At 43.6% G+C, this 71,318-nt stretch overlaps 4 protein-coding genes and 1 non-coding gene across 6 annotated transcripts; 4 read left to right on the top strand and 1 right to left on the bottom strand.

The window, feature by feature from the left end:
* Window positions 1-6,033: 6,033 nt before the first annotated feature.
* LOC109901101 (E3 ubiquitin-protein ligase ZFP91) lies at window positions 6,034-13,840 on the top strand. The gene is made up of 12 exons (XM_020497130.2): window positions 6,034-7,543; window positions 7,963-7,997; window positions 8,136-8,249; window positions 8,487-8,529; window positions 8,903-9,007; window positions 10,683-10,766; window positions 10,952-11,083; window positions 11,364-11,414; window positions 11,566-11,644; window positions 11,903-12,017; window positions 12,194-12,293; window positions 12,435-13,840. Exons 1-12 carry the CDS (start codon window positions 7,140-7,142, stop codon window positions 13,513-13,515), a joined length of 2,343 nt encoding a protein of 780 aa, XP_020352719.1. The 5' UTR covers window positions 6,034-7,139; the 3' UTR covers window positions 13,516-13,840.
* Window positions 13,841-16,015: 2,175 nt separating this feature from the next.
* LOC109900355 (uncharacterized) lies at window positions 16,016-22,878 on the bottom strand. The gene is made up of 2 exons (XM_020496051.2): window positions 22,539-22,878; window positions 16,016-17,196 (listed from the first exon to the last, which is right to left on the bottom strand). The coding sequence occupies exons 1-2, from the start codon at window positions 22,607-22,609 to the stop codon at window positions 16,497-16,499; spliced, it is 771 nt and encodes a 256-aa protein (XP_020351640.1). The 5' UTR covers window positions 22,610-22,878; the 3' UTR covers window positions 16,016-16,496.
* Window positions 22,879-27,133: 4,255 nt separating this feature from the next.
* On the top strand, window positions 27,134-42,177 carry LOC109900354 (uncharacterized). Its single transcript, XM_020496049.2, has 3 exons — window positions 27,134-27,532; window positions 33,496-33,810; window positions 39,209-42,177. The coding sequence occupies exons 1-3, from the start codon at window positions 27,419-27,421 to the stop codon at window positions 39,389-39,391; spliced, it is 612 nt and encodes a 203-aa protein (XP_020351638.1). The 5' UTR covers window positions 27,134-27,418; the 3' UTR covers window positions 39,392-42,177.
* Window positions 42,178-51,080: 8,903 nt separating this feature from the next.
* Window positions 51,081-65,919, top strand: LOC109901098 (uncharacterized). 2 transcript variants are annotated; one of them, XM_020497125.2, is made up of 9 exons: window positions 51,081-51,221; window positions 57,445-57,548; window positions 57,877-57,955; window positions 58,739-58,943; window positions 59,519-59,590; window positions 60,084-61,135; window positions 61,525-62,351; window positions 62,870-63,079; window positions 63,177-65,919. In XM_020497125.2, exons 1-9 carry the CDS (start codon window positions 51,127-51,129, stop codon window positions 63,428-63,430), a joined length of 2,898 nt encoding a protein of 965 aa, XP_020352714.1. In that variant the 5' UTR covers window positions 51,081-51,126; the 3' UTR covers window positions 63,431-65,919. The 2 variants fall into 2 exon arrangements, with proteins under 2 accessions (XP_020352714.1, XP_020352713.1); XM_020497124.2 differs by having other exon boundaries at window positions 62,870-63,094.
* Window positions 55,250-55,325, top strand: trnaa-ugc (transfer RNA alanine (anticodon UGC)). The gene has a single exon. It is a non-coding gene; the product is annotated as a tRNA-Ala (tRNA).
* Window positions 65,920-71,318: the final 5,399 nt, after the last annotated feature.

Here is a 71,318-nt window from a genome sequence, read left to right as displayed (position 1 = left end):
ACTGTAGGAAGCATTGGGGTCAACATGGACCAGCATTGCTGTGGAACGCTTTCGACCCCTTGTAGAGTCCATGCCCCAACAAATTGAGACTGTTCTGAGGGCAAAAGTTGGGGATGCAACTCAATATAAGTTGTTCCTAATGTTATGTATACTCAGCTAGCATATCAATTGTGAAAAATGGATTGTGACTAAAACTTGGCCATTACATGCTTTAAATGGTGCTGTCCAACTGCTGACACGAATGTATCTAATCACAGGGGTACCCTGACTGGGACTTAAACCCTGGTACCTGCGACTGTCATTCTAAAACCATTCCCAAAAGGCTAAAAACTCTTGTTGAAGTCGATAGGTGTTGTACGAATGTTGTTTAGTATTTTTACAACAGGTTCAACTTTTATTGTGTTGTCTTTTATTAGCTTGCTCGTATTGCTATCAATAACAATGACAACAATGATAATCCAATTTATGATGATAAAAACGTAATTGTTTTCGAAAAAACAACATAAACTCTTGTCTCCAGTCCAGACACATCTTGAATAATAGGTCTGACACAGATTTAGGAATAAACGTGACAGTAAGCGACCAACTTCCCCGTTATATAAACATCATCACAAGGTAAACAGTGGTAAACACCACTCAGAAACACACAAAGTCTAATTATCCAGTCCCAAAACCCCAGAGGCATGTCCTCCAAAGCAACTAAGAACCACTTGCATCCTGTTAAGCCATCTTGCTGGGCAAAACAAAAGATCTAGAGCATTCCCAAAGATGTACCCTTCCCCCTCCTCCCACCACCCCTTTGGTCAACTCTGTAGGTTCAAACCTCAGTGCGTGCAGGAAGAGTGTGATCAGAAGAGACAAACCAACACCGCTCGGTGCAGGTGTCGACGCCATGTGCCGAAAGGTAGAAATTCTTCTACAACAAAAGGAGCTCTGAAAGGTCGCTAAGAAAATAAAAAGAAGGCTGTGCAAACACAACGCAGCCTGTGACCTGAGAATAAGGTCACAGTCATTCCATCCTGTTTCCTTAGCACTTTGAGATATCGGCTGATGTACGAAGGGCTATATAAATAAATTTGATTTGATTTATCTCAAGTGGTTATACTTGTGCTGTAGCCAGGTAGCCTGGATTACATTTGTGTCGTGATGTAAACATGGTTGCCATTTTAGTTGTTTTCTTCCACAATCCTTATTGTTTTTCAGAGAAAATGAAATGGCTCTGTTTAATGTGCTTTTCTCTGCACAGTTCCATCCAGATTGGAGCTGTGCAAACACATGACATAGCAGGTGACCTGAGAATGAAACAAGATTTGTTTGATTAACAGTCGCTCGTCCTGTTTTCTTAACTCAAGTGGTTATACTTGTATTGTCTGCAGTGTCACCTGCTACCAGTGTTGCCAAGACGCCAGGTAGCCTAAGAGATCAAAATGTATGTGTTAAATCCTTGTAGGATATAACATGATATAACATGATGAGTGAAAGAGAGAAAAGGCTGAGAAAGTGAGAGAGAGAGAGAGAGATTTTGCGTTTGCTACATATGACACAAATGACCCGTGAATTGATGTGGTTATAAACCTCTCTATAATTCTCAGTCGTGTATTTATGTCACACAATATGGGATTAGATGTACAAACATATACAATGCAGCCCAGATCAGTCCTACAACATTGTATTTACCAAGCTCTGTTTTAAAAGGCTTCTGCATCCTTTGCTTTTGTGGCATTGGGCAGTCACTGTTCCACATTTTTTGATGTTACAGCCTGAATTTAAAATGGATTAAATTGTAGATCACACAAATGCCCAATAATGTCAAAGTGGAATTTTGTTTTGTAGAATTTCTAAATTAATAATAAAAAATGAAAAGTTGAGTCAGTAATTATTCAACCACTTTCTTGTGGCAAAGCCTAAATGAGTTCAGGATTACAAACGTGCTTTAAAAAAATCATGTAATAGTTTGCATGGACTAATTCTATGTTCAATAATAGTTGATGACATGATTTTTGAATGACTAATCCATCTCTGTACCCCACACATACGGGTCCCTCAATCGAGTAGTGAATTTCAAGCACAGATTCAACCACAAAGACCAGGGAGGTTTTTCAATGCCTCGCAAAGAAGGGCACCGATATAAAAAATATTCCTTTGAGCATGGTGAAGTTATTAATTAGGCTTTGGATGGTGTATCAATAAACCCAGACACTACAAAGATACAGGAGTCCTTTCTTACTCAGTTGCTGGAGAAACTGCTCAGGGTTTTTACCATAAGGCCATTGGTGATTTTAAAACAGTTACAGAGTTTAATAGTTGTGATATGAGAAAACAGAGGATGGATCAACAACAAAAGCCTGTACGGAATACAAATATTCCAAAGGATACATCCTGTTTGCAACAAGGTACTTATTAAGTAATACTGCAAAGAATGTGGCAAATCAATTAACTTTTTGTGGCAAACAGGATGGGGCAAATCCAACACAACACATCACTAAGTGACATTCTTCATATTTTCACACATGGTTGTGGCTGCATTATGTTGTGGGTATGCGTGTCATCGGCAAGGACTAGGGAGTTTGTAGGATAACAATAAATGGAATTACAGCTAAGCACAGGCAAAATCCTAGAGGAAAACCTGGTTCAGTCTTCTTTCCAACAGAAACTGGGAGAAAAATTCACCTTTCAGCGGGACAATTACCTAAAAGACAAGGCCAAATCTACACTGGAGTTGCTTAGCAAGACGACACAGAATGTTCCTGAGTGGCCTAGTTTCAGTTTTGACTTAAATCGGCTTGGAAATCTATGGCAAGACTGGCAATGGCTTTCTAACAATTATCAACAAACAGCATGACAGAGCTTGAATAATTTGTTCAAGAATTATGGGCAAATATTGAACAATCCAGGTGTGCAAAACTGCTAGATAAAGATTCACAGCTTTAATCGCTGCCAAAGGTGTTTTTGACATGTATTGTCTCGAGGGGTGAATACTTATCTAATCAAGATATATTAGTGTTTTATTTTTCAAATGTTAGAATTTTTCTTCCACTTTGACATTACAGAAAATGACAATTTAATCAATATTAATCTCACTTTTTAACACAAATAAAATGTGGGAGAAGACAAGGGGTGTGAAGGCACTGTATGTAATGTAAGCAGTGTTATAAAGGCAATGACTGTCTGTATGTACATAGTCCCAAATTTAGCAACAAGAAAATAGGATTCATGTAATAAAGATATTGTTGAAAATGTAGTCATGTACATCAATCACCCTGTAGTGCATTTAAGTAAAACAGGATTAGATATTGTCCCTTTTTGTACATCAATTTGTAGATTTAATTGAATTTAACCAAACCTGTACACATACCCACACACAGGGGCAGATTGGCCATCTGGCAATTCTGGCAAATGCCAGATGGGTTGGACAATTTTTTGACGAACAAAAATGTTTTACATTTTTTTTTATATAAAAATGAAACAACTCAAATTTTGACATGGCCATGGGCCTGTTAAGATTGATTTTTTAAAAATATTTTTGTGCCATTTCTCTTTTATACAAATCTATAATGATCTATAACCACCCTACCAAGATGAGCTGGCCCAGTTTTTCTGAGCTGAGGTCACACAAACTCACATTCAAAGTCAAATGTGGCATCAGCAAAGAGACCTGCTCCGACTCTGTCATCAGTTAGACAGCCAGGATCATGGATCATTAAAAACGTAAAGGATGCCTATTAACATAGAAATAGCTCATTCCACATTGTCACCCCACCACTCAAAACTTCCTATTTTTGGGGGCGGCTAAAACCATGACTTGCTCAAACAGTAAAGTGTAGTATCCTCATGATTCTTGTAATGAAAGTGTCTGCCCTGTTCCTGTGTCCTGGCTGGAGCCTGCCGCTGTGATGAGCAAGCCACTCTCCTCTCCCCCTATGCGCTAGATAGAAAAATGTGCTCTGATCGTATAACATTTAAAAATGCAATTGCTGGAAATTCTGGAGTCCTATTTTGACATTAAAATATAGCAGCTATAGCCTAATTGTCAACCCAAAATGCATTACAAATTCAATCACTGACTTAGATGGCACATCAAAATATCTTGAATCAGGCATTACTGCTTGGACATGTGAGATGAAAACACATTTCTTTATTCAGTAGTCTATTTATTATAGTTCTTAATAAAGCACTATGAATGACTTTATAAGAGGATTCCAAATCGTGATTTGGGTCTGACCAAATCATGGGCTGGTGCCACCAACTGTAAAAGTTAGCAGCACCAGTAATATCAGGGGAAAATGTTAGTCTGGAGCCCTGTAATACTAATTAATACTTAAGGTCAATGTGGTCTCAGGCCAATTCGTAATTTGATGTGTGTAAATCTGTGACAGTACGGATCTTCCAGCAAGACGATAACAACAAGCACAAATCAAAATCCACAAAAAAAATGGTTAATTGACCACAAAATCAACATTTTGTAATGGCCATTGAAGTCTCCAGACTTCAACCCCATTGAAAACCTGTGGTTGAAATTGAAGAGCAATGGTGGATTTAAGATTAGGCAGAAGAGGCAATTGCCTCATGCCTCACATCATCGAGGGGCCTTGTTCGTGAGCTGAGCATAATTTCTCTGTTTGAGGATCCCCCATGCTCCGCTCGAGGCCCCCAAAACCTACATATAGTGAGACAGAGGGGCGCTGTTTTGCTCGCTCAGATGCTTTCTCCGGTGAGATAGTATTAGCCACTTGCGAATTGATGGAAAGCTGGCAGGTGCACAGTGCTGGAATTTTTGGGATGAACATGCGAAGCGATTTGTTTGACAATCAGATGGAAACATAATGACTGGTAGTGTTCATGGCACATTCAAAGGTAATACATTTTTACAGTTAAATGACATGTATTTACTATAAAACCATTTATTTATTTTTATTAGGAAGGGGGGCCTCAGACTGGCCTCTGCCTGGGGCCTCCAAATCACTATGTCCATCCCTGTTAAAGAGGGCAGTCCATAATTGCAGATGAAGGATATGAAAATATTATTTATGGAGGAATGGTCTAAGATCTCTCCCAATGTGTTCTTCAACCTCATAAAACATGTTAAAGTTAGCGGCGTGCACAATGATGTGGGCTTGTGTGGATAAAATGTCAGGGACAAATTCTTGTCCCAATCAGCCCCTGCCCACACACATTAAGAGGCTGGAGCAGCACAGACTCAGCTGCATGTAGTGTGCCACTCCAAAAAATGGTATATTGTATTTCATTGTATTTACATGCCACCAAGTGGCTGTGAAATATATAAACGTGAAGAGCATCATACAGGTGTCTCTCTCCCGACCGGTTACCAAAGCTGCATAGTGATAAAAATGGTGGTCAACACTGCAACCCAGTGGTGCTATTAAGTCATTTATCTAGCACTTCAACAGTTGCATGTCAGCTCTCATTTCAGAAGATTTTGGATCGATTTAGAATAGTTTATATTAAGGCAAACCACTTTTAATGTTTCTTTGGAAGATTCTGAAATGATGTTTTATTTTGACCCAACTGTTTAAGGTACAACTGAAACATTATTTTGAATGATGAGGAAATGTCAAAACAAAAAAGCAGTACATACCATAAAACCTTTTGACAAAAGTGCATTTTCTTTTTGACGTGTAATACCCCTGTCTATGTTAAGTTTTATGTACTCTTCTCAATATATTGATTTTTTTAAATGTTTTGTTATTGTTCAATATATAATTAAATTAATATATTTTATGTGAAAATCCATGTTAAAGACACATTGCAGTCAAAAATGCCTGTGTTTTGTATTTACACACTATGAGGTTGGAATAATACTGCGAAATTGTGAAAATGATGATAATGCCCTCTAGTGGAAAAGCTGTTTGACAAGACTGCCTGAAATTACATCCTGTTTTGGTCAGATGGAGTTTGGCCTGCCTGGTGACATCACCAGGTGGTAAATTAGTTAATAGACCAATAAGAAAGAGAGTTCCATACCCCTCTGCCAATAATAGCTAGTTTTTAGTTTTCCTCTCCCCACTCAAACCACTTCCAGATAGTCCTAGCAAAATTCTTGCTTGAGAAATTGCTCTTTGGTAAGAAGCTATTTTTTTTTACATGGAACCTGGAAACTAAACACTGTGGGCAACAGTAAGCATCTGCCTCTGATTCCAAAGGTTACAAGTCTGAAACCAGCAATAGAAAGTTGTTTTAGATTTTGAATTCGGGGGGAAATGCCTAACCTTAAGATTTCGGCGTTAATGCCTCAACTTAACCTTAAACACTTTGAAATGTGATGTTTGATAAACATGATGAATGTCTAATTCTGACGTGAGACTGTGAGAGATTGTTGGTAGTGGCTTCCGAACAGCGCCCGTCTGCTACCCAGTCATTTTAGAACAGTCATCCCATTTTAAGGCTACACTGCCATCTAGTGGCAAAAAAACTGTCAAACCTAAAATAACAAAACATTGTATAATTTACAAAGAAAGGACTGGATAACACAATTTACTCTTACATTCACTGTACTTTGTTAGACTTTACATTCAACATAAAATCAGATAAAATAGCATGTGTGATTTTTGCACTCGGCCTACATTTCCCATGACCAGAGGGCTGTCTGTGCGCGCAGATTCTTTGCACAGCTCCTGCGCGTTCAATTTCACTGATCTGTAAACAACTGGGATGGGACCAACACGTGCTATGTGGTCTGTACTTATATGGTTGGGTGATGATGCTGCGAACGTGTGCATCTGCTGAACAGTATGTTGCTTATGCATTTAACCTTGGTTTTATTTTGGCTTAAAGGAGACGCAACAAAGTGGTAACGCGACATGGCCCGTGCAAATAGTTAGGTTTACTATAGCTTTAAGAATGCAAAAATAGTGTCTGGTTCTTTAAAAATGGATATTGGTTTATTATTATAGTAGGAATTAAGGAAAGTTTTTATTATTGATCAATAACGCTTATAATTTGCGGACTAGGCCCGAATTCTGTGAATTATGTCACAGTCGGATTACGGCCTTTAGCTAGCAATCCAAGCGTTTTGATCGATGTGATATCAAATGTAATCATTTGTTTACTGTCAGTACAGTATCAGAGAAAGTAATAAATACGTTCCGGGAAAAAAGGTTAAGAACCGGGAACACGCGGTGATGGAGCCGCAAATCACCCAAATAGGCGAAAACAATAAAAGGGATGAGCCCGAGGATGACAAGGCCACGGTACAATCCCCAGCCTCGAGTGCAGCGGTCACCCCGCGCAGGACTTCGAGAGGCCGAGGAGTTGGCCGGAAGAAGGGGGTTTCTCCTTCGCCGTGTACGAATGGAGCAACACCAGGCACTCCGAGTTCTGGACGAGTGTTACGGGACCGGTCTACACGAACACTACCAGCTTGGTTGCAGAGCGAGAAGAGTGACCATGCAGAAGAATCAAGCGCTGACAAAGCCGTAAACCGCCGGAGGAAGGCTGCTTGTCCACGATCCAGGAAAAATGCCTCCTCCGCAGCTTCAACAGAGAGTACCGGAGAGGTCGGGGATGACCGTAGTCAAGCTCATGAGTACGTTCGTATACGCCTTTAGTACACCATAAATTGCAATATAGCGGTGTCCTCTGCTATAAACGTAACATCTTTACATGCCTGGGAAATTGTTAGCCAGCCAAGTTTGCTTGTCAACATTTTACGGTCATAAAACCGGTTGTATGCATAGCTGCTAATTGTATACCCTGACATGTACGTATTCCAGCACAGTTCCTTTAAAAAGGGAGGAGGAAGAGGGAGGGGTAATACCTGGTTTTAATGTCTAATGTTCTTTACCTGTCCTCTCATTCCCGGTGTGAGCGGTTTTGTCAAGTTGCAACCTGTATGTAAGCAGTCTTGAATGACAGCAACTCATGATTATGTCATATTGTACATAGCTGGATTAACAGAAAGTCAGCCGGGAAGTTATCACTATTTTGATAACTCTTTCTCCGCAGCTCAGGGCACCCAAGGAAACCCACCGATGTTCAAGGTAGGTGACCACCCTCATACATTGCCTGATAAACTAGACAAAGATATGTGGCTACAGTAACAAGACTAGTAAGAGACACCTTGAATTAGTATTCCAATTCAAAGGTGTGTATGATGGCACTCACTTTGCCCTTTCCAGTCCACCCTCACTCACAGAATGCTCAGACGAGTGCCAAGGCCCCTTCTGCCCGGGGTACCAGGGGGTCCGCCAAGCCTGTGTGCAAGAGTGAGCCTGGCACCGACAACCCAACCGGTAGGCACACCAACCAGCTAAATTGTGTTTGGGATTAAACTGAGTGGGCTAAGAACGTCTTGGGTTGCATGGACACCTGGGGTTAGATAATTTTTTTCTTTTCTGGTCGGTTACATCAACTCTGTGGGGGTTGGGCCGTTCCCGAGACAGAGGGGAATGTTTCATCCTGAAAAAGCCCAATCAAATTGTGATTGTTGTATTGGCATTGTGTGATAATGTTGTTGTTTTTTTCTTCAGTGGAGGTGGAAGCAAAGGTAGTTGCAAAGAAGACAGTTAGGATGTGAGTATACACATGCATTCCAAATCCAATTTTATTAGTCACATGCGCCATATACAGCAGGTATAGATGGACCTTACAGTGAAGTGCTTACTTACGAGCCCCTAACCAACAATGCAGTTTAAAAAATACGAATAAGAAATTAAATTAAAGAGCAGCAGTAAAATAACAATAGCGAGACTAATTGCAGGGGGATACCAGTACAGAGTCAATGTGCAGGGGCACCGGTTAGTTGAGGTGAATAAACAAACAGCATTCTTACTCATCTCATGGCTGGAAGTGTGTGTGTGTGTGTGTGTGTGTGTGTGTGTGTGTTCGAAAGAGGCTTGGGTCTGTCTCTGTGCTGCCGTAGTAACACGGACTCCTCTCGCCTCAGTGAGAAAAAAGAGGAGAATGAGGAAGATGTTCTCTTGGGAGGAGAAGATGAGTCTCCTTTCCAAGATGACCCTAAAGACTTCAGCTTCCAGCCACAGTCTCAGAGGTAATGTTGGCGAGACAGCAGTGTGTGTGGATCAGTATAGGCAATAATCAATGGTCCACATACAGTTGAAGTTGGAAGTTTTACATACACCTTTGCCAAATACATTTAAACTCAGTTTCACAATTCCTGACATTTAATCCAAGTAAAGAATTCCCTGTCTTAGATCAGTTAGGATCACCACTTTATTTTAAGAATGTGAAATATCAGAAAAATAGTTGAGAGAATTATTTCTGCTTTTTTTCTTTCATCACATTCCCAGTGAGTCGGAAGTTTACATGCACTCAATTAGTATTTGGTAGCATTGCCTTTAAATTGTTTAACTTGGGTCAAACGTTTCGGGTAGCCTTCCACAAGCTTCCCACAATGAGTTGGGTGAATTTTGGCCCATTCCTCCTGACAGAGCTGGTGTAACTGAGTCAGGTTTGTAGGCACATGCTTTTTCAGTTCTGCCCACAAATGTTCTATAGGATTGAGGTCAGGGCTTTGTGATGGCCACTCCAATACCTTGACTTTGCTGTCCGTAAGCCATTTTGCCACAACTTTGGAAGTATGCTTGGGGTCATTGTCCATTTGGAAGGCCCATTTGCGACCTAGCTTTAACTGATGTCTTGAGATGTTGCTTCAATATAGCCACATAATTTTCCATCTACATGATGCCATCTATTTTGTGAAGTGCACCAGTCCCTCCTGCAGCAAAGCACCCCCACAACATGATGCTGCCACCCACGTGCTTCATGGTTGGGATGGTGTTGTTCTTCGGCTTGCAGCCCCCCCCCCCCCCCCCCCCCCCCCCCCCTTTGTCCTCCAAACATAACAATGGTCATTATGGCCAAACAGTTCTATTGTTGTTTCATCAGACCAGAGGACATTTCTTCAAAATGTACAATCTTTGTCCCCATGTGCAGTTGCAAACCGTAGTCTGGCTTTTTTATGGCAGTTTTTGAACAGTGGCTTCTTCCTTGTTGAGCAGCCTTTCGGGTTAGGTCGATTTTAGGACTCATTTTCCTGTGGATATAGATACTTTTGAACCTGTTTTCGTGTCTTCTTCCTGAGCGGTATGGGGGTTGCATGGTCTCATGGAGTTTATACTTGCGTACTTTTGTTTGTACAGATTAATGTGATACCTTCAGGCATTTGGAAATTGCTCCCAAGGATGAACCAGACTTGTGGAGGTCTACCATTTTTCTTCTGATGTCTTGGCTGATTTCTTTAGATTTTCCCATGATGTCAAGGCAAAGAGGCACTGAGTTTGAAGGTAGACCTTGAAATACATCCACAGGTACACCTCCAATTGACTCAAATTATGTCAATTAGCCTATCAGAAGCTTCTAAAGCCATGACATCATTTTCTGGGATTTTTCCAAACTGTTTAAAGGCACAGTCAACTTAGTGTATGTAAACTTCTGACCCACTGGAACTGTGATACAGTGAATTATAAGTTAAATAATCTGTCTGGAAACAATTGTTGGAAAAGTTACTTGTGTCATGCACAAAGATGTCCAAACCGATTTGCCAAAATCTATAGTTTGTTAACAAGAAATGTGTGGAGTGGTTGAAACACTTATGTTGGAGTCATTAAAACTAGTTTATGTAAACTTCCGACTTCAACTGTACATGTTTAGCAAGTGGATGTGTGTGTACGGCTATGGGTTTGAGCACTGTGCTTGTGTTACAGTGGGGAAATCAGCAGTGATGATGACATTCCCTTCAGAGATGACCTCAACGACCAGAGCTACAACCCGGAGGCTGAGACTACTAGGTGTGTATGTGTGTCGTAATGCTTTCCCTTTGGGATTGTGTGCACGTGTGTGTGTGCATGTCAGCTCCAACGTATTATTCCCTTTGTGTGAATCGGTATGGATATAAATGTTTGCGTGTGTTTTGTGCGCGTTTTACCCATGTGACCTGTCTGTTGACCTTCCAAATGGATCCTCCGTCTCTTAGGGATGCCCCCAAACCACGGCGCAAACCCCCTCCGAGACAGAAAGAGAAAAAAGAGAAGGAGCCAGGAATCAAGATAGAGGGCACAGACGTGAAGCTGGAGAACGAGTTCGGAGAGGGGGATTTGCCCAGAAAGTATGTCTCCCCCCCCCCCTCCCCGATTCTCCAACCTTCTCCCAAAGTGTGCACCTGCACTCTCCCCATCATGTATTTAAAAGCATTGGAAGTGGCTGGCGTTTCCACCATTGTTAAATCCGTAACGGAGAGTGTGCAATTTCAGACTTCAAAGGAAGGGTGTGCAAGGGTAGACTTCTGTCACTTTGGGAATTGGATCTGGCATTGGTTTGGTCTCTTGATTTCACTCTTTGCTTGAATAGAGTTCTCCAACTTCTTTTATTCTCTCTATTTCCCTCAGGAGAGGCAGGCGAAGGAAAGATGATAAAAGTCCCCGGCTCCCGAAAAGAAGGTAAACTTGACATTACTGTTTAACTGCAACAATACTCTTTATTTTCTCTAGTCAACTAACAAAACATTAGTGAAATCATATGTATAAAAGCTGAACCCTCACCTCTGACATACATGATGATTGACAGTTCTGTCATGTCCCACCCCCACAGGAAGAAGCCACCGGTGCAGTACGTGCGCTGTGAGATGGAGGGGTGTGGAACAGTCCTGGCTCACCCTCGCTACCTGCAGGTCTGCCATAGCAACTGTAGTGGTCGCCATAGCGACGACAAAGCTCACAAGCTATTCTGAGATTGAGTTGTGCATGAACAGGGTTGGGGTCGATTTCAATTAAGATTTTTTTTTTTTCAATGCATGCAATTGAATTTCACTTTCACTTCCTGAATTGGCTGTTGAAATGGAATTGACCCCAACGTAGGTGAATAGTATTAAGCTTTTTTCCCCATCCTTCGTCTCTCTCGCTGACTCTCTTTTTCCTGTAATTCCCAGCACCATATTAAGTACCAGCACCTTTTGAAGAAGAAGTTTGTATGTCCTCACCCATCCTGCGGAAGACTCTTCAGGCTGCAGAAACAGCTACTTCGCCATGCCAAGCACCACACCGGTAAACACACACACACGTAGAGATCCACATACAGACACACTGAATGCTAACTATCCTCACTAAACATTTACATGCACACACAAGTACAGTATTACATGCAATCACAGAAGCAGCGCTTGACCTGTCATTGTTTTCTGTGATGAGCTACTGCTAACTCTCTCTGCTCCCCCTCTCAGACCAGAGGGACTACATCTGCGAGTTCTGCGCCCGCGCCTTCAAGAGCTCCCACAACCTGGCTGTGCACCGCATGATCCACACCGGAGAGAAACCACTGCAGTGAGTTTCCATCTCCAACCTCGTTTATTTGTTTGCCTGGCTGTTAATTCATTCCATCCATTTATTTAAATGTTGCACCTGTCTGCACCCCCCCCTCCCTTCTCTTTTACGTTCTACATCACTCCCTCTCACTTCCTGTAGATGTGAGATCTGTGGCTTCACCTGCCGCCAGAAGGCCTCCCTCAACTGGCACATGAAGAAGCACGACGCGGATGCCACCTACCAGTTCTCCTGCTCCATCTGCAACAAGAAGTTTGAGAAGAAGGACAGCGTGGTCGCCCACAAGGCCAAGAGCCACCCGGAGGTGCTCATCGCAGAGGCCCTGGCGGCCAACGCAGGGGCCCTCATCACTACCCCTGCCTCCCTGCTGGAGGCCTCGGGAGTGGGTTGTGTCGGGAACCAGGGGGAGCTGGTACGACTGGAGCCCGCCAAGCAGGTGACCCAAGTGGGTGAACAAATGACCCACATGGGGCAACAGGTAGCTCAGATGGGTCAGATGAGCCACCAGGTGGTAGTAGTGAGTCAGGACCAGGGCCTCCACGCCATGCAGATGCCCCTGACCATCGCCCTGTCCCCCATCGACCCCCCGTCGCCCTCCGACACCCAGCAGCAGCAGACCCACCACACCCTCCAGCTCCAGATGCCCCTTCATTTTGTTCAGCAGGTGGCGGCCACTTCCCCACAGCAGCAGCAGTCGCAGCAGCAGCAGGCCCAGATGCAGCAACTGGCCCTTCATTCCGGCTCGGTAGTGACCCAGCAGCATCAGCCCCAGCAGCTCCAGCAAATGACCCTGCAGTCTTATCAGCAGCAGAATCAGCAGCCACAGATTCTCCACATGACCTTCCAGACCGTCGACGGGTCGCAGACACATCTCCAGCAGATCCCCTTGTTAGCCACCCCCCAGCAACTCCAAACCCTCCAGAGTAGCTCCCATATTTCTACCGCCAACCTCCCTCTCTTGGCCCAGGTCCAACTTCAACCTCCGCCCCAAACCCAGGACATCCAGCTTCAGGACCCAACCACTGTGGGTTGTAGCGAAAGCTACGCTCTGGACGATTCTGTTCTCTCTGCCTCCTCTCCTTCCGCTAACACCCTTCAACAGTGTGAGACTGTAGGGGAGGGAGAGGTCGTTTGGGAAGGGGGCGGAGAGGGGGACGGAGTGGTGGAGGGGGATGTCTTGACCGATGCCACAGAAGTGCACATGCAACATGTACTTATCTAGAGTAGTCGGTGGGGGGGGGGGGGCTAGCCTGGAAATTCAAACTGAATTCAGCTGTTTCACTTTATGATCACTAATTAGGAAAGTGAAACAACATAAGGTGATTCAGTCTGGATTTCGAGGTTAGGGGAAACTGGGAAAGACAGTAAAAAAATGAGAGGTCTAGCGATGTCCCTCCTAATGTATTGTGGCACCATTTGAAATATATAGGATCACAGATATGTATTTATAGTCACTTTTGGTAGCTTTTTAGATCTACCCGCATCAGGGCAGTTGTGTGAGTTGTTGCCTTTGTACATAAAGTGATGTAGCCATCTATACCCATCAACTGGCCTTCTGTGTTTGTGTGTTTAGCATTTATCAGAAGAGGCTGGTGGAAGGAGCTATAGAAGGACTGGCTCATTGTAATGGCTGGAGTGGAATCGATGGAACCGAGTCAAACACGTTCCCATGTTTAGTGTGTTTGTCTCTGTTCCATAGTTTCCATTCCAGCCATTACAATGAGCCCCACCTCCCACCATCCTCATGATACTAGTATCACAACACTTACGGTCCTCAATTTTCCATGGCAAGCAAAGAACCGAAAGCAGACAGAATCTAAGCCCTACTGTTAGAAACAAAACTATCAGATCTGCCCTAGCCAACACCCTTATAGTGGTGGTTTTGGAGGTTTTGGAGTGTCATTATTTCTATATAGCCTACACTTTCTCATTCTGAACATCTAATGCGAGTGGGATGGGTGTGTGCTTACTGATTTGACAGCTCTAACGCAGTTATACCTCCAACGCCGCCAAAATACCAGCTAAGTGGGTGTTCGCGATCACTTGATCTGATTGAATCAGGCCTATAGATCGGGCATGCATCGGCAAAGCCTGGGCAGAGGAACTCGCTCAGAGACGGACAGTTTATGGGCAATGTTACAGACGTCATGGAAATCACATTAAAAGTAAATGCTGCATATGTCGGCTCAATCGGAATTGACATCAATGCCAACCGCTTTCGGATCTTCCACAGTCCACTCCATATTTTATCCTGGTTTAATCCGTCCACAGTAATCCAACTAAATATACATTTTATTGCAAAAACATCAAATGATGGAAAAATATTTATTTCATACATAGATCCTTCTACATGCTACATTATCTTACAAATTGTCAATATAAAAGGGAAATTATCAAATTGATATTTAATAGTACGATAGCTATCCCCAGCTTCTGAGCAGCACAACATGGAGTATTGTTCATGCATGCCTGCCCTCTTGTGGCCACATTGTGTATGGCATGTACAAGATTTCAGGAAGATCTTGCTTCAGCTACAAGGAATTGTGTCAAGTACATGGTAAGTTATTTGAATCTCAGTTTATGTGTCCGGGGTCAACCAGTGGTCCAAAAAAAAAAAAAAACACCCTGTGGGGCCCCGGGATAAGGGTTAAAGGACACTAAGCTTCATCTGCTCATAGGTCAGTTCGTGTCCTCTACCTTCCTGTAGAGATCCTCCTCTTCAACCACTAGTTCCTCAGGGCCGTAGTCATGCTAGTGAGCACTGGTGTCCTTTGTCCACACGCTGCTCCTCACTGCACGACACAGCTCAGGTTCACAACAGAGTAAATAACAATCTGAAACATTGAATATAAATAAGTAAGCGGAATAAACATAAGTGATACTGGCAAGCTCAGTGTGCAGGTTTATCTTTTAAATCAATAATGAAACAAAACTGCATCACCCGCTTTCCACAATCCACTGGAGCTGGTAGGTTTGATCTATATTAGGTGACTTACTTGGCCGTGTGTCTGAGTGAGGATCAGAACACAGTAGTTCTATTGTCTGTCTCAATCGCCGTATTTAATTCACGTTGATAAAAAATAAACTTTTATTTTTTAAAGTGTTACTGACCTGTGACCTTTGTGTGTTGAAGCGCTTCTGCACCTCCCTGTTTTCTCTGGACTCCTTGGCGCCCAGGCTAACTCAAAACTGTCTACACTACTAGTACATTTACATGTGATATTTTTGTCATTTAGCAGACGCTCTTATCAAGAGCAACTTACGACCAATGCAGAGTGCTAGGAGTCAGTCAGCCAAGGTGCCCTAGTAAGTAAAAAAAAAAAAACTGTTTATTGTGACTAGCCGAGGTGCCACCCCCCTCTCCTGCCAATAGTCCGCTAGCCAGTCGGGCTTGCCTCAGCATCAGAGCCCGCTGTCTGATCCGTTCGATCTTGGCTTTCATTGCAGTTTTTGGCTGGAGAAGCATCAATCGCCGGTGTGGTGGGGCTAAAAATAGATCCATCCCAAAAAGCAGGAGCTGAGTGTGTGTGCTTACATTGTGACTGATGCCGGAGTGTGTTGCAACTGATCAAAAAAAGTAACCCTGTGCTGCCTCTCCTTTCAATCTTTCTCTAATCAAGCAAAATTAATGATTATATTTTCCTAATCTTGATCCATAACTTTATTGGTATCTCCAGTTCCTATGTCCATTTATCATTAAGTGATCACAAACACAAATAACAAACATTTAACGCATTTATTTGACAATGATAAAATGTAGCTTATATTTCCAATGGACAGGTTCTTCCAAAATAAATACGTTTTCAATGAAACTACAAAAACCCCATGTACAAACTACCAATCTGAAGTATATGTACTGGACTGAACAGAGGTTTGGAAGTGTGGTATAGTTATCCTATCTTGCATACTGACAAGTGGTGTATAGAATACTCTCTGGCTGTAGTCTGATTAGTTTGCACTTGCTCACTCGTAAGCATGGGTAGGGAGAAGTTTAAACCATATTTTACACCAGTCCATTCCTTTTACATCCATGGGGGGGGGAGTAAATGAGTGCAGAATAATGGTCCAAAATTGGAACACGTTCCCATTTTCTCTTGTCACACACTAAAACAATGTGAGCGTATACACACACACACACACACACACACACACACACACACAAACACAGTGTATTGCTGCTGACAGTATTCCTGTGCAAGTCGCTCAGTTCAAATTGACCTGTTCTCTCTTCCTCTGCATTGCATAATTCTTCAACGCCCTTTTAGGAGGCACTAGGGTGTTACTCAGCCCTACTCTCCTCTTCCTAGACTGCTGACCCTCCTCCTCTTCAGGGTCTCCTCCCTGGTTGTGATGAAAGTTCTGGCGACCCATGTATGAAGAGCCTCCTGCGTTGGGGTCAGCTTGCTGCGATCCGGGAGCGTCATCCTCAGGGGGGTCATAGTCATTGGGAATGATGGAGCTCTGGAGATCGCTGTCGTGGGCAAACTTGCATTTAATCCCGAACCTGCAGCGTCCGTCCTTCCTGTACGCCACACACATCCTCTTGCCCCCTATCTGGGAGGGCCGGGCCTGCACTGTGAGAGGGACATGCTTCTGCAAGACGTTGAGCTTTTGGTCGGCTTGAGCCTTGAAGGGGTTGGCGAATACGCCACTCTTGGAATAGGCCCCGAGGGGGGGAGGGGGGAGTTTGTGGGAGAGGGAGCTAGTGGGTGCGGGGAGGAGAGGGGTCCGGGACTCTGAGGGGGGTCCCATACAGGAAGGGCGTTTTGGTTGTAGTTGGGATATGGGGTTCACCTCTTCCTCTGGGTTGGAGTCACAGTCCGACTCACTGGAGGCTGACCCGGACTCTAGGAGGAAATTGCGGCCCTTCTTCTGGGTCTCTCCATCCACCTTGCTCTCAGTCCTTCAAAGACAAAACATGCATAAATGGACTGGTATACTAGCTGTAGTGTTATCCCAAAAAAGATTTCAAGGACTTCTCAATCTGGAAATATTTAATTTGACTGGAAGAGGAAATCATATCTGGTTTGAATAGCAAGACCAATCACAACACTCCTCTCCATAGAGAACAATAGTAATGGCATCTTTTTGTAGGCACCAACTCATGGTTCATTGGACAAAGCCCATGGGAAAATGAATGGAGTTTTTGGAGGGTTTCTGGTTAACTGCCGAAAATAAGGTCTGTGGTAAACACAGGCTTAGGGAGATCTTGTACGTTTTGACATAATCTTCATCAGCTAACGTCACTTTTTGTCCATTTTGAAACATTTATGTAATCAAAACAAGCATAAAGCACAAAGGCGTCATAATTCATAAAGGTAACGTTAACTAATATTTGACTAGTGGAGTATGCATTAGAGATCAGAAACAGCAAAATACTAATCATTGTTTAATTAACATTTTTTTAAATAAGTTCTCCCCTAAAGGGGTTTTACATAACATGTTCTCCTCTGATTTAGCCACTGTCCCCTGTATTCCTGACCCAGAATTGGCTCTAGAAAATGTATCCTCTATATGCATTCCTCTGACAAATAAACACACCCCCTTTAAAAACCATTTAGAGTCAAAGATAGCTCCGAAGAAAACCAAAGGTTAGATCTATCTGAACTCATTCAGATAAGAAATCGGGCCTGGGCTAAAGCAAGGGGAAAAAAAGCTAAAAGCTAAAAGCTAAATCAAGCTCCCTTTTAAGCTCCATCTCTGACTCGGCTGTTGATCCTTCAAAATTTGGGAAAAACAGTAAATGCACTGAAGCGTAACAATTCTTCTTCTTCCCTGCCTAAGCGAGTTCTGTCTGACTCTGTCATCGTAACTGGGAAGAATGGGATAAGTGATGCTTTTAATTATAATTGTATCATCTCAGCAGGCTTTTTATTTGAGAGAAACAGTTGTTTAATTGACCCTGGTCAGTCAATTGACTGCTTTTCCCTCTGCCAGCCTCTAGCTGACTCGACGATTAACCTGTCAACTTCTAGTGAATATTTGTTTTCATTCCAACAATTCACTATCTGCGATGTGCCTTGCTTAAGATTGATGTAAAAAAAAATCCACTAGGGCTGACGATTATATACCTATACCTGATGATTATATCTGGCACTATCCCCAAGGTTTGGAAGGTGACCCTTTTGACTTAAATAAGTATCTGCCTATTTCTAAACTTTCTTGCCTAGCATAATTTATAACTAGGGTTGACCTGATTTAAAACCCGACTGATGTACATTTAGAATACATTTCAAAGATATAAACTTTCTTGCCTAGCATCATTTATAACTAGGGATGGTTTAAAACCTGACTGATGTACACTACCAGTCAAAGGTTTTAGAACACCTACTCATTCAAGGGTTTTTCTTTATTTTTACTATTTTCTACATTGTAGAATAATAGTGAAGACATCTATAACTATGAAATAACACATATGGAATCATGTAGTAACCAAAAAGTGTTAAGCAAATCAATATATTATATATTTGAGATTTAGCCACCCTTTGACTTGATGACAGATTTGCACACTCTTGGCATTCTCTCAACCAGCTTCACCTGGAATGCTTTTCCTACAGTCTTGAAGGAGTTCCCACAAATGCTGAGCACTTGTTGCCCTCTTGTCCTTCACTCTGCGATCCGAATTATCCCAAACCATCTCAATTTGGTTGAGATTGGGGGGAATGTGGAGGCCAGGTCATCTGATGCAGCACTCCATCATCCTTCTCTGTAAAATAGCCCTTAAACAGCCTGGAGGTGTGTCGGGTCATTGTCCTGTTGAAAAACAAATTATAGTCCAAACCAGATGGAATGGCGTAATTGCTGCAGAATGCTGTGGTAGCCATGCTGGTTAAGTGTGCCTTGAATTCTAAATAAATCACAGAGTCACCAGCAAAGCACCCCCACACCATAACACCTCCTCCTCCATGCTTCACGGTGGGGAATACACATGCTGAGATCATCCATTCACCCACACAGTGTCTCTCAAAGACACGCCGGTTGGAACCAAAAATCTCATACTTGGATTCCAAACCAAAGGACACATTTTCACCAGTCTAATGTCCATTGCTTGTGTTTCTTGGCAAGTCTCTTCTTATTATTAGTGTCCTTTAGTAGTGGTTTCTTTGCAGCAATTCGACCATGAAGGCCTGATTCACACAGTCTCCTCTGAACAGTTGATGTTGAGATGTGTTTGTTACTTTAACTCTGTGAAGCATTTATTTGGGCTGCAATTTATGAGGCTGGTACCTCTAATGAACTTATCCTCTGCAGCAGAGGTAACTCTGGGTCTGCCTTTCCTGTGGCAGTCCTCATGAGAGCCAGATTCATCATAGAGCTTGATGGTTTTTGCGACTGCACTTGAAGAAACTTTTAAAGTTCTTGACATTTTCCGGGAATAGACTGATCTTCATGTCTTAAAGTAATGATGGACTGTCGTTTCTCTTAGCTTATTTGAGCTTCTCTTAGCTTATTTGAGCTGTCCCTGTCATAATATGGACTTGGTCTTTTACCAAATAGGGCTATCTTATGTATACCCCCCTACCTTGTCACAACACAACTGATTGGCTCGAACGCATTAAGGAAAGAAATTCCACAAAGTAACTTTTATAAGGTACACCTGTTATTTGAAATGCATTCCAGGTGACTACCTCATGAAGCTGGTTGAGAGAATGCCAGAAGTGTGCAAAGCTGTCATCAAGGCAAAGGGTGGCTATTTGAAGAATCTCAAATATAAAATATTTTATGGTTCCATATGTGTTATTTCATAGTTTTGATGTCTTCACTATTATTCTACAATGTAGAAAATAGTTCAAATAAAATAAAATAAACTTGATTTTTTTTCACCTTTATTTAACCAGGTAGGCTAGTTGAAAACAAGTTCTCATTTGCAATTGCGACCTGGCCAAGATAAAGCAAAGCAGTTCGACACATACAACAACACAGAGTTACACATGGAATAAACAAACATACAGTCAATAATACAGTAGAAAAAGTCTATACACAGTATGTGCAACTGGGGTAGGATAAGGGAGGTAAGGCAATAAATAGGCCATGGTGGTGAAATAATTACAATATAGCAATTAAACACTGGAATGGTAGATGTGCAGAATATATATATAAAAATAAAATATATATACACACACACACACACAATATATACACACACACAATATATACACACACACACACATACATACATACACATGTCCAAGTAGAGATACTGGGGTGCAAAGGAGCAAGATAAATAAATATGAGTAGGTGTTCTAAAACTTCTAACCGGTAGTGTACATTTAGAATACATTTCAAAGATAAGAAAGATCTTAGCTGAGAATTAATAAAGGATTCAAATATTTTAGCGGTTAACTGTATGGGTAAAAAGCAACATTGAGATGACCTCTTCATTGACCTGTCAAGGGCTTTCGATACAGTTGATCACTCACTGCTAATTCAGAGGCTTTCCTCAATTGGCATAGACCAGTAACTGAAGCTATTTAAAAAAATGACTTGACAGATAGAACTCAATGTGTATCTACTGATGGTGTTAAATCAGGTCTCCTGGATGTTCAATTTTGGGTCCTGTACTTTTTACTGTTTACATTAAATTGCAACCTGATATGCCAATGATACTGTTAGGTACTCTATTGCCCCCACAGTTGAGCAGGCTCTATTTGAACTACAGTCTGCCATCATTGTATTATAGAAAAACTTTATTGACCTGAAATGAGTACTGAATGCAGGTAAAACTAAGTATACGTTGTTCTCTAGAGCGCATGATCTAAGCATGTGTACTTTTGGATGGTGTCCATATTGATCGTGTCCCTGCTTACAAATGTCTGTGCATCTGAATAGATGAAAAGCTGTCTTTTAAAAAGCACATTGCCAAGTTAGTTAAGAAGCTGAGAATAAAAATGAGCTTCTTCGATAGAAGAAGTTGCTGCCTCTCGCTAAGGAGTAGAAAACGGATTATTCAGTCCACGTTCCTATCAGCCCTAGACTATGGCAGCATCCTCTATACTAGGAACACAGCGGCCACGTCACTAAATCCGTTAGATGCAGTTTGTCGTAGCACATTAATTATGACCAACAATTGTAGGACTCATCACTGCATTCTCTACCAGAAAGTTGGTCGGCCCTCTTTTATGCCACGTAGGTTGATAGATTGCTATGTTTTCATTCATAAAGCTATTTTACAATAAGTCCCACTGTACCCAATTTCTTTACTCAACTGTAGACATACAAGTTACCACACTGGGTCTCAGGGATGGCTAACTGGAAATTCCTTGGGACTCTGAGTTATGTAAATCAGTTGTGTAACTCAGCTGCATACCATATCACCCTGCATACCACTGCTGGCTTGCTTCTGAAGCTAAGCAGGGTTGGTACTGGTCAGTTCCTGGATGGGAGACCAGATGCTGCTGGAAGTGGTGTTGGAGGGCCAGTAGGAGGCACTCTTTCCTCTGGTCTAAAAAAATATCCCAATGCCCCAAGGCATTGATTGGGGACACTGCCCTGTGTAGGGTGCCGTCTTTCAGATGGAATGTTAAACGAGTGTCCTGACCCTATGAGGTCATTAAATATCCCATGGCACTTATCGTAAGAGTAGTTGTGTTAACCCCGGTGTCCTGGCTAAATTTCCAATCTGGTCACCTAATAATCCCCAGTTTGCAATTGGCTCATTCATCCCTCCCCTGTAACTATTCCCCAGGTCGTTGTTGCAAATGAGAACGCGTTCTCAGTCAACTTACCTGGTTAAATAAAATTATAGTTTTGTTGAACAGTATTCCAAATGTTCTTAAATGTGTTGTGTCTAGCACAATTCAGAGAGCTGATTGAAGACCTTAGTACAAAACAATGTGTTTGTTTTTTATGACCGTGTTTTTCTTTCTGCTTGTTTTTTTGAAGTTTATATGTTGATGTGTGTATTTTCTGTCATTTGTGCAATTCAGGGCTCATCTGTAAAAGAGAGCTTGGTCTCAATATGACTTCCTGATAAAATAAAGGTTAAATTAAATCAAACTAACCGATATTATCTCATAGAACAAAACATATAAGATCTCCTAAACCCGTGTTAACCTCAGACCTTATTTTCTGCATTTATCCCCAAACCCTATTCTTTCCCCATAGGAATTGCTGAACGAACCAGGTAACTAATTTCCGGGTTTTAGGACTACAAACTGGCGAGCTCTATGAAACACACGTCTATCTGTTCAATTAATCTTCCACAAACAAAGGTTTTCTAAATTGTATTCCTGAATTGTAACTTACTTCTTGTTGTTTACAATATCCCCATCGCTGTCAGAATCAGAGGACACGCCATAGCCGACGAGAGAATTCATGTCAGTTTGCTGCTTAGCCTTTGCGTTAACAGGCTGACGCTACGTTAGCTAGTAGCTATATTTGTCTCTCTTCGTCCTTAATTCGCCTTAATCCAGTCACAAATTGCGGTCTGCGTTTTATGTTTGATTGAACTGGTAGTTATAATCCGTATGAAGATGTTTGTTGCTCAATACATTTATGAATTGTTGTATTTCTGTTGTTGGTGTAGCTACAATTTGCTAATCCAAAAGAAAGTGTCCGCAACACTAAAAAAGTACTTCTGGGTCACGGAATTTCGAAAATATTCCAAATAAATAAAAGTTCCCCACGTAATAGTATAAAAGAGCCCGTAACCTGTACTTATTCATGATATATGGCCAATAATTGTCTAAACAATAATCAAGAATAACTCATGTGTTCATAATTAAGTCATTTCATTTGGGTTTTAAAACAAGGTCAAATAAATGCCCCCAATGCAACACTGTATATGAAATACATATTGGTTTATAGAGAACTATTCTACGTGCCGAAGTAAAAGTGGGATTAGGACTCTTCACTGGTATCTGTAGAATCTATATATGGTGTTATTTCATGGGGGATTTGGGTCTATATGCCCAGCCACACGTTCTACTCTACCCACACCATTGGTTACAATGCAATACACTATAGCCTATAAATTACATATTGGCTTATAGAGTGAAAACTATTATTAAAAGTGAGGCAGTATCCTAGTAAAATCATATTGCTATAGGTTTATGTTACCCCAAATATGCTATGCCTTCCAACAATTTTCTTAAACCCACCTTGGTCGCAATCAATCAAAAGCTGTTTTATGTCTTTTTATTATTATTATTATTATTATTTATTTATTTTTTTAATCAAAAGGTTTGCCTCTTGGACTTGTGTTTTGGACTGATTCATGGATCATATAGGCGTTACCATTGGGTCTCGGACCAACAGGCTCCGAGACAGCTTCTATCCCCAAGCACTGAACAGCCAATAACTCCAGGCACTGAGACTTTTGAAAAACTAGGCAATAGCTGCCCAGCCTGACCCACTGTCTATCTGCACTGACTACTTGCCACTCACGGGTCTCTACCCACACAGTCACATACGCCTACACTGACACTCCTGCACACACACTGACACCAGCACACATATAAACACACACAAATGCACACTCATCACCACGCACACACCCACACAACACTAAATGGATGTGTACCTTGATCTTATAAAATCTCATTTGGAGGATCACGTTGTGTTGATGTGCCAACAGTCACAGAATTTCTGTTCTGAGAGGATAATGTTCTGCTTAAGGTACCTAGAATATCACCCAATTGGTGGTGTTTACATTTTTTTTTATAATACCTATACATTTGAAAGCACGTTGGATGGCCATAGCTATAAACATGAGAAAGAAAGTAATGTGATTGCAATAGTATTACAATGAGTGTTAAAATAATGGACTCCATAAAGCAGTATGAGAAAGAACTGGAGGACATTCTTCACTCACTACAGAAATGTCTCTACAGTATTTGGCATTACATGGAAAGGTTGTGGACATTGTTCTGAAATATGAATGTTCTAATCATTGTGGGAATTTCAAAGCTCAGGTAGATGATAATGCATGGGACTTGGTGCTTTTCAAGGACCCAAAGTCACTTCACAGTTATAGAAATGAAATGAAAAGAAAAAGAACAAAGTAGGAGTCAAAACAAAACATCAGACTATACAAAACATGAATAAAGACAGGGGTGGGCTCAAAGAAGGCAAATAGTGATGTATGGGGAGGGTAGGGTTGGGATTTGGATACGAACCCGGTTTAGGGTAAGGGGCGGGATTGGGGTTAGGATACAAACCCGGTTTAGGGTAAAGGGTAGGTTAAGGGTTTGGTCTAGGTGCTGCTCCGTATGGTGAAGAGAGGAGTAGATGGAAGTTGTTGTGGTCCCTGTGTGTGTGTGTGTGTGTGTGTGTGTGTGTGTGTGTGTGTGTGTGTGTGTGTGTGTGTGTGTGTGTGTGTGTGTGTGTGTGTGTGTGTGTGTGTGTGTGTGTTCACTTGAGCAGTCCTATTTGGAGATAACATCAATGAATTCATTCACAACAACATGAGATTTTGTAGGAATTATCAGAAAAAAAGATTATTGCATAAAATGTTATGTAAGTATGTGTATATATCAGGTTCATTGAATATAATGGTGACTCCAGGCACTGAGACTTTTGAACAGCTAGAAAATAGCTGGCCATCCTCACCCACGGTCTATCTGCACTGACTATCTGCACTATATGCCACTCACGGGTCTCTACCCACACACTCACACATGCATGTACTGACACTCCTGCACACACACTGACACAGACACACATAGACATACACACTCATCACCATGCATGCACACACCAGCACCCCCCCCCCCCCCCCCCCCACCACTAAAGCCTTTATTTATCTTTGATCGATGAGAAATATTTTGAGGAAGTGTTATGGCTATGTTATTGCTACCTCGTCTCAAGAGGGACAAACCGTAATATTGCCATTTTTCTTCTCATTTTACAAACAAATGTCTTTTTAAGGAAATATGCGAGACACAGACGTTCGCTTTGCCTAGCCGAGTTCTGGTAGAAGCAAACCGAACCTAGTATGAGGGTGCCTTTATGCTGCTGCTATGTTGATATGTTATTATTTGTCCTGCTACCAGTCACTTTCTCCTTACCCCTGCCTACATGTACATATCTACCTTAACCACTCCAGTGTCCCTGGTACTGACCCTGTATATAGCTTACTTTCTCGTGTTTTTCTTATTTCTCGTGTGTTTTAAAGAAAATCGACTTCATACTATTTGATATTGAGTACTGCATTTTTGGGAAAGAGCTAGCAAGTCAGCACTTCACTTTACGTGTGCACGTGACAAAACTTGAAACTAATTTCAAAGTTGTAACTGTTGATGATCAATTGTATTAGTTCACGTCAATGTGATATTTCTTATGAATAAAGTATTTTTTAAAGTAATAAAGTATAAAGTATTTTTTGGACCAAATTTACTTGCATCTCTCTTGACTTTTTGAATAAACATATTGTATGTTGTATTTCTTCTAAAGTGTACCCCCAGAAGGAAGATTAAGATATGTGTCTTTTACATTATAAGGTATGACAGTATACTGTATGCGTCCTATGTCATAGTGCTATATTTTAAAACTGTAGTGTCCAGGCACCCCATTTTAAGCTGTTTGACCACAGTAAAAGTCCAGCAACATTTCTTGTGATTTAGCTTTTTGGAAGTAAACGAGACTGGAAGTAAACGTTTTAGATAAGAAACGTAATGTTATTAACGGATTGATTTTGTATCATACACATAGCGTTTTACTGCAGACTTTGATTTTGAAGGTAAAATCGAAACACCGGAAGTCAATGTTGTTGTTGGTACGCTAAAGCTGCTGCCGTGACGCTAATAAGGAAAGCGCATGTATGAGTCAAAATGGCTCACTGTTTGAAGTGGACACTATGCCACCCTGAGTGTCGCAGTGGTATTTCACTTTGGAACATACTTGAATGTTGCCAATCTAGACACAAAAAAAGATACATTGACACTTTGGAAGAAAAACGTCTGACATTTTTGTTAATACATTTAAATCTCTAAAATTCCAATTGAACTGGTTTAGCGTGATTTTAGCTTTTGAATTACACAGAAATAGTACACCTCATATATAGCTCAAGGTGTTATATTTCACACCCAAGGCTTCAATATAATATAAAGTTAATTTCACACTGGTCCTAACAAAATTACATAATCAACTGTTACATTATTCTAAACTATTTATCATCTTTCATTTAAAAGTTATTTGTTTGTTTCTGGCTGTAGGCTATTAATGCCAACGCATTTTAGATGTTTACAGACATACCACACCAACCCTTTTGTAAACTTTTAGCCCTCTTAATTTCTCTAATGATTCAGTATATACAACAGGCTCCCTCTATCCCCCTCGATATTCAACAATGTTACTAATCCCGAAAGTGCAACAGTATAGAACATTTAGGGAAATGTAAAAAAATAAAAACGCGCACTCAACTGTTTAGAAATGTTGCTATTTTCTAGGCATATGCATATTAGCCTATGATTTGGTTATAACCTCATTTTCCGGTTATTGACAAGGAATAACTATAGAGCCACACAATAACCTAATAATAAAACTATACTTGATCATCAAATCAGCTGATTTATTATTTTTTTATGCAGTAAACTGCTGCTTTGAGGACTTTCCCCTGATATAGCCTATACCACAATGATGTGCTAGTAGGTACTAGGAAAATCGGAAATGTCATACTTGCTACCTGGTAGAACGAAATTAGCAAGTCTGACATTTCCGACTTTCCTAGTAACGACTAGAAAATCAACACATCACTAGTCCTGGTGAATGGATTTGTAATTCTGTCAAGCTAATTCGTTTAAACTCTTCATGTATAAATAATAGTTCACCAACGTGCGACTCCTCCCCTTCACACGCCTCCGCTTTAGTTCTCCCGTTAAATTCCACATGCCTGCCTGACATAAACCACCCAAGGGAAGGGGAGGAGTGGCACTAGACAAGGACATTAATACTGTAACATAGTAACACAAGGGTGTAAAGTTGTGGAAGTTAGGGAAGGAATTAGTTTACAGAAAGGTCATTAATTAAGTGGCTTGGTTACAGCGTGAGGAAAGGCCGAGACGCGCTTCCTGTTGGCTGTCTATCTTTAAGGAATATGAAACAGGAAAACTAGTAGACATAAGAGAAGGTAAAAAAAAAAAACGTTAACGCTAATCCGGTGCCTGTCTGTTGCTTCTTTACTTAATATGTCAGGGACACGGACAAGAAGAGGGACTGTTTCGGAACAGTCTCGAACTGCGAGGGCAGCTGCTGTTGCTGAGCAGTTACACCATGAATGCACCTTCTTATTGGAACTGTATGTAAGTATGTATTCGAGTGCAGCCTAGAGTGGGTGAAGTCTGGACAGGCTAGTGCATTTTGCTTCGCAATTCTTAACCTGTTATTAGGCCTACTGGTTACTTGACAAAACATGTCATTTGGCCAGTATTCAAGCCTATGCAAGGGATATGGAAGACTGGGATATGGAAATGTTTGATGCATGGACATGTATTGACTGATTGTGTGTGCGGCATCCGATCCAGGACTGGTGGTCCAGGAGTGTAGCTGGATAGGGAGGGGGAGTGAATATGTGAATAGTCATGCACGCCCCATATAAAAACAATGACAGAGGTAGGCGATTTTCTGGCGCACGGGTCGATGTCCGGACATGCACGTTTTTCCATGTGCATCGCTTTTTCACTCAATGAATGACACTATGTGAATGATGGGAATGAATTCATTTCCCGCCAAATAGCCAGATAAATCCACCTCCAATGCGCACACACCTCAACCTGCGGACTCGGGCTCTTTGCTGGGAGGAAGGGAAACGGTTACGAAAGTAACCGTTATCTATCAGCCGACTAACTATAAGACAATGCTTTTGAATCACCACCCCAATAGCCTATTAGGCAATAAGGTCTCTACTAAGGTTATAGTAAAACAAAACAAAAACGTGTGATAAGGTTATAGTAAAAAAAAATACGTGTGAAACTATATGTATATATATATACACACGTTTTTTTTTTTACCGAAGTAAAATATTGAACAAACCCGTTTGAAAAACTACAACTTTACTGAAATTATTATCTTTGACACCAAAACTAACTAAAATAAAAACCCTAATGAAATATGTTCAGTTAAAAAATAAAATGGGGGCAAAAATCGAATGGGGTTTTCAATCTTTTTTTTTACAGTGGTTTCAAGCTTTTGAATCTGATGGTTCACATTGAGATTGAAAGGTAGACTCAGCAAGATGACATTGCCACAAACAGCACGATATTGGGCGTGTTTGAGTTGTAAGGCTAAAGCACCCGACAGTAGATGCAAGTCGAGGAGTAAGGCAGGGGAGGTGCATCTGCGACAAATGAAAATAGGACACTAATGTGTTTTTCCAACAGCAAGGCTCAAATCAACATGACAGTGTTGCCATTGATTATAAAATGTTTTCTTTATAATTTTGAAATAAACATGTATCTAAACCCCATATCACACAAACTGAAATCATAATATAATAGTGTGTGTGTACACATTGTACAATAAAGTAGAGAGTGAGAGAGCCTCAAATATCACATTTATTTTATATATCCACTGTACACAGAAATCACGGCAAATTGGTTCTTGTTTTTGGTCACATGGGTCAAACAAGAACACCCTAATGATTGGTTGACAATAGAGCCTTCACAATGCAGGACGTGGCTACAGGATGAAGTTGGTGAAGAGCAACTGCAGTCAAAACCTCATGCCCTTTGATTACATGATTTTTGTAAAGTTCATGCAGTCGACAGGTAGGCGCAAGTCAGACAATTTTTTACCCCAGAATGCAGCACAATTTGAAAGGTGGTGACCAACGATTGTCACCAACTTGACAAAAATGATCAGCTCGAACGTTCCCACTGAGATGAGCATGATGCAAGACTTTGCTCATACACAGTCACACATCATATTTGCGCTACAACGTGGTAGCTACGGGACCAAAACAGCAGAGACGTTTAGCCTCGCGCTTCAACGCTCCTGTTTGTTGCAAAAATTTTCCCACTACTACTGTTCACTTCGTGCATCTACGTCATCTCGCTGAGTCTACCTTTAAAAGTAACCTAACCTATGACCTGACCCATCACTTTAGGGCATTTCCATTTTAACGGACCCATGAATACCAACATGTAAAGTTCATAGGAGCATGTCAAATTGGGTGTCAAATGAAAGCTAAGAGTCTATATTTGTTAGAAATTAAGGCATATGTACATTTCTCAACCATTTTCCATCCTAAAAATTAGGAATAAGCTAAGGCTTTTATTTCTGGTCAAACAGATGGAAAAGGGGTCTTAGACAGCATCTAACATCTTAAAAAGATAGAGATACACCAAAACACAACAATTGACATCCCATTTGAAAATCACAGTACAGCACATTAGAGTTCAGTACAGTACATATGTTCAGTACAATACTCTACTCTAGTGTACTCTACTGTACTGAACTCTACTGTGCTGTACTGTGATGTCCAAACTTGTGAAACATAGACGTCTATGATTGGTTCAGATTTGGTCCAGCCATGGAGGTCCGGTGTTGGTGGGTGCTCAGTGGATGAGGATACTTGTTACTGTAAATGGAAAGAGGGTAGGGGGTTGGTGTCATGGTAGGTCTCAGGAGAGTGACATTAACTGGAGAGAGAGAGATACCACAGTGTGCCATCACAGCAGCAAGATTTGTGACCTGTTGCCACATGAAAAGGGCAACCAGTGAAGAACAAAGACCATTTTAAATACAACCCATATTCATGTTTATTTATTTTCCCTTTTTCATTTTTTTTTTGGGGGGGGGCTCATTACAATAATAGCCAGTGTGTAGAATAATAACCAAATATGCTAAATAAGAATATTGCATATTTCTACCTGTGTAGCTATTCAGGATACATCACCGTGAAGGGAATGATATTCATATGCATAATTATGCCTTTCTGTACACCACAGATCAGGGACCCATGATGTAATTCTGTTACCGGAGGTAAATCTATTTCACGTACTGTAGTTCAATATCCAAAATATATGTTTTTTCAAACTCAAAATGTCATGTCGTAGCTGACACCCCATTATTTCTGCAGAAATATTTTAAATTTAATATTAAACGATAGTTTTTGGAAAATGTGCTTAAACACCCACGGGAAACTTTATTATAATTCTGTTACCAAACTTTGCATCTGCACAGTTCTTCCAGTAAATGTGATTTTGTGAACTTTTATGTGTAAATTGTTCAAACTAGTCCTTGTGCATAGAATCGAATGGTTTGTTCAACTTTGAAATCAATGGTTTTGGTTTGGCATACATATTTTAAGAGAAGAATCAGAGTCAAAGCGTAATTACGTTACCATGGAATTGGCCCTTATGCATTACTTCCCCACAGTGCAAGAAGTGACATCCCAAAAAACACAAAATGATACAACACATACATGTCTCCTAGCCTCCCACACATAGGCTTCTTTCTGTCCCTAACACTGAAACTGAAAATAAATAACATAAAAAAGAAATAGAAATGTTTTTATATTTTACTCAACATATACAGTGGGGCAAAAAAGTATTTAGTCAGCCACCAATTGTGCAAGTTTTCCCACTTAAAAAGATGAGAGGCCTGTAATTTTCATCATAGGTACACTTCAACTATGACAGACAAAAGGAGAAAAAAATCCAGACAATCACATTGTAGGATTTTTAATGAATTTATTTGCAAATTATGGTGGAAAATAAGTATTTGGTCACCTACAAACAAGCAAGATTTCTGGCTCTCACAGACCTGTAACTACTTCTTTAAGAGGCTCCTCTGTCCTCCACTCGTTACCTGTATTAATGGCACCTGTTTGAACTTGTTATCAATATAAAAGACACCTGTCCACAACCTCAAACAGTCACACTCCAAACTCCACTATGGCCAAGACCAAAGAGCTGTCAAAGGACACCAGAAACAAAATTGTAGACCTGCACCAGGCTGGGAAGACTGAATCTGCAATAGGTAAGCAGCTTGGTTTGAAGAAATCAACTGTGGGAGCAATTATTAGGAAATGGAAAACATACAAGACCACTGATAATCTCCCTCGATCTGGGGCTCCACGCAAGATCTCACCCCGTGGGGTCAAAATGATCACAAGAACGGTGAGCAAAAATCCCAGAACCACATGGGGGGACCTAGTGAATGACCTGCAGAGAGCTGGGACCAAAGTAACAAAGCCTACCATCAGTAACACACTACGCCGTCAGGGACTCAAATCCTGCAGTGCCAGACGTGTCCCCCTGCTTAAGCCAGTACATGTCCAGGCCCGTCTGAAGTTTGCTAGAGAGCATTTGGATGATCCAGAAGAAGATTGGGAGAATATCATATGGTCAGATGAAACCAAAATATAACTTTTTGGTAAAAACTCAACTCGTCGTGTATGGAGGACAAAGAATGCTGAGTTGCATCCAAAGAACACCATACCTACTGTGAAGCATGGGGGTTGAAACATCATGCTTTGGGGCTGTTTTTCTGCAAAGGGACCAGGACGACTGATCTGTGTAAATGAAAGAATGAATGGGGCCATGTATCGTGAGATTTTGAGTGAAAACCTCCTTCCATCAGCAAGGGTATTGAAGATGAAACGTGGCTGGGTCTTTCAGCATGACAATGATCCCAAACACACCGCCCGGGCAATGAAGGAGTGGCTTCGTAAGAAGCATTTCAAGGTCCTAGAGTGGCCTAGCCAGTCTCCAGATCTCAACCCTATAGAAAATCTTTGGAGGGAGTTGATAGTCTGTGTTGCCCAGCAACAGCCCCAAAACATCACTGCTCTAGAGGAGATCTGCATGGAGGAATGGGCCAAAATACCAGCAACAGTGTGTGAAAACTTTGTGAAGACTTACAGAAAACGTTTGACCTCAGTCATTGCCAACAAAGGGTATATAACAAAGTATTGAGATAAACTTTTGTTATTTACCAAATACTTATTTTCCACCATAATTTGCAAATAAATTCATTACAAAATCCCAAAATGTGATTTTCTGGAGAAAAAAAAATCTAATTTTGTCTGTCATAGTTGAAGTGTACCTATGATAAATTACAGGCCTCTCTCATCTTTTTAAGTGGGAGAACTTGCACAATTGGTGGCTGACCAATTTTTTTTGTTGCCCCACTGTATACATTTGTGGTTCATGTGCAGTTATTCACGATACAGCCCACAAATATACTAATGGTTTTCAACTTATCGATCACCACACAGTCATTACTCGTAATAATGTATTGTAATCGATCATGACAGTGAAGAGCTTGCTGTCTCTGGTTTGCCGTACCTTTGCCTCTCCCTCTAGACAAGCCTATACAATATAGGCCTATCCTTCAAAGTTCATAGCTCACTCCACTGCTTCCTCTCTAGCTGCCTATTACAAACCTATATACACATTTACATTTACTTGACCATTGCTCTTGCATAAGCAGAGCTGCCTGATCAATGTTACACGGTAATCATTCTAACGCACAGGCACAGAATCATTTTCACGGTGGTCAGAATGTTAGCATCTTGGTATAATGTCGTGTCCGGGGGCCAGGTACTCAATGGAGTCACAGCTCTCTCACTATACTCTGATATAGATGCAATAGAATATAATAACTTCCAACCCCACTCTCTCTCTCTCGCTCGCTCGCTCACACACACACACACACACACACACACACACACACACACACACACACACACACACACACACACACACACACACACACACACACACACACACACACACACACATCCTGCCTGTAAGTCCCCCTGGAGTGAAGTTGGGGAATGTTGGTTCTGGTAGTTGAACCAGCTATCCAGTTGAACCACTAACCTCTGTTCCAATGGGGCCAGGGCGGATGTTATCCAAACCACAATAGGGTTCAAACATTTGCCAGTTGTTGCTCATCAGGGAAAATTGCTAGATTACCATTGGAAAATGCGCAAACAGTCTCTTTACTGCCAGTCCTTTAGGTCAGCTCTTTTGTACTTCGTCCACCATTGCACAAGCAGTTTGGTTTAAATGCTAACTCGGAATGAGTGACTTATGCATATATACACATTTCTCATGGCCACAGCTTCCATTTACTACGGTGTCCCTATTCTGACAACCTCAGCCTACGGAGCAGTTAAACGTGGTGTCCATGGTGGCTGTCATGGAGATGTACTTTTAAACGCTGCTAATGTGTTTTTTCTTTACACGCCTATCATCCTCTTCTTCCTCTCCACCTCCACACTCTCTCCATCCCTCCTCCTCACTCCCCACTTCAGAGAAAAAAGGAGACGTTCGCCGAGGAACTCACCAGCGGCGGGGACCGCCTGGTGACCGTGCCACCACTCTCCTCCCAGCTCTCGCCGAATGACATGTTGTGGCGCCTCTACTCCGCCCTGCAACAGTGCCGGAACCTCCTGGAGCATGCCATTGGCCGGGAAGAGGGGGTGGGAAACGACAGGAACAGGACCGAATACGAGAGCCAGAAGAAAACCGTGAGGGACCGGCTGGGGCACCTGCTAGAGAGCACACGGCTCCTCCTGGCGGACGGAGCTGGAACTGCAGCCTTCACTCCTGATCCGAACAATACTGAGGTACAGAATTACCGGTGTATGGTAAAGTTGCCCCTAGACACTGATCTGGGGTCAGTTTTGAATTTGCCCCACTAATGGTTAATATACAGTACCTACTGGAAACCCTAAGTAGACCCAGCAGGCCTCATTTCAATACTTGTAAAATAACTGTAAAATCCTACTTGGAAGTCATCCTTGATCTGACATAGCTGGTGTGGTGAACATAATGTAGTGTAAACCCTGATGAAGGCTATGGGACAAAACATGTTGGTTTTAACAATAACAAGCCATTTTATCAACTGACACTCTTCCAAGAGTTGCTGAATTTCCTCTTCACTTCCTCAATTCATGTACCTTGGTTGGAGAACGAGGTTCCTCAATTCATGTACCTTGGTTGGAGAGCGAGGTAGCGGCAATATTAATGTCCCTTTTGAGTGTAAACCAGGGCCACGTATAGACGACAGATAAGACTGGTGGAAACATTTTGCTTTCAGATACCCCTAATATTTCAGATCAGTGATGAGTTCAAGGAGGAGAGGAAGAAATGAGGCTTTTGTTAACAACTTATGATAAGCTTATAAAACTGTTTATGTAGGGACTGTCCTTTCTAGTATAAACAAACAGATTATATTACATAGTTTATTAATCATAGATTGTTATTCATTATTTGTATACGGTTAGGACAAATCAGTTGTTTACATGTACTGTATAAATGCAGTGGGGTCCGAAATGATTGACACCCTAAATAAAGATGAGCAATAATGGCTGTATAAAATAAGTAATAAATCATTCGAACACTGAGCTATATTGTATGCTCCACAAAATTGGGAAATTATATTATTTTATACTAATACAATTGCTTGGAAAAATACATTTTGTTTAACAGGTTTTTAAAATTCTCTCAAAAAGGGGTCAAAATTATTTATACCCCTTTTTCAATACCTTTCAATACCTTTCAATACCTCACCTTATGACGATAACAGCACTTAACCTTTTTCTATTAAAAAAAATGAGCTCAAGGAATGGCTTGTTGACCATACCTCCATACAGAATCCTTCCAGATCTTTGATTTCCTTCGTGTGCCCTTACGGATTGACCCATTCAATACAAACCACAGATCTTCACCACAGGTTTTCAATAGGTTTCAAATCCTGAGACTGAGATGGCCATTGCAAAATGTGGATTTTATGGCTAATTAACCAATTCCACATTTTAACCAATTCCACATTTTATTTGCCACATATGCCGAATACAACAGGAGTAGGTAGGCCTTACCGTAAAATGCTTACTTACAAGCCCTTAACCAATTATGCAGTTTCAAGAAAAATAAGAGTTAAGAAATGATTTACTAAATTAAAAAATAAAATAAAAAGAGAAACAATAAAATAACAATAACGAGGCTATATAGAGGGAGTACCGGTACGGAGTCAATTTGATTTTGATGTGTGCTTGGGGTTATTGTCTTCCTGGAAAATCCACTTGCAGCACTGGTGTGCGTGGCCAAAGACCTAATTCTCATGTAATCTGACCAAAGCACCTGCGCTCTAATCCAAGTGGCAATTTGTTGGACATTTGAAGAGCTCTTTGGCCACGCACACCAGTGATGGGGTTGGCATCGAAATGAGAATGCATGAGCAGAAAAGAATCCCATACCTACTGTAAAATATGGTTGTGTATCTTTGATGTTCTGAGGCTATTTTGCTTCCACTGGTCCTGGGATCCTTGTTAAGGTCAACGGCATCATGATCTTTACCCAGTACCAAGGCATTTTAGCCAAAAACTTGGTTCCCTCTGCCAGGAGGCTGAAACTTTGCCGCAAGTGGATCTTCCAGCAAGAAAATAACCCCAAGTGCACATCAAAAACCACAAATAAATTGTTAAATTGGCCATAAAATCAGCATTATTCTAATGGCCATCTCAGTCTCCGGACCAGAAACTCAAATCAAATCAAACTTTAGCTTCTAAGTTGCAGGGTTGAGTAACCGGGTGGTAGCTGGCTAGTGATGGCTATTTAACAGTTTGATGGCCTTGAGATAGAAGCTGTTTTTTCAGTCTCTCTGTCCCAGCTTTGATGCACCTGTACTGACTTGAACTTCTGGATGATAGCGGTGTGAACAGGCTGTGGCTCAGTTGGTGGATGTTCTTGATGATAGTTTTGGCCTTTCTGTGACATCGGGTGAAGTAGGTGTCCTGGAGGGCAGGCAGTATGCCACCGGTGATGCGTTGGGCAGACTGCACCACCCTCTGGAGAGCCCTGTGGTTGCGGGCCGTGCAGTTGCCGTACCAGGTGGTGGCACCTTCTTCACCACACTGGACCATTTCAGATTTTCAGTGATGTGTACGCCGAGGAACTTGAAGCTTTCCACCTTCTCCACTGCGGCCCCGTCGATGTGGATAGGGGCGTGCTCCCTCTGCTGTTTCCTGAAGTCCATGATCAGCTCCTTCATTTTGTTGACGTTGAGGGAGAGGTTATTTTCCTGGCACCGCTCCACCAGGGCCCTCACCTCCTCCCTGTCGACTCTCTCATCATTGTTGGTATTCAGGCCTAATGCTGTTGTGTCTACTGAAAACCTAATGATTGAGTTGGAGGCTTGGGTGGCCATGCAGTCATGGGTGAACAGGGTGTACAGGAGGGGGCTGAGCATGCACCCTTGTGGGGCCCCTGTGTTGAGGATCAGCGAAGTGGAGGTGTTGTTTCCTACCTTCACCATCTGGGGGTGGCCCGTCAGGAAGTCCATACTCAGTTGTACAGGGCGGGGTTCAGACCCAAGCCCTTAGCTTAATGATGAGCTTGGAGGGTACTATGGTGTTGATGGCTGAGCTATAGTCAATGAACATAATTCTTACGTAATTATTCCTCTTTTCCAGATGGGATAGGGCAGTGTGATGGCAATTGCAACGTCTGTAGATCTATTGGGGCGATAAGCAAATTGAAGTGGGCCTAGGGTGTCAGGTAAGGTAGAGGTGATCACTAGCCTCTCAAAGCACTTCATGAGGATAGAAGTGAGTGCTACGGGGTGATAGTAATTTAGTTCAGTTACCTTTGCTTTCTTGGGTACGGGAACAATGGTGGACATCTTGAAGCAAGTGGGGACAGCAGACTGGGATAGGGAGAGATTGAATATGTCTGTAAACACTCCAGCCAGCTGGTCTGTGCATGCTCTGAGGACGCAGCTAGTGATGCTGTCTGGGCCAGCAGCCTTGCGAGGGTTAACACACTTAAATGTCTTACTCTTGTTGGCCACGGAGAATGAGTCCTTGGGAGCGAGCTGTGTCGGGGGCACTGTGTTATTCTCAAAGTGGGCGAAGGTGTTTAGCTTGTCCGGGAGCAAGACATTTGGTGTCCGTGACATGCTGATTTTCCCTATGTAATCCGTGATTGTCTGTAGACCCTGCCACATATGTCTCATGTCTGAGCCGTTGAATTGCAACTCCACTTTGTCTCTCTACTGACGTTTTGCCTGTTTGATTGCCTTACGAAGGGAATAACTACACTGTTTGTATTCAACCATATTCCCAGTCACCTTGCCATGCTTAAATGCGGTGGTTCGAGCTTTCAGTTTTGTGTAAATGCTGCCATTTTTCCACGGTTTCTGGTTTGGGTGGGTTTTAATAGTCACAGTGGGAACAATATCCTCTATACACTTCCTGATGAACTCAGTCACCGCGTCCATGTATATGTCAATGTTATTCTCAGAGGTTACCCTGAACATATTCCAGTCCCCGTGATCAAAACAATGTTGAAGTACTTCCTGTTTGAGTTTCTGCCTATAGGAATGGAGGAGCAAAATGGAGTCGTGATCTGATTTGCCGAAGCGAGTGCGGGGGAGGGCCTTGTAGGCATTCCGAAAGGGGGATTAACAGTGGTTTTACCAGAGTGAGTACTACTGTCAATGTGTTGATAGAACTTCGGTAGTGTTTTCCTCAAATTTGATTTGTTAAAATCCCCAAGTACAAGAAATGGGGCCTCAGGATATGTGGTTTCCAGTTTGAATAAAGTCCAGTGTAGTTCCTTGAGGGCCGTTGGGGTACCGGCTTGAGGGGGACTATACACATCTGTGACTATACCCAAAGATAATTATCTTGGGAGGCATACAGTCGGCATTTGATTGTGAGGTATTCTAGGTCAGGTGAACAAAAGGACTTGAGTTTCTTAATGTTATCACAATCACACTGTGAGAATTGAATCATGAAACATACACCACTGCCCTTCTTCTTCCCAGAGAGTTCTTTATTCCTGTCTGCAATGTACTGAGAACCCAGCTGGCTGTATGGACGGAGACAGTATATCCCGAGAGAGCCATGATTCCGTAAAACAGAGCATGTTACAGTTCCTGATGTCTCTCTGGAAGGAGATCCTCACCCTGAGCTTGCCTACTTTATTGTCCAGAGACTGATTATTAGCAAGTAATATACTCACAAGCGGTGGATGGTGTGCACACCTCCTGAGTCGGTTCTAGAAATCCACTCCAAATACCTCTTCTCCGCCGGCGGCGTCTTGGAGCAGCCTCTGGGATAAGTTCAATTGCTCTGGGGGGTACGAACAAAGGATCCAATTCGGGAAAGTTGTATTCCTGGTCGTAATGCTGGTGAGTTACCGCCGCTCTGATATCCAAAAGTTGTTTCTGGCTGTATGTAATAACACAAAAAGCATTCTGGGCTAATAATGTAATGTAAAAATATATATATATTACAAAGTTGTTTTGGAGCAAGAAGCAGAGCTGCCATGTCTGTCGGCTCCATCTTGTTATATCATTGAAAACCTGTGGTTTGAATAGAAGAGGGCAGTTTATAAGTGCAGACGAAGAATGTCAATGAGGAATGGTCTATGATCCCTATGTTTTTTCCAACTTATGAAACATTTTAGAAGAAGGTTCAGTGCTGTTATGGTCACAAGGTGAGGTATTGAGAACAGAGGTGTCAATCATTTTAACTCCTACCTTTTTGAAAATAAATATTACTTGATAAACTAAATCTGTCTCTGAGCAAATGTATTATTATAAATAATCTATTTTCCCATTTTTTTTAAAGATACAATATAGCTCAGTATTTTAATAATTTATTTTATACAGTCATGTTCTCTCATCTTTATCAAGGGTGTCAATAATTTCATACACCGCCGTATGTTCTAGTACAGTGTTTCCTCTATCTATTCCTGAGGCACGCCCCGGGTTTGACCAGGAATTGATTAGTCCACCAGTCGAAGCGGGTGTGCTAGAACAAAAATATACAACCCTCTGGATCTCCGGGGAACAGATTGGGAAACACTGTCCTAACACATCTCACTCTATCCCTCGCTCTCTCTCTCTCTTCCTCTCCCTCACTCTGTCTGCTCTCACTCTCTGTCTCTGACTGTCCCTCCCTGACCCTCTATTTCTCCCCCTCCCTTTCTCTTCTTCTACACCCCTCTCGTGAGTAGATAGATGGTCCGGTGAACGGCAGCCCGTTTGCGCTAAAGCTCTGGATCTACCGCATCTTCAACGAGCTGGAGCACTGGACACTCGCCGCCTCCAAGACCCTGAAGGCCTTGCACCACGACGGAGCCGCACCCAAGGAGCGCAGAACGAGGGGGAGGGCAAGAGGGAGGAGGACCCGGAGATGAGATAGTAGAGATTGGGAGAGGTAGCCTGTGAGTGAGGAAGGAGAGAGAAGGGAAGACAAAGAAAGAGAGGGATGGGGTGAGGTGAGGTGAGGTGAGGTGAGGTGAGGAGAGAGAGAGAGAGAGAGATAGAAAGAGCTACGGATGTAAAGAAAGAGAGAGAGGTCAACAGATTGAGAGGATGAGGTAGAAGAAGAAAGGAGGCATGCAGGAGTCAGAAAGGCTGAGAGAGATGGAATGAAGAGAATGAAAAGAGTGACAACAGCCAGTGGAAGTATAAAGATTCTGTGAACAGAGGGAGAAGAGTATATGTTAAAGTTAATAAATATACACAGTGGTGACATGGACACAAGAATGTGTGACATAAGTGTTGATTTTGAAGCAATTTTGGTCATTTGAGACATACTAGCGCTGTAGCTCCACTTGCTGCTAACAAACACAGGACACTGGGTGTCAGGTAGCCTAGTGGTTAGAGCATTAGGCCAGTAACTGAAAGGCTGTGAGTTCGAATCCCCGAGCTGACAAGGTGGAAGAAAATCTGTTGATCTGTGCTTGAGCAAGGCGCTTAACCCTAAGTGCTCCAGGGTCTCCATCAATAATGGCCGATACCTGGCCGTGTCTCAAGGGGAGTGGGATATACAACAAAAAAACATTTCCATTTCACACCTCACATGTATACAGGACAAACATAAGCAACTTCTATTTGACCTTTGAATAGGACAAATATAAGCAACTTCTATTTGACCTTTGAATAGGACAAATATAAGCAACTTCTATTTGACCTTTGACGAACATAGAATGAATGAGTTACATAGACTGTTCACCACTTGATTTAATCCCTTTAAAATCTCAGATTCAAGAGCTTGACATTCTATTTAAAAAAATTATCATCTTTGTAATTCAACAGGGTTTGATGCAGCAAAATGTGAGTTAAGGAATTACTGAAGAATTTCTGCTGTTTACACCTGGTATCAAGATGTGTTCTCTGCCTGGTTTTGCTGCCTAGAGTCAAAGGATTCTACCATGACCTTCCTTTTGCCTACTCCAGACATACTACGGCCAGTGTTTCAGAACATTTAATTTAGTCTCCTCCCACTTCACACACTGGTTGAATCGACGTTGACTTCACGTCATTTCGTTGAACCAACGTGGACTAGACATCCAACTGACATCTGTGCCCAGTGGGCTGTTCTCCCTTCATGTTAACTGAATGGCAATATTCCTTCCAAATCTAATGTGATCATTAATATCAGCGTGATCTTGATTATAACATTTAGTGTGGTTATTGTAAGAGATTTGGTTTGGCATTGCCTTAAAACTTCAAATCTGAAAAGGGGAAAATGATTTTATACAACACGGGATCCTTTGGATCTGGATGAAATGTTCTGATAAACTGGTCCCTGGATCCCAAAACAATCCCACAAATGAGATGTAATGTTGGTGACAGCTACAGGATCCACTTTGATAATGGAGTGTAGATTTCCGGTTCAAGACAGCGGTTTATGTGATACCAATTTCTGATCCTTGTGGGCCGGCATCATGCATTAGACCACAAATTGTTTCACATTTAAGATGCATCCCAATAGTCTTGAATGACTTCCTATCTATTTAGAGACCACAAACAATGTGACATAGGTCATTTTGGGGTTATGACAAGGTATGAGAAAGGGTAGGCTATTTCATTAAGTGTACTTTCCCTTTAAAGCAGATCTTGGGTCAGTTCTGCATTTTTCCCCACTAATGGTTAAGGTTAGGATTGGGGAGGGTAAGCTGATCCTAGATCTGTACTCAGGGGAAATTTAGTCCCAGAACATTCCATTACGTACTGCTGGATGGTAATCTCACAGAATGTGCCTTGAAGTGATGTGATGAGTTTAGCTGTGCCCTGCCCTCTGTGCCCTGCCCTCTAGTGGCGAGTAGAGGAACCAAAACAAAACGTCCCAACTGTGCAGCTCCTACTAGAGAACCACTGGGAATGCAGGCTTTTGCTCCGACCCTGCTCTAACACCAGACTCTGCTAATCCAGTTCTGAACCTGTATAAGACAGAAAAATATATATTTATTATTATATATATATATATTATTCTAACATTTTTATAACCCAATCATTACTATATGACCCCCATTGAAACCGACCCTTATGATATCAGTGCGTAACTGGCAAATTGGGAGGGGTAGGAGGAGGGATATTGTTTAAACATGTTCGCAGCTGATCAGTAGAATAGGTGTGTTAGTGCAGGGTTGCAGCAAAGGCCTGCACACAATAGCTCTCCAAGAGGAGGTATGGCCATCCCTGTTCTTGTGTGTGTGACTTTTAAGGAAAATTTAAATTGCCAGACAGGATTGTTTTTATTACCTTTGTAGACTCAGATGCACTGTAGCAAAGTCTCCTCCATTTTTACTCTGACTTAAATATGCACGGTTGCTGGAGCAACTAACCCTTTTCCATGACCTCTTGCTATAGTGCCAGTTGCCCCTAACCACAGATCTAGGATCAGATTACCTTATCCCCAAACCTAATTTTAACCAGTGGGAGGATGCAAACAGATCTAACCCTGTATCAGTTGGTTACGCACATTGATGAGAGCGAGAGACAGTAGTTAGACATAGGACTGGTGGATACTTTGTTAAAACACTGCAAACTAATGTACTAACATTTCCTGTTGCTGATTTTCTTTTGTTGTGTTTCATAGAAACTCTGGTGTGGGAAGATATAGAAACCATATTTATTATTAATGTATGACTTTGAGATACGCAGAGAGGTTGAAATAAATGTATGTAGATTAAATGTTGAACTGTCTCTTGGATCTGTTTGGCTTAAGGACTGGATGGCTTAAGAACATCCTTGATGCACGTGATGAGTAGTGTGTGTGTGTGTGTGGATTTGTGTGTGTGTGTGTGGATTTGTGTGTGTGTGTGTGTGCGCATTAATGACTTTGGAGCAGGAGGGCGATGGAGAGGTTCATGTAAGAAAAAAAGTCTGGGTTACATTTGGGTTTGTGTATGTATGTGTGTGTTGTTGTTTAACTGTAAAGGAAAGACAGGATGTATGTTTGGGTAAAATAGGTGGGGTGTGTGTGTGTGTGTGTGTGTGTGTGTGTGTGTGTGTGTGTGTGTGTGTGTGTGTGTGTGTGTGTGTGTGTGTGTGTGTGTGTGTGTGAGAGAGAGAGAGAGAGAGAGAGGGAAGAGAGAGTGTGTTTGTGTGCACAGATAGTAGGGGGAATGTGAGTGTGTGTGTGTATGTGTGTGTGGTTGTTAGAGAAGGAGTGGCAGCCAGGATGCCTGTGGAAGAGGGGGAGGGGGGTGAGAGGCAGAGGCAAAGAGAGAGGAGGAGAGAGTGCAAGCGAGCAAGAGAGAAATTGTGTGTGTGGTGTGGTGTGTGTGAGTGAGGAAGGGAGGGAGTGAGAGCAAGCAGGAGAGAAAATGTGTGTGCGCATGCATGTGTCTGAGTGTGTTTGTGTGTGAGAGGGAGAGCAAGCAGGAGAGAGAATGTGTGCATGTGTGTGTGCCTCTGTGTGTGTGTGCCTCTGCGTGTGTGTGTGTGCCTTTGTGTGTGTGTGTGTGTGTGTGTGCCTTTGTGTGTGTGTGTATGTGTGCCTTTGTGTTTGTGTATGTGTGTGTGCGTGCCTGTGTATGTGCATGCCTGTGTGTGTGTGTGTGTGTGTGTGTGTGAGTGAGTGAGTGAGTGAGTGAGTGAGTGAGGGAGAGAGAGAAAGAGCTCAAGCAGGAGAGGGAGGGAGGGAGCGTGTGTGTGCGAGAGTGTGTGTGTGTGTGTGTGTGTGTGTGTGTGTGTGTGTGTGTGTGTGTGTGTGTGTGTGTGTGTGTGTGTGTGTGTGTGCAAGAGTGTGTGTGTGCGTATGTGTGTGTGTGTGCGCGAGTGAGAGAGAGAGAGAGAGAAAGGACATGTGTGTGTGAGAAAGAAAGGGGGGATGGGTGTATGAGAGAGCTGTGTGTGTGAAAGGCGAGAGAGGGAAATGTGTGTGTGTGTGTCTGTCTGGCTGTGTGTGTGTGTGTGTGTGTGTGTCTGTCTGTGCGCTTGCGTAGGAGGGAGAATGAGTGTGTCTGTGTGTGTGTATTTGTGTGTGTCTGACAGAGATAGAGGGGGAGGGGTGTGTGTGAGAGAGAGGAGCTCTGCAAATGGCGTGTTTGTGTGTGTGTGTGTCTGTGGGGGGGGGGGGGGGGGGGTGTATCCGTGTGTATGTGTGTATCCGTGTGTGTGTTACAGAGCAACAATATATGTCTGTACTCTATGTCAGGGAAATATGTTTGTTGTGTGTGTTTGTGTGTGTTACGGCGCAACAAAATGTGCTGGTGCCTTTTGAAGGAAAATTATGTTAGCCTACTCTTCTATGATAAAGGTTTTTGTGTGTGAGTATTGTTTGACGTGTGTGTATGTGCACGTGATTGAGAGCACACAGTGAATATTTTCAACTTACAGTAGGCTACACACACTAATGCTCACAAATGAAATATATTAGATGTCAATCCAACCTGACAAATATAAAGTGGTCGGTTTGACTTGCAACTTTTTAGAGACCTGAATTCACCCATTCACTTACGTGAGCCTATGTCCATCTTCTTCCAGTGGCAACCCGTCATTCAGGGCAGGTGGGGCTTTTGAGCTTTTAAGCAATTAAAAAAACAAGTTGTATATTTTTTGGAGGAGGTTGCCTTTTTGGCATTAATACGTGTCACATATCAGTTTTCAAACTGATGTAAAAAATACACTGCTCAAAAGAATAAAGGGAACACTTAAACAACACAATGTAACTCCAAGTCAATCACACTTCTGTGAAATCAAACTGTCCACTTAGGAAGCAACACTGATTGACAATACATTTCACATGCTGTTGTGCAAATGGAATAGACAACAGGTGGAAATTATAGGCAATTAGCAAGACACCTCCAATAAAGGAGTGGTTCTGCAGGTGGTGACTACAGACCACTTCTCAGTTCCTATGCTTCCTGGCTGATGTTTTGGTCACTTTTGAATGCTGGCGGTGCTTTCACTCTAGTGGTAGCATGAGACGGAGTCTACAACCCACAAAGGTGGCTCAGGTAGCGCAGCTCATCCAGGATGGAACATCAATGCGAGCTGTGGCAAAAAGATTTGCTGTGTCTGTCAGCGTAGTGTCCAGAGCATGGAGACACTACCAGGAGACAGGCCAGTACATCAGGAGACGTGGAGGAGGCCGTAGGAGGGCAACAACCCAGCAGCAGGACCGCTACCTCCGCCTTTGTGCAAGGAGGAGCAGGAGGAGCACTGCCAGAGCCCTGCAAAATGACCTCCAGCAGGCCACAAATGTGCATGTGTCTGCTCAAACGGTCAGAAACAGACTCCAAGAGGGTGGTATGAGGGCCCAACGTCCACAGGTGGGGGTTGTGCTTACAGCCCAACACCGTGCAAGATGTTTGGCATTTGCCAGAGAACACCAAGATTGGCAAATTCGCCACTGGCGCCCGGTGCTCTTCACAGATGAAAGCAGGTTCACACGGAGCACATGTGACAGACGTGACAGTCTGGAGACGCCGTGGAGAACGTTCTGCTCCCTGCAACATCCTCCAGCATGACCGGTTTGGCGGTGGGTCAGTCATGGTGTGGGGTGGCATTTCTTTGGGGGGGCCGCACAGCCCTCCATTTGCTCGCCAGAGGTAGCCTGACTGCCATTAGGTACCGAGATGAGATCCTCAGACCCCTTGTGAGACCATATTTTGGTGCGGTTGGTCCTGGGTTCCTCCTAATGCAAGACAATGCTAGACCTCATGTGGCTGGAGTGTGTCGGCAGTTCCTGCAAGAGGAAGGCATTGATGCTATGGACTGGCCCGCCCGTTCCCCAGACCTGAATCCAATTGAGCACATCTGGGACATCATGTCTCGCTCCATCCACCAACGCCACATTGCACCACAGACTGTCCAGGAGTTGGCGGATGCTTTAGTCCAGGTCTGGGAGGAGATCCCTCAGGAGACCATCCGCCACCTCATCAGGAGCATGCCCAGGTGTTGTAGGGAGCTCATACAGGCACGTGGAGGCCACACACACTACTGAGCCTCATTTGGACTTGTTTTAAGGACATTACATCATGTCCTCAACTCGTTACCTGTATTAATGGCACCTGGTTGAACTTGTTATCAGTATAAAAGACACCTGTCCACAACTTCAAACAGTCACACTCCAAACTCCACTATGGCCAAGACCAAAGAGCTGTCAAAGGACACCAGAAACAAAATTGTAGACCTGCACCAGGCTTGGAAGACTGAATCTGCAATAGGTAAGCAGCTTGGTTTGAAGAAATCATCTGTGGGAGCAATTATTAGGAAATGGAAGACATACAAGACCACTGATAATCTCCCTCGATCTGGGGCTCCACGCAAGATCTCACCCCGTGGGGTCAAAATGATCACAAGAACGGTGAGCAAAAATCCCAGAACCACACGGAGGGACCTAGTGAATGACCTGCAGAGAGCTGGGACCAAAGTAACAAAGCCTACCATCAGTAACACACTACACCGCCAGGGACTCAAATCCTGCAGTGCCAGACGTGTCCCCCTGCTTAAGCCAGTACATGTCCAGGCCCGTCTGAAGTTTGCTAGAGAGCATTTGGATGATCCAGAAGAAGATTGGGAGAATGTCATATGGTCAGATGAAACCAAAATATAACTTTTTGGTAAAAACTCAACTCGTCGTGTTTGGAGGACAAAGAATGCTGAGTTGTATCCAAAGAACACCATACCTACTGTGAAGCATGGGGGTGGAAACATCATGCTTTGGGGCTGTTTTTCTGCAAAGGGACCAGGACGACTGATCCGTGTAAAGGAAAGAATGAATGGGGCCATGTTTCGTGAGATTTTGAGTGAAAACCTCCTTCCATCAGCAAGGGCATTGAAAATTAAACGTGGCTGAGTCTTTCAGCATGACAATGATCCCAAACACACCGCCCGGGCAACGAAGGAGTGGCTTCGTAAGAAGCATTTCAAGGTCCTAGAGTGGCCTAGCCAGTCTCCAGATCTCAACCACATAGAAAATCTTTGGAGGGAGTTGAAAGTCCGTGTTGCCCAGCAACAGCCCCAAAACATCACTGCTCTAGAGGAGATATGCATGGAGGAATGGGCCAAAATACCAGCAACAGTGTGTGAAAACTTTGTGAAGACTTACAGAAAACGCTTGACCTCTGTCATTGCCAACAAAGGGTATGTAACAAAGTATTGAGATAAACTTTTGTTATTGACCAAATACAAATTTTCCACCATCATTTGCAAATAAATTCATTAAAAATCCTACAATGTGATTTTCTGTATTTTTTTTCTCATTTTGTTTTTCATAGTTGAAGTGTACCTATGATGAAAATTACAGGCCTCTTTCATCTTTTTAAGTGGGGGAACTTGCACAATTGGTGGCTGACTAAATACTTTTTTGCCCCACTGTATATCATTGCGTTATTATAGCCGCATACAAACATGGTCTCTTTTTTGATTTCTTGAGTAAGCCAGCTCCAAAATGCAGGTGTTTATGCCTAGCTCAGTGCTTTCTGTGGTAGTGGGGCAAGCCAGCAGAAAATACAGAGCGCCTTGCTGTGATTGGCTCAGTGTTCTGTCACTCATGGGGACACTACGTCACCACCAAGTCTAAGGATAGACCTTGAAAATTCAAGCCCTTTGGGTGCTGCCATAGAAATCACTTCTATGCTCGCTTCGAGGCAAGCAACACTGAGGCATGCATGAGAGCATCAGCTGTTCCAGACTGTGTGATCACACTCTCTGTAGCCGACGTGAGTAAGACCTTTAAACAGGTCAACAAACACAAGGCTGTGGGGCCAGATGTGTTACCAGGACGTGTGCTCCGGGCATGTGCTGACCAACTGGCAGGTGTCTTTACTGACATTTTCAACATGTCCCTGATTAAGTCTGTGATACCAACATGTTTCAAGCAAACCACCATAGTCCCTGTGCCCAAGAACACAAAGGCAACTTTCCTAAATGACTATAGACCCTTAGCACTCACGTCCGTAGCCATGAAGTGCTTTGAAAAGGTTGGTAATGGCTCACATCAACACCATTATCCCAGAAACCCTAGACCCACTCCAATTTGCATTCTGCCCAAACAGATCCACAGATGATGCAATCTCTATTGCACTCCACACTGCCCTTTCCCACCTGGACAAAAGGAACACTTATGTGAGAATGCTGTTCATTGACTACAGCTCAGCGTTCAACACCATAGTACCCTCAAAGCTCATCACTAAGCTAAGGATCCTGGGACTAAACACCTCCCTCTGCAACTGGATCCTGGACTTCCTGACAGTCCCCTCCTGTACCGCCTGTTCACCCCTGACTGCATGGCCAGGCACGACTCCAACACCATCATTAAGTTTGCAGACGACACAACAGTGGTAGGCCTGATCACCGACAACGACGAGACAGACTATAGGGTGGAGGTTAGAGACCTGGCCAGGTGGTACCAGAATAACAACCTATCCCCAAACGTAATCAAGACTAAGGAGATGATTGTGGACTACAGGAAAAGCAGGACCGAGCACGCCCCCATTCTGATCGACAGGGCTGTAGTGGAGCAGGTTGAGAGCTTCAAGTTCCTTGGTGTCCACATCAACAACAAACTAGAATGGTCCAAACTCACGAAGACAGTCGTGAAGAGGGCACGACAAAGCCTATTCCCCCTCAGGAAACTAAAAAGATTTGGCATGGGTCCTGAGATCCTCAAAATGTTCTACAGCTGCAACATCGAGAGCACTGAACACTGGTTGCATCACTGCCTGGTACGGCAATTGCTTGGCCTCTGACCGCAAGGCACTACAGAGGGTAGTGCGTACGGCCCAGTACATCACTGGGGCTAAGCTGCCTGCCATCCAGGACCTCTACACCAGGCGGTGTCAGAGGAAGACCCTAAAAATTGTCAAAGACCCCAGCCATAGACTGTTCTCTCTACTACCACATGACAAGCGGTACCGGAGTGCCAAGTCTAGGACAAAAAGGCTTCTCAACAGTTTTTACCCCCAAGACATAAGACTCCTGAACAGGTAATCAAATGGCTACCAGGACTATTTGCATTGTGTGCCCCCACCCCTCTTTTTACACTGCTGCTACTCTCTGTTTATCATATATGCATAGTCACTTTCACTATACATTCATATACATACTACCTCAATTGGCTAACCGGGCTATCTGCATTGTGTCAACATCTCTTTTACGCTACTGCTACTTTTACGCTACTGCTACTCTGTTCATCATATATGCATAGTCACTTTAACCATATCTACATGTACATACAACCTCAAATCAGCTTGACTAACCAGTGTCTGTATGTAGCCTCGCTACTTTTATAGCCTAGCTACTGTATATAGCCTGTCTTTTTACTGTTGTTTTATTTCTTTACCTACCCATTTTTCACCTAATACCTTTTTTGCACTATTGGTTAGAGCCTGTACGTAAGCATTTCATGTTGTATTCAGCGCACGTGACAAATAAACTTTGATTTGATTTGAGTTATATTAGAAGTGTTCATTCAAGAAGGCTCAATCTCATTGGCCACAGATAAAATGACGTCAAATCCCGTTATACCTACAGTAGCTTTGATTGGACTGATCACCTCAACATCATACTTTAAAATTCTTAGCTAGCAGTCATCATCATGAATCAAGTCAACAATCTACCGGCAAATGCATTTTAATCCTTGTCATATGAAGATAAATAATAAAGAGAAATTATAGATAAAACGTATCGGTGCTCATCGGCCATTGGACATAAACATTACACAACAAGTTGGAAATCGCAAAAAATCTGGAAAAAAAATCTGAAATCAGTGGCTAACTGCAGGCATTGCAAAGCAATCATTAGCCTGTTATTCCGTGGAGTGGCTGTGTGGTCCCAAGTCTAAGATTAAGGGTCTCTTTTCCTAGTTTAAAATTATAAACATTTAACATTGGCCATGCTGTCAATCAAGCATGATTTGTGCCGCGCTCAAAACAACTGTTAACTCGGAACCTCAAAATCTGACTTCAGTGGGTTCAAAACAACTGGGAACTCGGGAAAAGCGAGCTACGCCTGGGAAAATACGCCTTGAACTTTAATCCAACTCAGAATTGTAAATTTGGAACTCGGGTCTCTTTCTAGAGCTACGACCTGAAGATCACTGACGTCATCATGATTTAAAAAATATATATATTCTTCTTTATACTCTTGTTGTGCTGCCTTAAAATCACCATAAATTCAGAGATTGGCAGACTTTGATGACAAAGTTTGATGACCTTCCTGTTCAAGTGAGCACAGCATAACAAGGTGAATCCAAAAATGTATTGTATGCTGCTGCATAAATTATGTAATATGCCAGGGAGATATGTACATTGTAGCTAAGAAAGTAATACTAAGTGTATGATGTGTAGTAAGCTGTTAGTAGCCCATGTGCCTCACCCCTCCCCCAAAAGTTTTTCACTTCTTAATTTCTCCTACTGTTCTGATTTGGTTGTGCACATGTAGCCTATAACCTGTTTTTGATAAATGTAATCATCAAATATTGTAAGAGCTTTCATTGTCTGCTTATATGCCCCCTTTATTTATCATACGGTTCTGAATTGGTGTACATGGAGAACACTGTGAGAATGGCCCATGTTCTGGACTCTGTAGCTGTATATTTCAAAAGTGCTGAACAAATAGTCTATTGACTAACGTCTGTCCTGGCTCGCTCATTAATGTCTTAATCAAAATTACGGATGGCCTCTTATCCACTTGTCGTCCCCTTATGCCATAGTTTGTACATCTCAATTATCAGTAGAAACCACATTTGTTTAAGAAAGTCAGCCATATCATGTATGTTTTTTAAAAGGCAGTAAATGAGGCTGAATGAACTGTTTCGTTGCCAGACAAGGCTCCACTGATAGCCAGGTGTAGCAGTGGTAAGGTGTTGGTACTCTGCTGTTGGGACAGCTTTATGTAGGCCAGTTTGTGGGCACTGTTTGTCACCGTTATGGTGCAATTAATGTATTGTTTAGTGTTTTGTAGTGGCTTTGCTACCATTTAATATTATTATTATTTATTTATTTAACCTTTATTTAACCATGCATCCCAATTTCTTTGTTTTGTTTCGCCACTCATTGTACCAGAATAACTCAAACTGTAGATAGGATAGTGGTGCTGGTAAATTACGTTGCTGTTGGGTAATAAACTAGGTGGCGCTAATGAGCACAATAAAGTTGCCTCAGCAGTTTAATTCAAAGTCAACTCTGATGAAATCTTGGGAGTTCTCGCAAGGGTAAAACATTACTCTCTTTGCAAGAAAACGTCTTTAAATTCGCAGGTAAATCCAGAAAGAGACAAAGACAGACATTGATTCCCCTTCTTCCAGTTACAGTCAGTTACCAAGCTAATCAATTATTCTCCTAGAAACGGGTAGGCATTTAGGCAACAACTATTTTTTTCACTGTCTCTCCTCAGACGAGTCCAATGCGTATATCTGTAGGGTTAAATCTTTACCGCACTTAGAAAGAATAAGCCTTCTAAGCATATTCGCTTTAAAACTACCCTACCATTATCACAATGTATAGATGTTATTTATTTTTCTTGTTATATACGAGCTAAACATATCGTTTAGTAGCTTGTTGTTTTATTTAGATTTTTTTCCCATCCCTCCGCTCTGAAGCAATGGGAGTGGCTAGAATAACCTTCGGGTGAGCTAGTGGAGAGTGCCGGAGAGCGAGAGAGGGACCGAGAAGACTAGTTGATTGCTAACATGGCGGAGACCGTACTCTCGCTCTTCGACTACCGGGAGCCACCGACACTGGACAGCGACGGAGAGGGAACCAAACCGGCGCCGACGCCTCGGGGGTGAGGGTTTTAGTCAGTTAGTTAATTAGTAGCCATAGGTATTTTTCTGAAGTGACTGTGTGACAGCGCGAGCGAGCGAGATGGTGTGTGTGTGTGTGTGTGTGTGTGTGTGTGTGTGTGTGTGTGTTGATCTAACGCTATATTGTAGGCTCAAATTAAAGTTGTAATACATTCGTTATTAACTTAATCTGCTGTGCGAGAGTGTGAGAAACCCGTATAAATTATAGTATAATGTTCATTAGACTATAAATCATTTGTTGCTACCCACTTCACAAAGCAGCTTGATAGGTGTGTGTGTGTGTGTGTGTGTGTGTGTGTTTCCGCGCCCGCTGGTACGTTTGTGTGAGAACTGTACGAGCTAGCTAGCTAATTTAGCAACTTCTGTACTTGTGTAGTTAACTAACACATTTTTCTCAAATGTGAATTGTATGTGAATTACTAGCCAACCAACGAGTTATCAAAACGGTACTAGTAGATACTCTTAACAAACAAAAGTAAACCCAATATAATATATTTGTTCGTTTTTGCTATGGTGACTTGTTATATATGCTACCAGAGCCTCTCTCCGTGTGTATGTGTGTGTGTGTGTGTGTGTGTGTGTGTGTGTGTGTGTGTGTGTGTGTTTGTGTGAGAAGAGAGATCTCTCTCACACACACAGGGAGAAGAGAGAGCGTGAGAGAAAGGAACGAGCACAGTGTGTGTGTGTTAGAGAGGGGGGAGGGAGTGTGTGTGTGAGCAAGGGGGAGGAGTGTGTGTGTTGGAGAGTGTGTGTGCGTGACAGAGACAGTATGTGTGTGTGAGAGAGGGGGGAGGGGGAGTGTGTGCTAGAGAGAGGGAGATGAGTGTGTGTGTGCTGGAGAGAGGGAGAGTGTGTGCGTGACAGATACAGTATGTGTGTGTGTGAGAGGGAGGGGGTGCGTGTTGTGTGGAGAGACTGTGTGACAAAGAGAACAAGAGTGTGTGAGTGGAATGAGCACAGTGTGTGTGAGAGAAGGGGGAGTGTGTGTGCTAGAGGGGGTGGCATGTGTGTATGAGAGTGTGTGTGTGTGTGAGTGAGTGAGTGAGTGAGTGAGTGAGTGAGTGAGTGAGAAAGGAGGGGATGAGTTGTGTGGTTGTGCGTGTGTGTGTAAGAGAGTGAGGGTGTGTGTATTCATGTGTGTGTGAGAGAGGAAGAGGAGAAATTGAATACATGTGTGTGTGTGTGTGTGTAGGGGAGAGGAAGAAAGGTGTATTTTTCAGAGATTGTGTGTGAGAGAGGAGAGTGTGAGGAAAAATAAATAAGGTGTGTTTTTAGGGAGAGAGAGTGCAAGGAGAGGGCTGTGAGAGAGACTGAAGGACGTGTGTGTACGTGAGGGTGAGCATATTTGTGTAATAAAGGGGGAGTTTGTGTGTGAGGGAGAGATAGAGGGGAAGTGTGTGAGAGAGGTACAGGGAAGGGGAGGGAAGAGTGTGTTGCTTAGTGGGGGAGGGTGTGTGTGAGGGAGAGAGAGGAGTGGTGTGTGTGAGGGACTAGTGTGTTTACGTGTAACCAAGAAATGTGGGTGTGTGTGTGTGTTTGTAGAAGGGATAAAGCAAAGGGGAAGATTGTGTGTGTGAGTGAGAATTGTGTTTCTGACTTTCCAGTAGTGTGTTGTCTTCAAAGTAGAAACAATAGTTTAGGATGGTAAGAGACTAATATTTTCTGGTATCATATTTTGTGTGTGAGAGATTTGAGTTTTTGGTTAGTTATTACAAACTGACAGTGAAGACTGGTGAAGAAAAGTGTGTGTGTCTTTCTTTAAGAAATGGAGGGATAGAGTGTGTTTGTGACGAAGAGAGAAGGGGAGGGTGTGTGTGTGTGTGTGTGTGTGTGTGTGTGTTACAGAGAGAGGGGGAGGGTGTGTGTGTTACACAGAGAGAGAGAGCGAGAGAGGGGGGGGTGTTACACACAGAGGGAGAGAGAGAGTGTGTGTGTTTAAAGGGGAGAGAGCAAGAAGAGGGAGGGTGTGTGTGAGAGGGAAAGAGAAGGGGAGGGTGTGTGATGGAGAGAGGGTGAGGAAGTGTGTGTGTGTGTTTGTGCGTGCGTGCGTTTTTGAAACAGAGAAGGGAGGGAGAACGAGTGTCTGTGTGTCTTGGCAAAAAATAAAAAAAAGTCTATGTGTGTGAGAGAGAATGTGTGTGTCTGTGTGTGCGTGCCTGTGTGTGTTTGTTCTGGAGGCAGAGGGAGAAGGGGTGTGTGTGTGTGTGTTCTGCAGGCAGAGAGAAAAAGGGAAGGGTGTGTGTGAAAGGGGGATACAGAGGCAAGGTTTGTGTGTGTGTGTGTGTGTGCGCGCGCGCGCACGTGTGTGTGTGAGAGAGAGTGACTTAGACAAGGGCAGTGTGTTTGCTTGTGTGTAAGAGACAGAGGAAAGGAGAGTGTTTATGCATCTACTTTGTTTATGAAAGAGGGAAGGACTGTGTGTGTGCGTGTAGAGAGAATGTTATCCATGGAGGAGCGAGAGTGTGCGAAGAGGATTGCGTGTGAGTGTGCATGCGTGCCTTATGGAGACTAGTGTAGTGTGTGTGAGGATGTGTATGTATTAAAATGTATGTGCATGCATGGGAGAAAGAGATGGTGCATGTTTTCTGGAGATTGAGTGTGTGTGTGTTAGAGAGAGAAAAGAGTCTAGGAGTGTGTATGGTGTAGATTGTGTGTGTGTATTTTTTTCTGTGTGTGTGTGCGTTTTTTGTGTGTGTGTGTGAGAGAGGGAACATGAGACTGTGGGTTTGGATATTTGAGAGAGAGGGAGGGAGGGAGAGAGACAGTGAGTGTGTGTGCGCTTGAGCGAGTGTGTGTGTGTGTGTGTGAGAGCATGTGAGCTTTAGAGAGGGGGGAGGGGTGTGTGTGCGTGCATGTGAGCTTGGCTGAAGAGAGAATGTGTGTGTGTGTGTGTGTGTGTGTGTGTTGGTCTTGAGTGAGGACTTGTTTGTGTATTTGTGTATGTGGGTTGGCAAAGGCAGAGGGCTGTGTGTGTGAGAGAGTGTGTTTGTTTGTGGGAGAGAGGAGAGGGAGAGATGTGTAGGGATAGGGGAATGGAGAGAATCAATGGGAGGAAGAGAAAGGGAGTGATAGAGTGAAGGACAGATGGAATGGAGAAGAGAGACATCTGATTAGACAGTACTAGAATAGACCACACACACACACACACACACACACAATGGAATATCACCAAGAGAGACACTCCTGTGGACTTACTTCCTCAATCCTGGTTGGGCTTACGTGAACATGTCATGATAAATCCTAGAGACTGGCAATATGACGTGGTTATAACTGGTCCCTGGTCAAAAGTAGCGCACTACTTGTGTGGTCATAGTGCATTGATTCATGTAGAATTCACAAACACACATAGTAGTAGAACATTTTACACTTCTCCCACCTGCTGTATTTGAAGACACACAGAGCCATCATGGAGAAATAAGCAAAATTCCATTGGAACAAATTGGTTAGGAAATACACATATATATGTGTATTTCATATGTATGTGTTTATATATATGTATGTATACATATATATACATACACAATTAGTGGTTTCGGCTATTTCAGCCACACCCGTTGCTGACAGGTGTATAAAATCGAGCACACAACTATGCAGTCTCTATAGACAAACATTGGCAGTAGAATGGCTTTACTGAAGAGCTCAGTGACTTTCAACGTGGCACCGTCGTAGGATGCCACCTTTCCAAAAAGTCAGTTCGTCAAATTTCTCTCCTGTTGGAGCTGCCCCGGTCAACTGTAAATGCTGTCATTGTGAAGTGGAAAGGTCTAGGAGCAACAACGTGGTAGGCCACACAAGCTCATAGGACGAGTCCGCCGAATGCTGAAGTGTGTAAAAATCATCTGTCCTCGGTTGCAACACTCACTACCGAGTTCCAAACTGCCTCTGGAAGCAACATCAGCACAAGAACTGTTCGCCAGGTGATTCATGAAAGGGTTTCCATGGCCAAGCAGCCGCACACAAGCCTAAGATCACCATGCGCAATGCCAAGTGTCGGCTGGAGTGGTGTAAAGCTCCCGTGTGGCTCAGTCGGTAGAGCATGGCGCTTGCAACGCCAGGGTTGTGGGTTTGATTCCCACTGGGGAGCAGTATGAAAAAAAGTATGCAAATGTATGCACTCACTACTGTGTACTACTGGATAAGAGCGTCTTCTAAATGACTACAATTAGAAAAAAATGTAAATTGGTCAGTGGGAACGAGTTCTCTGAAGTGGTGGATCACACTTCACCATCTGGCAGTTCGACAGACAAATCTGGGTTTGGCGGATGCCGGGAGAACGCTACCTGCCCCAATGCAGTGCCAACTGTAAAGTTTGGTGTAGGATAAATAATGGTCTGGGGCTGTTTTTCATGGTTCAGGCTAGGCCCCTTAGTTCCAGTGAAGGGAAATCTTAACGCTACAGCATACAATGACATTCTAGACGATTCTGCGCTTCCAACTTTGTGGCAACAGTTTGGGGAAGGCCCTTTGCTGTTTCAGCATGACAATGCCCCCGTGCACAAAGCAAGGTCCATACAGAAATGGCTTGTCGAGATCGGTGTGGAACAACTTGACTGGCCTGCATAGAACCCTGACCTCAACTCCATCAAACACCTCTGGGATGAATTGGAACGCTGACTGCGAGCCAGGCCTAATCGCCCAACATCAGTGCCTGACTGGAAGCAAGTCCCCGCAGCGATGTTCCGACATCTAGTGGAAAGCCTTCTCAGAAAGGTGGAGGCTGTTACAGCAGCAAAGGGGGGACCAACTCCATATTAATGCCCAATATTTTGGAATGAGATGTTTGCAGAGCCGGTGTCCACATACTGTTGGTCATATAGTGTATGTAACCTAAGTGGAGATATTTACCAGGCTAGAAAGGCGGTGGTACTGTACCACACACACACACACACACACACACACACACACACACACACACACACACACACACACACTATAAACCACTGTACTGTATGTAAATCAGTTGTTGCTAATGCCTCTTATAGCTCTACCATTACAGACCATTCTAGATAATGTTAATTACCTCACACAATGGGGAATGGGTGACATGCATTTAAAAGAAGGCTGTTACTTTAAGAAAGAGCAACTAGGCCCAAGTTTACATGAGTGACCATGCAGACACACACACACACAAGGGAGTGTGTGCACACAAGAAAGTGCAGGCGCGCACACACACACACACACGTTATCACGAGTCCAGATGGAGAGCGAGGGGCAGATCAATACAAAGACAGCGAATCTGGTTGATATCTCTGCTCAAAGAGTCTCTCTCCCTCGCTCACACACACACAAACACACACACACAGTAATGAACACTTGAGAAACCAAGGCACTGTCTTCCTATGGCCTAGTTTTAAGAGCCTCCAATGTCATGTAAGGAGAAAATAGAAAGAATTACAGAAAACAGTGTGTGTGTGTGTGTGTGTGTGGACAAACTGCCCTACATCACACTGATCCAAAGCCAGTTTCTAGTGCTTGTATTTGAATGGTTACAGCTAGGATTGAGGCAAAGAAAGATTAGCTCAGATCAGCTCCTAGTGTATCCACTGCTCTTACAAGTGGCTTTACGCTATGGCTAGACTCTGCACCGCAGTCACAGATCTTGGATCAGTTTACCATCCCTGTATCCTGAATCCCTGGCAGTGGAGTGAAACTCAACACAGACCTTGGATCAGTGTCTTGTATTGTGGCTTGTGATTCACAAATGTCCCTTCAACACCAATTTACCCAGTAAGAATTTGATCCAATTCTACCCAGTCAGCATTCAGCTTTTTCCCCAAATAAACCAAAGTAATTGCAATTTTACCAATAAATAGTTTAAATCAATCCAAAATTGTTTTATCAATGATTCAGTTGTTATTGGTTGAAAGTAGTTGGATACAGAAATTGAGACTGGCTTCCTATTGGTGGGGCGGCAGGGTAGCCTAGTGGTTAGAGCGTTGGACTAGTAACCGAAAGGTTGCAAGTTTGAATCCCCGAGCAGACAAGGTACAAATCTGTCGTTCTGCCCCTGAACAAGGCAGTTAACCCACTGTTCCTAGGCAGTCATTGAAAATAAAATATTGTTCTTAACTGACTTGCCTAGTAAAATAAATTGGTGATCAGTGTATTGATTGCTTTTCCTACTTGATTGATGTGAAGATTGGTCCGCCTGGGGCATTGATGAAATTGATAGAATCTCTCTCTCTCCCTGTGTGTGTTCCACAGACGCGGTTGTGGGAGGAAAAGGAAGGGAACGCCGGTGAAAGTGTGCGACCGAGTCTTTGTCACAGAGGATGAGGAGGACAGCTCCGAACACAGCTACTGTCCAGGTGTGTGTTTGTCCTATATTGATGATTCTTGTGTTGACACTTGTGTATGTGTGTGTGTAATAGTTGTGTAGTGTATGCATCCATGATTGTGTGTGTTATGGGTGGAAGAGGGGGGTTGTGTGTGCGTGCTGACATATATAAATGTGTGTTTGTGTTCGTGTGTGCGACTGGTGTGTGTGTGACGTGCATATGCGTTCAGGTGGTGGAAAGGTTGATGACCTTGTGTGTGTCCTTTCGTACGTGTCGGTGTGTGTGTGCAGTCGTGCATGTGTGTCTGTGTGCATTCGCGTGTGTGCTCGTGTGTAATCCTGTTGTACTCTTCTCTCAGGTGATGGTAAGGAGGCTGCAGAGAACAAACGACCAACACTGGATGGACCATGTTACATCAATGACCCTGCTCAGATCTGGTGAGTGTGATTGTGTGTGTGGGGGATTTAATTTCATGGTGTTATTTTTTATGATATGTTTTTTATTTGATGACGTTTGTATTTTTTAAATGTGTGTATAGTTGTGTTTGTGTGTGTGTGTGTGTGTTTTTTGTTATGTAGAATACAAAACATTAAGGGCACCTTCCTAATACTGAGTTGACCGACCGTACAAGGTGTCAAAAGTGTCGACAGGGATGCTCGCCCATTTTGATTCCAATGCTTCCCACAGTTGTGTCAAGTTGGCTGGATGTCCTTTTGGGTGGTGGATCATTCTTCATACACACAGGAAACTGTTGAGTGAAAAACCCAGCAGCATTGCAGCTCTTGACACAAACCGGTGCGCCTGGCACCTACTACCATACCCCGTTCAAAGGCAATCTTTTATCTTGCCCATTCTCCCTCTGAATGGCAGACATACACAATCCATGTCTCAATTGTCTCAAGGCTTAAAAATCATTCTTTAACCTGTCTCCTCCCCTTCATCCGTACTGATTGAAGTGGATTTGAAGTGACATCCAATATGGGATCAAAGCTGTCACCTGGTCAGTCTCATGGAAAGAGCAGGTGTTCCTAATGTTTTGTATTGTTGTGCTGTTTTGCATGGGGTTGCTGTGTGTGTGTGTTGCAGTGTGTAATTGAAAGTGTGTGTGTTAGCTGCTATTTTTTGCTGATTTTGTACGCATAGGTCCACTTGTGCTGATCTAGCTCCCTCCATCCCCTCCTATCTCTCCCCCCACCTCTCTTCCTCCCTCCCCCTTTCAGCAGTGGGTCTTTAGACCTGGGTGAGGAGGGATCCAGCGGGGGCAGGGGGGCGGCGGTGATGTACCCCCCTCCTCCAAACTGCCGCATCCGCGAGGTACACTGTGGGAGCCAGGTGCGTCTGGTCGTCATAGCGATCCGAGACATCACCAAAGGAGAGGAGATCACCGTTGACTACAGCCTGACCGAGTGGGGAGACAACACTATGGTGAGTAACCATGGCGACATACCTGTGAGAGCCGAAGTAACTGTTGCCATGGTGCGTAACCATGACGATGTACCTGTTAGAGCCTAAGTAACTGTAGCCATAGTGATGGCTGCTACAGATATAACCTGGGATATAGTTGAAGTCAAATGCAGTTTACCCATCTTTCTATTTGGTGAATAGTGTTTTCAATGAACGACTTACATTTCACATGTAGTGAGCCAAATAACGACAAAATAGTTACATTTTGAAATCGGCAGTATGCCACAATATCCATGATTTGTGTTATCCGATGCAAGTTGCAAGTACTGAAACTAGCGATTGGATCACGTGCAACACATTTCTGCGCTGTTTACTTTTACTCTGGTTAAATAATCCTCTTTTTCTCACAGAAATTGTTGAGTAATTTTTGTTGGGCCATAATACATCTATCTGGGAATTTTCACCTTGGCTGACTACTGTATCTGACTGATTATAGTATCTAGTGCTTTTTGGAGCACTACTGTTATTGGTTTGACCGTCCGATTGACAGCACTGGGTGATAACAATGAATGTTAATGGAGCCTATATTCCTCCAGGGTTTCCGTGGTACTGTGTCTCCAGGGAGATATGAGTGTCTCTCCGACCCCGAGAACAACAGTATCAAAAAGGTTAGAAAAGACACCCGTTGCCTACTATGTTTATACAACACTTAAATACTATACTCATGTGCGTACTTTGTATGTCTACGTTCCATACGCCTGTCTGCTATACCCTCAACTCACTTTCCTTATAGGATTCTAAGCGTTGTAACATACTAGTGTTGCTCACTCAGCGCTCTAAATGGACACTCCTCATTCACACACCCACCGTTGACAGACACTAAACCAGTGGTTCTCAACCCTGGTCCTGGGGACCCAAAGGGGTGCACCTTTTAGTTTTTGCCTTAGTACTACAAAGCTGATTCAAATGATCAACTCATCATCAATGCTTCAAGCTTTGAATCAGGTATGTGTGCAGTGCTAAGGAAAAACGAAAATGAGCACCCCTTTGGTTCCCCAGGACCAGGGTTGAGAACCACTGATCTAAACAGTCTGTCTTATGTCACTTGTCTGTACTCTACTCACACAACTGGCTCAAACACTACTCATCTCTCGCTCCCAGGAGGAAGAGTCCGTGCCCCCCTCTCTCTCAGCCCAGGACTACCTCACCCCTTCCTGGCCCCTTTCCCCCTCTTCCTCCCCCCTCTCCCACTCCAATGCCAGCGACTCAGATCCCCAGAATGAGGGGGGCGAGGACGGGAGTCAGAGACGCACACCTCGTCGCCGCAAACGCCGCCGGACCACCACCCCCTCCAAAAAGAGGACCACCCCTCACCGGACGTCCCCGGGCCGCCCTCCCCTCTCCACTTCATACCGCCCCCTCACCTTCTCCCCCCCTCCTCCCTCCTCCTCCACCTCTTCTCGCCCTTCTCTGTTCAAATCCCCTGCTCCATTGGGGCCCAACACGACGGCGAACATCAGTATTAACATCGCCAGGGGGGTTGGCATGGGCATGCCCCCCCAGAAGCTGAGCTGCGCTTACTGCGGGCGCCACTTCCGCTCACTGGGGCGCCACCTGGACAAGCACCACCCCAACCAGCCCGAGATCCGCGCCGCGCTTATCGAGCGCTTTATGCCCCACCTGGCGGCCGCACACGCCGCACACCACGCTCAGTCCGAGCAGCAACCTCGGTCATCATCGGCGGCGTCAGGAGCGGAGCAAAATTCCCACAAGCCACCACAGGGGGGCGCTGCAGCCGCCGCGCTCTCCCTGTCTCCTCAACGTCCCTCCGCCACCACCGCCCAGTCCCCTTCCTCTGCCGTCGGGAGAAACTCCTCCCCCCTGGTGTTGACTCCGCCCCGAGGACGCAGTGCCGTGGCCGTGTCCGTTCTGAAGAGAAGCCCGCCTCCGGTGGTTGTGACCCCGCCCAGAAAGGCGGGACTGCGCAAAGTGAAGAAGGAAAAAGAGGAGGAGGAAGAGGAGAACGACCTGGTGGAAGTGGCGGTGGCGAGGCCCAAAGAAGAGGCAGAGGCGGCTTGTCCCCACGTCTTTCAGCAGACGCCCAAAGAGGTGGAGCGGCTGCCTAAAGAGGATGAAAATGAAGAAGAAGAAGAGGAGAGCGGAATGATGGAAGACGACAGTGGAGCCGAGGAGAAGGAGAAGGAGTTGTTGAGGTGAGTGCTGTGAGGGGGGTTGGTACTCCGTTAAAGGACTAGTTCACCTAAATGACAAATTCACCTCATCAATTGGATAGTGAGAAAGTAGTTGATGCATCAGCAAACTGAACTGCTGCTTAGCTTCTGCATTGGTGGATGTAAAACAGTGGGAATGCTTTTAGCATGCTCAAATTAGATTACTAAAATCAAATCAACTGAGACTGACTTAAAAGTAACTTCAAACTGCTAATGTGATGTTATCATTATAATAAAAGAAATGAGGATAGTAGATACTTTGAAAACATTTTTCCCTGTTGTATTGTGCGTTGAATAAATGAATAACTGACACCTGCAATTGAAACTAAACTCTCTCCCCTCTCTCTTTCTCTTCCCTCCCTCTGCCTCAGTTCGGGGCGTCTCCACATGCTGCCCCTCCTCTCCTCCCTGTCTTCCCTGGTTCTCTACCTCCGCAGGCTCCAGCACTCTGCCTTCCTCTCCCTGTCCCGCCAGCTCCAATCCGCCGAGGCCTGGCGCCTCCTGTGCCACTCCTCCCTCGCCCTGCTCATCCTCTACAACCGTCGCCGCGAGTGCGAGGTCTCCAAACTGGTCATAGCCGAATACCGCGCCCGTGTCACCCCCCAGTGCCCCGTGCCGGTGCCCCCCGGTGCCCCGCCCGCCCTCACACCCCTGGAGGCATCGCTTTCGCCCTTTGAGCGTCTCGTGCTTCCGCATTTGCCTCGAGTAGGTGTCCAGGGCAAACGAGGAAGAGTCCAGCCTCTTATCCTGCCACCGCACTGCGAGCCGTGTCTGGAACTCCTCCTCCAGACCAGGCAAGATGTCGGCGTCGATCCCCAGAACCCGTATGTCTTCGCCCGGCCGTACCACTCTCCAGCCACCCCCCTCCGGGGCACCGACCTCCTCCGGAGTCTGGCCCGCTCCAGCGGCACCCGGAACCCCCGCGCCCTCACCCAGACGCGCGTCCGGCGCCAGGTCGCCATCTTGACACAGCTGCTATTGCTCGGCGAGGGGGAGGAGCCAGGACAGCCGGGCGGGAACGCCATAGAGCGTCTGGAACACTTCCTGGAGCGCGAGTACCACGTGACGCAGAGCTGCGGCGGGATTGGCCAGGACCCGGGGCTGATGGGTAGAGTGGGGCGCGTGGTGCTGTGCGGGGAGAGAGACGGCGTGCTGTTCCGGGGGATGAGCCTCCACCACATCTGTCTGGAGCTTGACGGTAAGGAGACACTGAGGATTGATATATACGTCAGACCTGACTAGTCAAGCTAGAAGTGGAGTTATTTTTCTCTCCTTTACTGTGTATTAAATGTGCTCGCTTCAACCTGCTTGATATAATGGAACGGATGGAACAAAGCATGATGACCGTTAGAGAAAGGTTAGCGGTCGGTCAAACCGATCGGACGTTCTCTTGAGAAGACCGATTTTCCGCATGTCTCATGGTCTGACAAACACCACTCTGGCTCTGCCACCTTTCACCGCAGATGCGGAAGTGCGACATCGGCGGATGAAAAAGTTATCTCTAGCTTAAACGGACATTTTGATGAGGATTTGTTCATTATGTTACTTCGATTGACGCAGCAATGCGCCAATCGACTCTAGGGGGTTAAACAGTTTAGAGTCATCTCACAATGATTGTTCATTTTGGACTGCCCTTTAGTATGATGAGGACCAGCGCTGTAGTTAAAGTTGAGAAACATGTACATGTATTTGACCCTTCTCTTTCTCCCCCTACAGTGATGTCAGGCAACTCTGCCGACTCGTACTCGGACGGCGACTCTGACGGCGAAGGGGGGAAGGAGAAGGGCGAGGTGGCCCCTCCCAGCCTGCTGATGGTGAAGAAGGGCAGGACCAACGGCAGGACACCGCGTGCCAGGAAACTCAAGGTCACGCCCTCCTCCGCATTGCCCCTCTCCCCCTCACTCCCCGGCCGCAGGAGAGGCTCAGGTGGGCCCAAATCAGGTGTGTGTGTGTGTTCACACTCCAAAGACATGTCTACACAGATCCACCCCTGTGTGTACTAACCCACACTCTCCCCGCACAGGCAAACGCGGCGTCCTCAAGCGCCCGTGGTCAGACGCGGAGCGCGCTGCCGTGGAGGAGCACCTGACCTCCAACATCGCCGAGCTGCGCGTGCCCGCCAAGGCCGACTGCGAGCGCTGCCTTCAGAGCTGCCCTCTGCTGGTCACCAACCGGCGAGACTGGCGGGCCATCAAATTCTACTGTCACAACCGCATCCAGCTGCTCAAGAAGAACCAGCGGCGCGAGGACGACGGGACGCCAATCATGGTGTGCTGAGAAGACGGATGGACAGACTGATGGACGGACACGACAACAGCTCCACAGTATCCACACTTGCGTACTACATAGAATGAAGGAAGCCAAAACAGAGGAGTGGTCAACTCCGTAACGTCACAGCAGTGCTGATGGGCAACTCTGTAGTGCAACAGAGTTGACGCTTAAGGAAGCAATGTAGTGGCCGTGTGTTCGAAGTGGTACGCTAATGTGGGTATCGGAACGTAGCCTACATCTCATTGAGCAGGTTTCCATCCTTTTCATGGCAGAAAAGTCCATGTCGGGTCAAAAATGTCACGACAGAAAATAATAAACTTTCCAAATGTCAACAAAACAAAACACGTTAGACACGGTGGGATCTTTTTGTGTGTGTAAAGTGAAGTACACGAGAAATGTCGGTGGACATGCTTTTATGTGCAAATATTGATATAAAAACCATCATTATCGATGGTTGCAAGGTGATGAGCTTGATGCTACTTTACGAGAAATATCCAGGGTCTTATTCTGGTGAAAAGATCGATGCTTGGCTGCCATTTGACAAATAGAAATAATTTTGCTCTTTTGGCCATAATATTCTCATCATGTAGGCTATACCTGCGCCTGCGCGATTTTCCAATAACAGACTGGGCAGACTCATCACAATATAACAACACTTTTTGTGAGAAACCCATCCGCAGAGTTGAAAATTTGATGGAAACCCATTAAACGTTTTATTTTAGTCGGTACACGGGAATTGAACAGCTAAAGGTATTTTTATGTGCACTACGTCATCACGCAGTCGGTTTGATGGAAACATTTCTGGTGGGAAAATGAACATATTGTTTTGATGCAGATTTTTGAATATCTGTCGCCAATTGGATGGAAACCTAGCTATTGATACCCTTATATATATATATATATATAGTCCTCTGAGACAAAGCGAGTGAGAGAGGGAGTGACTGTGTAGGAGTTGCCACAACCTGTATACTATACAGTGTATATGGACATGTTCATTTTGTTTTCTCTCCAAAACGAGACGAACGATGATAACGTTATAATGACGATGATGTTAATGATAACACACCACATATTGTTCTATTCAGATTTTCTGGACAGTGTTTCATGGATGTTGTAGGGACGTTTCTGAACACAAGAAAGCTTGACACTGTTAGAGTTTGAGGCTGTAGTGTGTGTGTATTTCTAGTGCTGAGAAGATTTTATAGGGTCTCCCAACACCCAGTCCTGGAGAGTGCATGCTTTCGTTCCAGCCCAGCACTAACTCACCTGATCAAACTAGACCTGACTGAAAGACCATGGTTAGTTCATTACTTAAAACGGGTGTGTTAGTGCTGGGCCGGAGCAAAAGCCTGCACACCAGGAGCAGCGCTAGAGAGACCCTGGGTTAGAGTGAGGGGGGGGGGGGGGGGGGGACGCCACCATCAATGTGTTGTGAAGTTTATTTTTGGACTACCTAAGACACTATAGTCAGCATGGTGCTTTTCCGCTCCCTTCAAAATTGACACTACAAGACAGCAGTTGAATACTGCTTTTGCCTAAAATATACCAAGTATATTGTTGTTGGCATCATTCTTTTATTTTGAGCCTGTTGCACATGCGTTTTCTTAAAGGCGGTTTAAAACAGGTGCATTAGCCCGTGGGGCCATTCTTCTGCGATGTGCAGAGTTCCGTATTTAACTTGGGTGTGATCTATGCTACTTCTATGTTACAAAGTGATTTTTTGGGGGGGCCTTTTTCAGAAGAGTGAGCATAGCTGAATACTATGCCACGTTATATATCTTTTTTTTGTTTTCTTTTTTACATGCATTGTTGTTGCGTCGTTTGTTGATCGTTTTGTCTTTTCAGACTGACCAGTGTAGCAGACTTTTTTAAAGCTACTCTGGTCTCTATGGTTCATTGCAGTTAGATGATGGGCTGCTTGTAGCTCTAGTCCAGGGTGTTAGTGTGGCTTGCTGACTCTTAGGCCGGCATTCAATCCGATCATTGGTAGATTTGCGTTATAGCGCGCTTGACATGTGAAAGGTAATTTCCGATTAAGCCAACACGTGCAGAGTTTACCATGCACGCGGTCTCCACGGACGCGGGAACATTGCCTTTTAAAAAGTGCATTGCCGGCGAAGCGCGGTCGGGTTGAATCACGGTAGGAGCCTTCTCAGCTTCAGCAAGTCGCACTAACGCCCCGGACCAGAGCTAAGTTTCTTTGTAGGTTAATCAGAGCGCCAAGTAACCCGACATCTTGTCTTATTGGAAGAGAACCACACAACGCCTCTCGACAGATATGTTAAATAAATTAAACTAATCACATATAATCTTACATTGTTTCACGCTATCATCTTGCCAGTTTCAGTGTACATAAAAAAAAGATCATTACGTAAACGGGTTAGTTTGTGCTATCCGTAGCTTTTATTTGTTCATTTGCGAGTTGGTATTGTACATAGGCCTATGGTTTTGTAAATATTCACAGAAACACATAAAGGGGAAAAAACTACACAATGGCTTGGTTTGTTTGTGTTATGTTTTATATGAGTCTGATGAAAAGTTCAAGTCATATTTCTGAAATATGAATCTTTCAATGTACTAACAATGACTTCCTCCCAATAATATATTCTTTCTCCTGAAGTGCACACTTGTTTACTACTTACCACAAATCTAAATACATTGAATTGGTGGATGAATGGGCTAGTGGGTGTTTACACAATATTTATTTTCAAATTTAGTTTAATCATGAAGGAAAGTGAACAGGTGCACACTTTGGGAAGAAGAGATAATTGGGACACATTCCAAAATGTTAAGTGCTTTATTTTTCCACACCATACAGTTCACTAACTAGACCACCAGATGGGAGTGTTGCCCTGGAATCAAACAGAACTAGACCTGCATTCATAAAGCATCTGAGTGCTAAGCAATAATTTTTTTAACTCATATTTCAAACTGGGAACATTGCCTTTAATTGTCTATCGTGCTACAAAGCTGAATTTCCACGATATGGATTGAATGGAGCCCTTGGAAACGTATACAGTTAGATTTATAAATATTATTAGTTAAGAATGTTAGGTATGGTTATAAACAAAAGTTGCAACCTGGATAAGAACTGGCATTCTTGCAGGTCGCTCCTGCCACCTGTAAGGCCTTTTCTTTTTTATATGTTTTTACCCATAAACTCCTAAGTGCTGCCCACTGAGCTTTCATACAACCAATTACATTAGATCTGCCCATGAGGCTGAGCATCCCTCAGAACAAGATTGAGGCCTGGGGGTGTATACATTATTCAGATTCTGTTGAAAAACATTTCCTAAACGAAAGAAAACCTAATGGAACAGGGAGGGACCTAACCTGAATTTGACCAATTATAAACTCTTGTTTTGCTCTGTTTTCTTCCGCTTGGTTCTTAAACGGTCAACTGTTCCCGTAATGAATACGCCCCCAGGATTCAATCTAATACCTGTTATAGAGCAGCAGGATTGAAACTCCTACTTCGCTAGACTCATTCTCGTCATCAGGAAAATTCTATTTATGGGGGTAATATGTATATGTAAGGTAGTAAAAATAAATGTATCCTAGTTGTGCTAGAAATGCTATAGATAAAATAAGTAGTATGACGTTTTTAAATGTGTACCCAATTGAGAAAAGGCCAAATTAATATTTCCTCCGTTCCTTGTGTCTTCTCTCCTCACCCCCTCAAAAGCATTGGAGGGAAAGATCCAAGGCACGGAGGGGTTTGATTCTTCTCAGCCATTGCAGTGTGTACAGAGCCTAGCAGGCTGTTCAGAAAGGCAGCCCAATTCTGATTCCTCCCCCCGCTAATTGGTCTTTTGATGATCTGATGTAATTGGTCAAAAGACTAATTAGTGGGAAAAAATATCAGAATTGGGCTGCCTGTGTGAACACAGCCTAATTGTTTAAGAAAGGCTGTTCAACTGGCTTAACCTAACCCCATTTCCTTTATCTAGTCCCTTACCCTCAATTGCAAGTGGTCATGACATTCTATGGAATCTTCCCTTGTAATGAGTGCTTATGACGTTCCACGGAGTCTTTACTTCTTTCAGTTTCTCAAATTTCTGTAAGAGCTCCAAAGCAACAAAAAAAAAATACCAACATTACTACAAATTTACCAGCTTAAGTCAACTTGTCACTTGATTACTGCACATACTTGAAGTTAGAAACAAGTCACATCAGTAGATGTGACCACCACTGCTTTCCCACATTTTCTAACCGTCATTTCTATTGTACCTTCTGAAATATTGCCCTTTTATGCACCCTACTATCCGTAATCAAGTAGATGCATCTACTACTACATAACACTGACATGACTACACTCAAACAGGCACACAACCCGTATCTATGTGTAACAATTGACTAGATTAAAAAAATAAAATTAGCCTACTGTACTACCACTCGTCCTGTCCATTTAAAATTATGCAGTGCCAGTCGAACATCCTTTCACTCAACACTCACCCCCTGGTGTTTACTACTGTATCTTGTTCTACGTTGACTTGCAGATGGAATCTATATGGAATATGCTGCTACAGGATGCTACAGTTTTTGTTATAGTATTTACTTAGTCATACAACAGCTACAACTACCACAAAGAGCTTACAGATTGATGTAGAACATCTGTGTTTTTGTAATGATCATTATGTGCAGTCATCACCCCCCCCCCCCCCCCCCAAAAAAACGACTTTATCTAGATCATTAAAACGAAACATGGCTTGGGCCTCAACATGGACTGGGCCTCAACATGGACTGTGAACAGAGACAGAATGGGGAAAAACTACGACTTTAATAATATGATCAGCAGGCAAATGCATGCGGAAAACACACAAAGCAGAGATATTACCATTGCTATCTTGGCTGCACGGAGAGCAGTGTCCTGGCCCCTCAAATCTTTGTTCGGTTTGAGAGCATCACTGCCAATAAATCAATCAGAAAACTCACTTGCATCAAGGTCTTTTTATTTGTTTTTACCCCCTTTTTCTCCCCAATTTTAAATGTTGCCTCATCGTTACAACTCCCCAACGGGCTCGGGAGACGAAGGTCGAGTCACGCGTCCCCCGAAACGGCAAACCGTGCTTCTAAACACCCGTCAGCTTAACCCGGGAAAATCAGCCGCACCAATGTGTCGGAGGAAACACCATTCCCCTGACGACCGAGGTCAGCCTGCCGGCGCCTGGCCCACCACAACGAGTCGCTGAGCGCGATGAGCCAAGTAAAGCCCACCACTCTGGCCAAACCCTCCCTTAACCTGGACAACGCAGGGCCAATTGTGCGCCGCCCGACAGGACTACCGATCACGGCCAGTTGTGATACAGCCTAGGATTGAACCCGGGTCTGCAGTGACGCATGAGGGATTCCCAAACTCAGGCCTCGGGACACCAAGGGGAGCACATTTATTTTTTGCAAATAATCAACTACTCATCAAGCTTTGATCATTTGAATCAGCTGTGTAGTCAACATAGAGAAGCTAACTTACTCTTTATCTAACTTATCAAACTCGATTTTTGTTTTCCTCATTTGCAAATAAATTCATAAGAAATCCTACGATGTGATTTTCTGGATTGTTTTCCTCATTTTGTCTGTCATAGTTGAAGTGTACCTATGATGAAAATTACAGGCCTCTCTCATCTTTTTAAGTGGGAGAACTTGCACAATTGGTGGCTGACTAAATACTTTTTTGCCCCACTGTATATAGAATTGCAACAAAACAAAAAGGACTGATGTGGATATGCAGACCCACGAGAAACTGTGGCCCCTCACAATGAGTAAAAAAATGGTGGCCCCCACCTCCATCAAAGTTGCCCTTCCTTTATATAAGTAATCTAGGGACAAACCCTGAATGTTAGTGTCAACTTAAGTGTGATGGTGCAATGCATCGGATTCTTGTTAATTCAATGTGTCAATGTTTAAAATAACGGATTACCAAAATAAATTCATAGAATTGTGAGCTGTAACCTACAAGATAGTGCTACACCATTGCTTGCCCCCCTAGACCCCATTCTGTACATACCCCCAGACTCAGATCACAGGTCTCTAACCCACCCAGCCTCCCAGTCTTCTAGCAGAGGGGCCAAAGATATTAGACCCCCATCCCCCCTAGACTCTCACTCCTCTCCTCAGTCTCCAGCCTTCCATCTACCCCGCCTGCCAACTATCCATCAATCTGTTGCCACCCAGCCTCCAAACATCCATCAGCCTTCCATTCCCTAGCCATCCAGACTCCTATTTATGTTGCTACTCAGCCTCCCAAACCTCCAGTCTTTCATTCCCCAGCCACCCATCCTCATCCACCCCACCATGTTGCCTCCAGACATTCACCTATGTACCCATCCATCCATCCATCCATCCATACTCCCACCCACACACCCAGTCTTCTAGGCCACCCAGCTGTCATCCCCACAATAACTTCAGAATTTCTCAAACTCACATCAGCAGGAAATCACTGCAGATGCGTCGGGCTATGTAGTTTGGCAAGTGTGCGATTATATCCAAATTGACCATGCTCACTTTGAGAAGGGAGGCATCCGTTTTGTGTGCTGCCGTCATGCACACACTTCTGAGTTCTCACTGCCCTCTAGTGGGTAGGTTCCAATACAACGTCTCACATGGGGTACATCTCAATACTTTCTAGTGGCATCCTCTCCTTCCACGGACATTTTTCTTTTTCCTTTATTTAACTAGGCAAGTCAGTTAAGAACCAATTCTTCTTTACAAATGACGGCCTACAAGGTAGACACACACCCTCACGTAAAATACTGTAACTAGCTTTGGGAAACAACATTGGGAGTCTGTGTATTGGTTGGACTCCCTGAGTTGTGCATCGCTCTGGTGGGTGGCGATAGAAAAGAAACCTAACTCATTAAGAGAGAGTGTGGTAAGCCGTGTTTTACATTCAGCATCACTACATCAAGGGAAATATAGTATTCCTTCTGACAAAGATATCTACATATATTTCAGGATGTTGTGCATCCTTGGAAATAACCAGAAGTCATGTAAACGTAACTGTTTTGAAAAAGTAGTTTGTCCAAAAAAAGTGGTCTCTTGGCACAACTTACACCGGGTTAAGTTGAGCCTCCTTGGGGGTAAGTGGGTGATTGTGTCCCGTGACAGTGGGTGATGGTGCTGGTAGGTCGAAGTTTAATTCATGGAATGGGGGTGTGGTATATTGTACAGTGGGGCCCGAAATTATTGACAACCTTGATTAAGATGAGCAATAAGAATTGTCTCAAATAAATTAATAAAATACTGAGCTATATTGTGTGCTCCAAAAATGTGGCTTATTATTTTGCTGCAATTCTACACATTTTGCTATGGGGTGGGAGAGAGGATTTTGCAATTTTATAACTCATTTCATGCAATTCTACTCATTTTGCCTTATGGCAGAGAGGAACATTTGCTGTTTTACCGGGCCTTCTGAGGGCCGCCGCCACTTGCCCATCCCTGACTTACACTGAGTGTACAAAACAATAGGAACCTCCCCCCAGTTCTGGACCACTCAAACTGGTACACCTGACACCTACAATATCCCATTCAAAAGGTACTTCAATCTCTTGTCTTGCCCATTCTCCCTCAGAATGGCACACATATACAATCCATGTCTCAATTGTCTCCTCCCATTCATCTACACTGATTGAAGTGGAATTAAAAATGGTGACATCAATAAGGGACCATAGCTTTCACCTGGTCAGTCTACGTCCTGGAAAGAGCAGGTGTTCCTAATGTGTTGTACACTCAGTGTATATGGACAATCAAAGTTGGATAACGACTATGAACGAACCGAGTCAATTTCTTGAGGAAAAGACATTCGAAATAATATTAGAATATGCATAGGATGCGGCATCCAAATACAGTGCCTTGCGAAAGTATTCGGCCCCCTTGAACTTTGCGACCTTTTGCCACA

This window comes from Oncorhynchus kisutch, linkage group LG12 (assembly GCF_002021735.2).
Source record: "Oncorhynchus kisutch isolate 150728-3 linkage group LG12, Okis_V2, whole genome shotgun sequence".
Taxonomy (NCBI): domain Eukaryota; kingdom Metazoa; phylum Chordata; class Actinopteri; order Salmoniformes; family Salmonidae; genus Oncorhynchus; species Oncorhynchus kisutch.
The sequence above is the reverse complement of the archived record's forward strand: the minus strand, read 5'-3'. Positions and strand labels throughout refer to the sequence as shown.

Coding starts and splice junctions, on each gene's coding strand:
- LOC109901101 (XM_020497130.2), top strand. CDS start 7,140: ATGGAGCCGCAAATCACCCAAATAGGCGAAAACAATAAAAGGGATGAG. Junction 7,544..7,962: donor GACCGTAGTCAAGCTCATGA/GTACGTTCGTAT, acceptor CTTTCTCCGCAG/CTCAGGGCACCCAAGGAAAC. Junction 11,645..11,902: donor CTCACCCTCGCTACCTGCAG/GTCTGCCATAGC, acceptor TGTAATTCCCAG/CACCATATTAAGTACCAGCA.
- LOC109900355 (XM_020496051.2), bottom strand. CDS start 22,609: ATGAATTCTCTCGTCGGCTATGGCGTGTCCTCTGATTCTGACAGCGAT. Junction 17,197..22,538: donor GATATTGTAAACAACAAGAA/GTAAGTTACAAT, acceptor TTGTCTTTGAAG/GACTGAGAGCAAGGTGGATG.
- LOC109900354 (XM_020496049.2), top strand. CDS start 27,419: ATGTCAGGGACACGGACAAGAAGAGGGACTGTTTCGGAACAGTCTCGA. Junction 27,533..33,495: donor CCTTCTTATTGGAACTGTAT/GTAAGTATGTAT, acceptor TCCCCACTTCAG/AGAAAAAAGGAGACGTTCGC. Junction 33,811..39,208: donor CTGATCCGAACAATACTGAG/GTACAGAATTAC, acceptor TCTCGTGAGTAG/ATAGATGGTCCGGTGAACGG.
- LOC109901098 (XM_020497124.2), top strand. CDS start 51,127: ATGGCGGAGACCGTACTCTCGCTCTTCGACTACCGGGAGCCACCGACA. Junction 57,956..58,738: donor AATGACCCTGCTCAGATCTG/GTGAGTGTGATT, acceptor TCCCCCTTTCAG/CAGTGGGTCTTTAGACCTGG. Junction 59,591..60,083: donor AGAACAACAGTATCAAAAAG/GTTAGAAAAGAC, acceptor TCTCGCTCCCAG/GAGGAAGAGTCCGTGCCCCC.